Genomic DNA, 60,948 nt, shown 5'->3' on the forward strand with positions numbered 1-60,948 from the left:
GCTTCTGCTTCACCCAACCCAACACCTGCTCCTTCACATGGTACCTGTGGAAGCAAATAATCACTGTTCTTGGCGGCTCATTCGTCTTTGGTTTAGGCCTCAATGACCAATGAGCCCAATCCAGGAGGGATTTCCCCCTTCCCTACCAGCTCTGCCAACATCTTGGCAAAGTACTCAATCGGCCTCGGGTCTCCACCCCTTTGGGCAGGCCCACGATCCTCAAGTTTTGCTGCCTCGATTTTTTCACAGATCCTCCAATTTAGCTAGCAGATATTTGTTGGCCTTGACCACCCTCTGCAGCTCCTCACCCATCGAGGTGAGCTGATCTCTGGTTTCCTCCACTCCCTTCAGTCTTTCACCCTGCTCTGGCACCTCAGCTGAAGTCCTCGACCCAGCCACCTTCACCGAGGCAATCACCTCCTCCACCAGCACCTTCAGCGCCGCTATCATCTCCTTCCTCATAACCTCCAAGTGCTTTGCAAACTGTTTCTCAAGTTCCAAAGCCATCATCTCAGTCACGTTTTGTGCCGTAAGCAGTGCGAGCCTGCCCAGCGACCCAGCCTCCGCCATCTTTCCAGCTACCAAGCTGACCCTTTCGCTCGACGGTGAACCTTCACTCGCTCCCTTCTTCATGGCGGTTTTCTTTTGGTTTTCCGACACCCCCTCCTTCCTTATGTCTTCCTCACTTAATTGTCAAAACATTGCCCCTAGAACCGGGCATTAAATTTTAAAAAATCAAGCCTCGAGCAGGAGCCACCCAACTTGTGACTTCTTCCTACATGCCACCACCGTGTACCTGAACCTCCAAGTCCCTTTGGACATCCACTGTATATAACTTATTTCCATTTAGAATGTACTCTGCTGTATTCTGTTTTGGTCCAAAATGGATAACCTCACGCTTGCTTAGATTAAATTCTATCTGCCACAATTTTGCCCAGTCACCTAGTCTGTCAATATCTCCTTGCAATGTTATGCTATCACCTAGGCTGTCTTCAATGCCACCTAACTTTGTATCAAACACAAATTTGGGTATATAACATTCTATGTCATCATCCAAGTGTGAAAATTAAGGCCACAACACAGATCCCTATGGTACACCATTAATCTGCCAATTATAGTAATTACCCATTATCCCATTCTCTGTCACCTGCCACTCAACCAATTTCCTGACCATATCAACCATTTGCGTTCAACTTTGTGGGCATCCACCTTGGTTAACAGTCTCTTGAGTGGGACTTTATCAAATGCCTTCTTGAAGTCCATATAAATGACATCAATAGACATTCCCCTGTCCACTACTTTAGTAACCTCTTCAAAAAATTCAATAAGATTAGTCAGGCATGACCTTCCCTTCATGAATCTATACTGGCTCTCACTGATCGACCAACATTTTTCAAGGTGTTGTTACCCCATCCCTAATTACAGACTCCAGCAATTTCCCCACCACAACTGTTAGGCTAACTGGTCTGTAATTCCCTGGTTTCCCCCTTTCACCCATCTTAAAAAGTGGAGTGGCATGTGCAACTTTCCAATCCAGAGGGACTACTGAATCTAGGGAACTCTGGAAGATTATAGTTAGAACATCTACAATGTGCTCCCCTACTTTCTTTAACACCTTTGGGTGGGAACCATCATGTCCTGGGGATTTGTCACTCTTTAGTTCCATTAAGTACCTGGTTACTGATGCTGTACTTACGTTAATTGTATTAAGTTCCTGTCCTCTATCGACCAATATTTTTTCAGGACTTCTGGCAAGTTATCCTCCTTTTCTACTGTAAATACTGAGGCAAAGTAATTGTTCAACATGTCTGCCATTTCCCCATTAAAACTGATATTGTCTCCATTTTCAGTTTTAGTGAGCCTACATTGTTCATCACCACCCACTTTTCCTTTGTATAACCTTAAAATGTTTTTGCATTGGTTTTGTTGTCCCTTGCAAGTTTCCTTTCATAATCCCTTTTAGTAGCTCTTATGAGTTGCTTTGTGACCCTTTGCTGGGCCTTGTAACCATCCCATTCATCTGGATCTGTGCTATGTCTTGCAATTTTGTAACCCTTTCTTTTAGTTTTATGCTATCCCTAACCTCTTTAGTTGTCCATGGCTGTTTTTTTTGCGAAGTGGAGCCTTTCCCTTTCACACAGATCTTCAGTCGTTTGACCCATTCACAGATCTTCCCAGTTTATCGTGAACAAATCTCTGTCTCATCCCATTAAAGTCAGCCTTACCCAAGTCTAAAATTCTGGTATCGGAAATGTGCTTTTCACTTTCAAACGCTTCATTGAAATCAATCGTGTTGTGATCACTATTTGATAAATGTTTTCGCACAGTTAGGTTACTAATTAAATTTGGGTGCATTACTCATAACTAAATCCAATATTGCCTGTCCCCTTTTTGCATCTAGGTCATATTGCTGCAGAAAACTATCCCAAACACATTTAAGAAATTCACTATCTTTCTGACAGCTGCTTGTCTGCCTCTCCCAATCTATGTGCTACTCTGCTACACAGGCTGTGCTACACTTGCCTAATTTCTGCCTATATACAATCTGGCACCACCTCAGAACTGTGACTGGGGGTCGATACACAAACACATTAAAGTTCTAGATCCTTTTTTGTTCCTCAGTTCCAGCCATGTGGTCTTCACAGGATCCTTCACCCTCATTATATCCTCCCTCACCATTGAAGTGACCGTATTCCTCATCACTAATCAGTAAGGCTACTCCTCCTCCCCCCCCCCCCCCCCCCCCCCCATATTCTGTCATAGAATTTACAGTGCAGGAGGCCATTCGGCCCACCAAGTCTACACCAGCCCTTGGATGGAGCACCCTACATAAGCCCAAGTTGCCACCCTATCCGCTTAACCCAGTAACCCCACCTAATATTTTTGGACACTAAGGGCAATTTATCATGGCCAATCCACCTAATCTGCACATGTTTGGACAGTGGAAGGAAACCGGAGCACCCGGAGGAAACCCATGCAGACACGGGGTGAACGTGCAGACGCCGCACAGTGACCTAAGTCGGGAATTGAGCCTGGGACCCTGGAGCTGTGAAGCTACCGTGCTGCTATCCCTCCTATAAACTTTATGATCTGGTATATTTAGTTCCCAGCCCCGACCACCCTGCAGCCATGTCTCTGTAATAGCTACTGCATCATAATCTTCATTTACGCCTGCAGCTCATCTAGTTGATTCCTTGCATTTGTATATAGAACTCCCCCCAACCTTCCCTCAGCACTGAAGTTTTATTTGCTCGTTTATTATATTTCACTTTTGGCTTAACCAGTGTACTTGTAGTTTTGCCATTAGCTGCAGTTCCTGACTATTTATTTACTCTCTGCCCTCTCTCTACTTGTTTTTGGAACTGTATCGAGTTCCTGGAACTGCACCAGTTCCCCCCAGCCTCTCCCTCACTCCCTATTTGTTAGTTTAAACGCTCTTGTGACCACCCTATTTATCCTTTGAACACTTTTAAGGTTGTAGTGGTGTAATTGGCTGAAGCTAAACTCACCGTACAATGTGAACTCGCTATTCCACATATCGAGTTGGGGTGCTTAACCATTTGCTAGTTCCGCACGTCTTTGGTAGGACAAGGTAATAAGTGAAACAACCAAGCGGAGGCGCAGTTGCACTGTATTATTAAAGTGACAGAAATTAAAAGCTGTTGCAAATTCTTTCCAGTCCTCAGTGTCAACATTCAAACTAAACTAGCATCTTTTATGAATGTACTTTTAGGTTTCAGTGTAAGCGAACCGAATAAAACTTTTTTTTAAAAAAAGAGTTGTGCAGGGGAACTTGAAGCAACTGTCTCTGAAGAGAGTGTGGAGCAGGCTGTGTCTCAGCTCCACCCTTGTTGGGGAGCAGCAGGAGGAGGAGGTGGGGACAGCAGTAACATCCGGACTGGAGTCCGGAAAGGAGCGGAGCTGGTCTAGCTCACGAACTGGATCGGGTTCGCCAGCAGCAACTCGGACTGGGGCTTTTTTGGTGCTGGTGACGCCGCTCTGGTCGCGGCTCGATCACAATCCCCGGCGGTGTGACGAGGCGACGTCTCTGCCTGAAGCTGCTGAGGGAGCCGAGTCAGTCCTGACAGCTGCCGGATGGGGTCTGAAGAGAGGAGCCTGGCTGATAAATTGCTGGAGGAGGAGGAAGAAGTTGAGCCCGGGGGCTCGGTGCGGGTCCTGCAGGTGAGAAGGAGCCAGAGGGAAGGGAGGTTAACATAACCAGGGCAACTCCTAGATTCCAGAGAGAAAAGCGGAACTAAAGATTGGAAATGTAAACAGAAAATGCATGCAGATACCCAGCAGCATCTTCAAATAGAGAGGGGCACTTGACCACAGTATAGGGATTGTGTAATAACCTCGACAATTCAAGCCCCATCAGTGCCAATCCAGAAAAGTCAAAATCGTTTCTGAGAATTAAGCTGATCAGATGAAGCATTGAAACAAAATACGTCTAATTTATAATTTAGCGGGAGAAGTCCTTGATCACTTATGGTCCAAGTCGTAACTAGAACAGGTGACAGAATTTGCTTGAGTGTTTACTTGGGGATAGTTTGCATGAGTTCACTCCGAATAAGATCAGGAACAGACTTCGCTGTGAAACCTTCCATGGTGAGGCGGTCCAGTGATTACAAGACCCTTTTTTTGTTTGAGGGAACCGCTAGGGTTTCAAATTGGTTAGTATTGACGTGCTCTTCTCTTCACCCCCCCCCCCCCCCCCCCCCCAATCTACGTTACAATCTTCAAATGATGAAGGCGCTGCACATGTTAATGTTCTTATGAGAAAACACATTTCTTGGAGTTTTAGTATATACGTAAATACTTTTTAAAGAAAATAAAACTCCCTTCTTGTGAACAAAGCTGAACTCACCTGGTCCCTTGATATTGATGTGCCCGCCTCCGCCCCATAAGAGTCAGTACCTTTGGGACACCAGGGAGAATAGAAAGGAGAATTGACATTATGCCTGAAATCACTTGATCTTCATTCTAACCCTCTGTTTGACTCTTTTTAGAGAAATCTTTTGCCATCTCTCCCAGACTTTTTTGTCCTATCTCCACAGAAGGGCAATGGACGAGCACTTCCATTCTGCCGTAAGCTCTGCTTTGCTGTAGGAGGTGCACCATATCAAATGACAGGAAATGCTATTGGTTTCTTCCTCCAGATCTTCCTGCTGGATGTGGTTCAGGTAAGGCCCATTCATACAAGTCATTTCAGTCCATTTTCAAATTTGTAGTCATTTCTTCAGTGAAGTGATGGTTACACAGTGGTTATGTAATGAACTAGCAACCTAGAAGTCACGAATCCAGAATTTTTTGTGACAAATTGAGAAAAAAATGCACCAAATTTATTCAAATCTGCCAAATTGTGTTCAAGTCCCAACTAATTCACCAACTAATTCCCCGGGAAAAGGAACTTGCCACCCCAACCCTATTTCTGACTCCAATCCATCAAGATGTGGTTGACCCTTAATACCCTCTGAATTGACTTAGAGTTGTATACCACCACAATATAATCTTAAACCTAACGCATCGTGTTAGTTGGTGGGAAATGGAAAACAGAAAGCGAATGACTACTTGGCTGAAAAATGATGTGCCTACCACCATAATAAATAGGAGGTGTAGGCCATAGAGCTCTTGAACTACTCCATCAATCAATAAGATCAATACTGATTTTCGATCTCAACTCCACTTTCCTGCCTTATTTCCATTGCATCAGCTCACTTAGTGTTCAAAACTATTATGATCTCTGTTAGATCTGTTGTTTAAAATGTTAAAATTATAGATGCCTCAATAAAATATTTTCTAAAAATAAACTATTGCAATCTCAATCTTAACTATACTGAACAACCAAACATTTACAGTCCCTTGGGTTAGAGAATTCTAATGATTCACAACCCTCTTGAGTGAAGATGTTTGTCCTCAGCTCAGTCCACAATAACTGTCTCCTTAATCTGATACTGTGCCCCTTAATTCTAAACTCACCAATGAGTGGCAATAGCCTCTTAGCTTCAACTCTGTCAAACTATTTCAGGGTCTTGAGTTCCACTGAGATCACCTCCCATTTTTCTAAATTCCAGAGAATATAGGCTATTCAATTGTTCCTCATAACTCAACCCTGTCATTCCAGGAATCCAGATTCTGCTTTGAACTTCTAAAGCAAATATATCCTTCTATGGGTACAAGAGATCAAAACTGTACACACTGCTCCAGATTCTTCAAAACCACGTAGAATTGCAGTAAGACTTCCTTACTTTTGAACTCCAACCCCCTTGCAATAAAGGCCAACATATAATTTGCCTTCCTAATTGCTTGTTGTACCTGTTAGTTAACAATGTGTTTCACATACCAGGTCACCCAAATCAAACAGAATACCACATTTCATAATTTCTCACCAGAATGCTGTTTTTATTCTTCCTACCAAAATGAATAACCTCATATTTTCCCACATTATACTCCCATTTGCCACATTCATGTCCACTCACTGAACCTATCATTATCCCTTTGCAGACTGTTGTGCCCTCCTTACAGCTAACTTTCCCATCTAGCTTTGCATCACTAGTAACTTTTGGGTGCATTATGCTCCGTTCTTTCATCTAAGTCATTAATATAGATTGCAAATAACTGAGACTCTAGCATTGTTCCTTGTGCTACTCCCTAGTAACCTCATTAGCCTGCCAACTTGAAAATGATCTAATTATTCTTAGGCTCTGTTTATTTTCTGGCCTTTAACCAATCCTCTATCCTTCCTGATATGTTACACCAACCCATAAGCATTTATCTCATGCAGCAACCCTTCACCTGTCAGCTTATTGAATACCCTTTGGAAATCCAAAAATACTGCACCTACTGGATCTCTGCTACCTCGCTAGTTACATACACAAAAGAACTCTCATTTGCCAAACACAGTTTCCCTTTCATATAACCTTGTTGACTCTGTCTAAATATATTTTTGGCATTATGATTTTTTAACTGTGCTGTTACCACTTCCTGTTACCACTCTGTAACTACAGTATGTACAGGATATATTGCAGCATTTTTACAAACTTTAAAATCAATATTGTGTTTTTAACTGGTGCATGTGTTCGGATATTGCTAATGTTCTAGTTTGTGGTTTAACTTAAGCTTGTACATTTGCTAATACCATGACATGCAATAACAGGAGAGAATGATGTTCTTCAGCTAAATGTTCCAACCTATACATTCTTCTATGCTATCATGAGTTATAAAAAAATAATTTGGAGTACCCAATTCATTTTTTCCCCCATTTTAGCATACCCTGCCCATTTTATTTGGGGGGGGGGGGAGGGGGGTTGGGAGTCGTGGGGGTGACACTCACGCAGACATGGGGAGAATGTGCAAACTCCACATGGACAGTGACCCGGGGCCAGGGTTGAACCCACGTAAGGCAGCAGTGCTAACCACAGTGCCGCTCCTATGCTATCATGCAGTTAACTCTGTTTCCCACTTCCTCTATTCCACTATTGATAACCAGACATTCAGCCACCTATACCTTTTCCTCCTAAAAATGAATCACTGGATCCTCCACCTTTATGTCTTTTGTTTCTCAAAATCTCCATCACAATCCTTCTAATTACATTTCCTTTAGTCACTTGCCCTATTTCTTATACTTTCTCTTTTCCTCCTCAGGATATCTGCTGGTTCTCATTTTCCTTGCAAAGCATTTTTAGCTGCCTTTTTGTGAGGAGGATATTGAAATATCCATGATAGGGATGGAAATAGTGGACCTAGGCGGTATTTATGCTATTAGATTTGACTGTATATGGGATTCCTGACTGGAGCTGCACATTGCACCTTCTTTCTGTGGCCTCATCGCAACCTACTTCTCTTATCTCCTCCAGCCCTACAACCATCTGATGTCTCCGGGCTCCTCTAACTCTAAACTCTTTTGCATCCTGATTTTTTAACCACTGCACCCTTTGCTTCAGCTACATAGGCCCTATTCTGGAATCCCTTCTATAATACCCTCCGTGTCTCAATTCCTCTTTCTCCCGTCAAGATGCTCCTTAAAACCTACTCTTTATTATTGCAACAACACTTTTTAAGTACAGGATTTATAGTTAGTCTTTCACCAAAAGACTTCAACAAAATCATTAAGCTCTCACACTGGAAGAAGCTATGTAAAGCAAAAAGGAGTTTTGTAATAGATATACAGATTTTTGTGACTTGTTTAAGATCGTAGAATATGAAAGTCTAATTGAAAATAGCTTTCTCCTGAGTTGAGAAGGCAGCTTTACATCTGATGGGCTCAACATTGTTCAAGGAATAAGTACTCTTGTTCCTTGAAATCTGCTTGCTATAATTTCAGCAACCATCATCAAAGAAAACAGTTTCCGAACTACCATTCTTATTCTATGGAAAAATCCTTGTTTAGGATTCCAGTTTTGTAGTAGCACGATAACTGCTCCTTCTGCAAGGCTATGTTTGTGTGGTGGTATGTCCATTAGAGTTAGACTGTCCAGAAACTTTGGAGGATATAGACTGTTATCATTTTTGTCTATTGTATTAAAGCTTATGTATTTCAATTCACCTGACAACCTTTCTAAGCTTTTATATTCCAATCTAGTGAATATTCATTTTTAGCACAAATAATAACTTTTGAATAATTTGTATCAAATAATTGTCCTCACCATTTTGCCACACTTAACACATTCTATTATTTCATCAAACCCTACTGTGCCATCTCTGTCAAATGGCATTTCCCTTCCTTCCCTCCCATGCCATCCATCTCAATCCCATTCCTTTCATGCCATCCCAATCCTGCTCTTGCCATCTCCATCCCTCCCATCAATTTCATCCCATGGAAACTCTCCAACCGGCAGAACCTTGTTGCTGGGCTGCTTGTACTTTCCACTGTTCTTCTCTGTCGTCCTGCTGCTGCCTCCACCAGCTACTGACAACTGCATGTACGCTCATTGCTTCAGCATTTCACATGCCTCAGCAAATGCCAGATACTGCCCATCAAATAAACCCTCCAACAACCACAAACCTTAAAATGATCAATCAAAACAATGCTGGCAGGCAAAAACTATTTTTTAATATAGATTCTAATTTTTATTCAAATTGACCAATGAAGGATTTGTGATGTAGTTTGTTTCCTTCAGTACTATTGCGAGTTGACAGTTTAAATCACTGACTGCTCACAACAACTGACTGTTTGGTGGCAATTATTTTATGCATTTATGAATCTTCTCTCTCTTTCAGATGGAGGCTTTCTATGCATCTCTGATTTTATTCATAGGTCGAGTTTGGGATGCTTTCACTGATCCAATTGTTGGATTCCTCGTCAGCAAAAGCAGAAGAACAAGATTTGGAAAGCTGCTTCCTTGGTGAGGCATATTATTACGATCCTGGACCAGATCCCAACATTTACTAGGATACTGGACTGAAACCACAACATTTTATTTAATTTGTAAGACTGTGAGGAAAGGACACTTCATTTCAGGAGTGACTCCATACCCAAATAAGGATATGGTATATTAAAACAAACTTTATTATTAACACATTACTAAAATAGCTTTAACATCATACAATAAATAGCTTACAATTACCAGTTAAACTATGCTTAACAATAAAATGAAACATTTTTAAGGTCCTAACTGCTATCTTTTATCTCCAATCAAGCAAAACCCATCTCGGGTCAAAATCCATTTTTAAATACAGTTGGCAAACACAGAAATACTAGAGAGATGTCTTGGACAAACTGCTTTGAGAGCGGTTCATAGAACATAAAACATAGAACATACAATGCAGAAGGAGGCCATTCAGCCCATCGAGTCTACACAGACCCACTTAAGCCCTCACTTCCGCCCTATCCCCCTAACCCAATGAAACAACCTGCAGATTCTTGCTCATGTCAAACTACTGTTTAACTTCCCAACATTTGGCAAAAACTTTTTTATCTGTTCACAGCAAAACCTCAAACTCAATGCCTGACTGCTTCAGCCATGGCGCCACATATTAACTACATCATGTCTACCCTATTAACTGAGTCATGAGCATCTTGTTATGACTAATCACACCCTGCTCAATTATCTAAACGCCAGGGAGCCTTCCTCATATAAATAAAATTCCATCAGCTCTGTTTAGGTAAACACTATACATGGTTGGAATTAATGATAATCTTAATTTTATGATGCTTTAATTACCTCTTTTGTAGCCCTAGTGCCATCCTGTCTTTTAAACCAGGATTTTTAAAGCAATTCTGCAGTAGATACCTACCCAAACTAACCCGGGTTTTTAACCATTACTGCACCTGATACATATAATGCAATATATATCTGAAATTCCTACATTATCACAGTACCTTGAATCATATTTTCTTGCTACTTATAGGGGAATGCGAGAATCAGTGCAACTGCAGCTGAGGTTTTCAATAATTTCTGAGATCAGAGAGACGCTGCAGGCTGCTTACTAAAGTAATTATATAAAGAAACATCAACTATTAATTGAAACAAGTACTCCAATTTTCTCCTCCGGGTTAAGCTCTGCACTTTTAGATAGAAGGGCTGCCTGAGTTATCAGACTGAGGAAAACCATCTGATGATGTGTTGAATCATGCAACTACTTCAATTTAAAATGACTGGATCTTCAATGAAATGAAATGAAAATCGCTTATTGTCACGAATAGGCTTCAATGAAGTTACTGTGAAAAGCCCCTAGTCGCCACATTCCGGCGCCTGTCCGGGGAGGCTGGTACGGGAATGATGCAGAATGAACTGAAGAACTGACAAAGATCTGTGACTATCTGATACTCGATAATTTATTCTGAACTTTAAATGGATATTGTTAAAACGCTCTTTAGCTCCTCATCAATATTATCTATAATCCACCTTTTTAGTCCGTTTTTTATCTTTATGAATACTAACTCAACTTCATTAACTGACTTTTAAACCACTTCCACTCCTCTTGACCATTTAACTTTGCTAATCTTGAAAAATATGTATTCTTTCAGACCTTGTGGTTAATTATTGCTTTGATTTAATTTTAAAATCTCACCCCAGGATATTGAGAGTAATTATTGTTTACTTGCATTTTTATTTCGTACCCAAGATTTATTCTGCTTGATCTGCATGTACAGATTGTTATCAAGCTGAGTATGCAAGGAAGAAGTATTTTTGGCAGATTAGAACCGAATTGTAATGAGAACAATTTATTTAAACACAAATTGAAGATCAGATAAATGTGACTGAAAGGTTATGATGAAATTCCACCAACAAATATTCTGAACAATATTAGTGCATCAACAAAACAAAACCGCAGTCATTTGGTGATGGAACAGATAATTTGTGAATTAATTGCTCGTAAACGCACAACAATAGAATCCCTACTGTGCAGAAAAAGGCCATTTGACCAGTAAAGTCTGCACTGACCCTCTGAAAGAGCACTCTACCTAGGCCCACTCCCCTGCCCTAGCCCCATAACCCCATCTAACCTGCACATCTTTGGACGCTAAAGGGCAATCTTAGCATGGCCAATCCACCTAACATGCACATCTTATGACTGTAAGAGCTTTCAAACTATGTGATATTGTGATGCATTAAATCTGGAGAATAAGTGAACAGTGATGGACTCTGGATAAAATGACACGACAACTAAAATTTAGGAATTACATTTTTATAGCATATCAATAGTTGTGAATAATTCCCTTCTCATCTGTCTTTCTCTAGGATATTGTTTTCCATGCCATTTGGAGTGGCTTCTTATTTCCTGTTATGGTTCAGTCCTTCTTACACCATGTCCTGGAAATACAGCTTCTTCTGGTATCTTATGACCTACTGTGCATTTCATACCTGCATGAGTGTAAGTTTTTTTTTAGTGTAACCTGAAGCCAATGAGACACTTACACCCAGCAGTTGTGGGAGTGGGACTGGTTGATATTTCCATATCTATGTATCAGACAGCCATCTTTACATCTGAACATTGAGGTCCATATCCCTCTTGAATGCCTCAATTGAACCTGTTTCCATCACACTGTCTGGGAGTACATTCCAAATCTTAACCACTTGTGTGCAAAGTCTTTTCCTTGTGTCGCCATTGCTGCTTTTGCAAATTATCTTAAATCCATGACCTTTTGTTCTTGATCCTTACACTATGGGAACAACCTTTCTCCATCTACTTTGTCCAGACCCCTCATAATTTTGGAAATCTCTTTCAAGTCTCTTCTCTTCAAAGAAAACAGCCCCAACTTCTCCAATCCATTTGCATAACTGAAGATCCTCATCCCTGGAACCATTCTCATGATTTTTTTTCTGCACTCCCTCTAACATCTTCACATCTTTGCTAAAGTATGGTGCCCAGTACTGGATGAAATACAACCGTTGAGACCAAGACACTATTTTGTACAAGTTTAACATAACTTACTTGCATTTATACACTACATCCGCCCCTATTACTAAATCCTAGGATACTGTCTGCTTTATTAACTGCTCTCTCAACCTGTCCCACCACCTTCAATGACTTATGCCCATACACACCCAGGTCCCTCTGTCTTTGAATCCCCCTTTCGAATTGTAGCGTCTGTTTTATGTTGCATTTCTGCATTCTTCCTCCAAAATGAATCACTTCACACTTCTTGGCATTAAATGTCATCTGCCATCTTCCATCCATTCTACCAGCCTGTCACATCCCTTTTGAAGTTCTGCACTATCATCTTCATGGTTCACAATAGTTCCAAGTCTTGTATTATGTACACATTTTGAAATTGTGCCCTGAACACCAAGGCTTAGGTCTTTAATATATATCTGGAAGAGCAGGGGTCCCAACACTGACACCTGGGGAACTCCATTATAAACCTTTTCTCAGTCCAAAAAGCATTATGCTTAATTTTGTGTCACTCAGGCAATTTGATGTCCATATTGTTCCTTTCATTCCATAGACTCCAACTTTTCTCACAAGTCTGTTTTGCGATACTTTATCAAATGCCTTCTTGAAGTCAAGTACACCACATCAATAGCTTTACTCTCATCAACCTTCTCTGTTACCGCATCAAAAACATTCAGAGCAAGTTAATTAAACATGATTTGCCCTTATCAAACCAATGCTGATTTTCTTTAATTAACCCACATTTGCCCAAGTGACAATTAATTTTGTCCAGAATCATTGTTTTGAGAAGCTTTCACCCAAAATTAAACTGACTGGCCTGCAGTTAATGAGTTTATCTTTTGAATAAGGGTATAAGATTTGCATTTTTCCAGTGTTCTGGCACCACCCGAGTCTAAGGAAGACTGGAAAATAATGGCCATTGCTTCTGCAATTTCCACACTCACTTCCTTCAGTAATCTTAATTGGAATGCATCTGGTCTCAGAGCCTTGTCAACTGTAAGTACTGACAGCCTATCTATCCAATACCACCTTTTCAATGTTTAAAAAAAAATAAACTTAGAATACCCAATTCACTTTTTGCAGTTAAAGGGCAATTTAGTGTGGCCAATCCACCTACCCTGCACATCTTTGGGTTGTGGGGGCGAAACCCACGCAAACATGAGGAGAATGTGCAAACTCCACACAGACAGTGACCCAAGGCCGGGATTGAACTTGGGACCTCGGCGTTGTGAGGCAGCAGTGCTAACCACTACACCACCGTGCTGCCCCCACCTTTTCACTGTTAAACCCTTCAAGCGCCCAAATGACTTCCTCTTTTACCATGACCTGTGCAGCATCTTGTTCTTTGGTAAAGACAGATACAAAGTAACTGCCCCTCTGCCTCCATGAGTACATCCCCCTTTTGGTCCCTGGTTCAGCTTATTCCTCCCCCAACCAACTTTTACTATTTATAGGCTTACAGAAGACATCTGGATTTCCTTTCATATTAGCTACTGGTCTCTTTTGATAATCTCTACTTACTTTTAATTGCTTTTTCACTTCCCCTCTGAACCTTCTATATTCACCCTGGTTCACGCTTGTATAGTCCAGCTGACACCTATCATAAACACTTTTTTTCTCCTCCCACTTAATTTCTATCTCTGTCATCCAGGGAGCTCTCGATTTGTTTGCCCTGCCTTTCCCCTTCCTGGAAATATACCTTGTCTGTGCCCAAACTCTCCCCTCAAAAGGCAGTCCATTGTCCACATACTGTTTGGCCTGCCAACCTTGGATTCCAATTGATCAGGCCAGATCTATTATCACCTCACTGACAAAAAGGTACATTAACATTGCTCAATGTGATCTATTGCTCAGTGTAATCTTATAGGACATCAATCACTGAAAAAGATGTAGAGGATGACATTTGCAAGAAAATTAGGAGCAGGAATTATAGAGTAGTTATAATGGGAGACTTTAATTACCTGAATGTAGGCTGTGACAGTAAGAGTGTAAAGGGCAGAAGGGGGCAAGAGCTTCCGAGTTTGTTCAGAAAAACTTTCTCCAGCCATGTTTCCAGTCCACAGAGAAAAGAAACATTGCTTGGGAAGGAGGTGAGCTAACTGGATCAAGTAATAATAATCTTTATTGTCACGAAGTAGTTAAGTAGGCTCACATTAACACTGCAAAGAAGTTACTGTGAAAAGCCCCTAGTCACCACATTCCGGCACCTGTTTGGGTACAAGGAGTATTCAGAATGTCCAATTGACTTTCGGGACTTGTGGGAGGAAACTGGAGCACCCGGAGGAAACCCACACAGAGACAGGGAGAATGTACAGACTTGGCACAGACAGTGGCCCAAGCCAGGAATTGAACCTGGGATCCTGGTGCTGTGAAGCAGCAGTGCTAACCACTGTGCATGTGTCGCCTGCAATATCAATAGGGAAGCATTTTGTGGACAGTGATCATTGTAGCATAAGGTTTCAGTTGGCTATGGAAAAGGGCAAGGAATATCCAGAGGCTGTATCTACTGCATGGGTGATATGCAAAAGACACTCTATATCGTCCCATCAAGATTAAATAATGTTCAGCTACAAAGGAAAGCTTCTTTTGCGCTGCCATCAAGTATTTCCTATCAGTGTGCCTGGTCAGTACTTAAGATGAACACTGCTATTGTACCAATTCTTTTATACTCATTCATGGGATGTGGGCATCACTGACAAGACCAGCAATAATTACCCATCACTAATTGCCCTTGGTAAAGTGGTCTGAGCTGGCTTATTGAACCACTGCAGTCCATCTGGTGTAGGTATTACCATAGTGCTGTGAGGAAGGCAGTTGAGCACTAGTTCAGTCCCCACACCATCCATTCAGATTGCCAATCTTGAGAGGTCTTCTGCTGTAGTCTTGTCCCAATATTGTTAGTTTGTCCATGTTTAAACTCTGGCTGACGTCTCCGTTTGCAACTGAAAATCGATGAATTCAAGTTTCCTATGCAGTTTTCTGCAGAGCCCTTGTTTGTGTCACCATTCACAGCTCAGCCAAAGTTTCTAAAGTGTTAGGCGGTGAGATTTGATGGCCACACTTAGCAGTCAGGAGAGATCACAACAGCCAACACCGGACCTATTCTTTTTATGTCTCAATGAATATGCCAGATGTGGCACTGAGATAATTGACAGAGAAACAAAAAGCAAAATGAACTGAGATGGGCATTATTTAGGAAATTAGTAATGCTACTTACAATTACTGTTTTCTAACAAAAATAGACTAATTCAAATGACAACCCATCACTGGGTGGTTTAGATCACTTGATTTACCTCACAATTGGTTATATTTTTGTTGACTTCGAATGAAACTGAGTGTGAAGGATGACTCCGGCATTTGTCACTCACCACAGCATCAATGTATCTCTTTTTTTCTTCAAGACCAGTTGCAACTTTTCTTTTGAGTCATGAGTTAATATAATAACTGCCTTTATTTTTAGAGTTCCTGTACTTGCTTACTGCCAGGGTGTGCAAATAAAATAAGAGTGGCCAGCATTTGAGGGGAGATGATACTTTTTTTTTTGTAGTATGTAAATAGTCTTTTGGACATAGTGAAAACAATAATGTGGGTATTACATTTTTAAAGGCAAAAGATTGAACAGGAAACTATTTAGAAACATGGAAGTGGAAAAGATTGGTTAACCGTTGAGTGTAATTCTTCATGAACATTGCCTTTGCAGATTTATCTTTAAAATGGTTTAAGATCAAATCTTCTGATTTTTAAGATTAAGGGCAACTGAGTATGGTATAGGAAACATCTCTTCCTTTTTCAGTAAGTAGTTGCTGTGTTTGGTGTAGTTTCAGGCCCTGTGCTGTCCGCTAAGTAAGCAGCAATTGGCACCTTTTAACAGGAATAAATCTCGAAAGGTGTCTCCTGGGAGGAGATCAGTAAAAATGGATGTTGAGCAGGAGGAGATATTAATAATGGTTTTAAGGTGGTTGTTTAAAGTGGAGAGGGAGGTGCAGAAGCAGTGAGTTCCAGAGCTCGGCCCCAAGTTTGATGCAGCCGTTTCTGGTGCAGTAAATGGGGAAAATGCACAAAGGCAATGGGCAATAAATGTGATCTTGTCAGTGCACCGACATCCAAGAGCATGGGCAGGATTCTCCAGTAATTGGGCTATGTCCCCACGCCAACGTCAAAACGCGGGCGTTTCACTTTAGACTAGCTAGCAGAGCCCCGGAGTGCTTCTTGCAGCTCTGGCTGTGGATACGGGGCCCTGCACTTCTGGTTGGGAGTCCACACATGTGCAAGGTGGCGGCCTGCGGAGCGGCACCATGAATGTAGGTCCACCCAAGAACCAGCGCACGGATGGTGATTGCTTGCCTGGCCGTCTGTGAGCACCCCCGAAACTCGGGCGGCCATTCCCGACAGGCAAAACACGGTTAGAACTACGCCTTCGGGAACTCGGCCAGTTGTCCTTGCAGAATCGTCGCGGGGCCTCTGTCAATGGCCCCGTACCGAAGACCGTGCGTGATTCTCTGGCGACCGGAGAATCATGAGAGCGGTGTCACGCCGGATTTCGGCGCCAACGCCCATTCTCCGCCCCCCACGCGATCGCGATTTTGGTGCGAATGCTCGCCGAATCCCGCCCCATATATTTTTTCTTTGTTGGGGGCGTAGGGTGGTGAAGGAGAAAATTAGTACTCTGATTCTTGGAAAATACATCCCGTGTCATCATAAATTTCTAAATCCACTACAGCAAATTCTATTTTGTACACTTCAGGCATGCTTTACTTCCAATGCTTGAAATGTCTTGAAGTTAATTATGAAAAGAGACTTGCATATACATTGTGTCTTTTAAACACTGGACATAATGTTGGAAATGCAGAACCTAATTTGTGCAGAGAAACCCCCCTCAAATGACTAACAGTGATATGATAATCACCTGAGAATGTTTTTTGTGATAATTGAGGGCCAGCAGATCTTCCCGACTCCTCTTCAGAGTAAGTCAATGGGATCCTGTACATCAGGCTTGTGCAACCTTTCGATGGGGAAACGCGTTTCAATCTTTCTCTCCCTCAAGGGGTCAATGAGCAAATTTCAGAAAGATGAGGTTTGACACAATATTAAACATGAATTTGACGGGGGGGGGGGGAGGTGGTATGAAAACAAGCAACCTGTTGAGCAAAAAAACAGTGTCAATGCAATGAATTGAAAAGATCAGCGTGTGATTGGGTGAGAAGAGTGCCTGTTGGTGTGCGAGGGTGAATGAGATGCCACGGACAGGGTGTACACACTTCCATTTCTCTTCCTCTCTCGCACACACCCTCCCTCTCTCACATAAGCTGTCCACTTCACAGACCTGGCTCGCCCTCCTTCCCGTTGCCAACCCCTACCCGAGTTCCTGTCCCCATGCCCTTGGCCCTTGCCCTCCCATCTTGCCCTGTCCCCATCGTCCACCTCACTATAGCTCTACACCTCCTCCCACACACAGGTGGCCCTTGCTCCGCCTCCTGGCCCACCCTGCACTTGCTCTCTGGGTCTTGAAACACACCTTAAAAACTTACCGTCCCTCTCCGGCTTTTCCAATCCCAGGTTGGTTCCTCTCCGTTTTGCTGCTGATAGATCAGCAGTAAATGAAGGGAGGAACCAGCCTGTGATTGGATGAACAGCGTGCAGCAATTTTCGAAAAAAGTCAGTTGAATGTCCAAGAGTTTTGGTGAACTGTCCAGAAGGCTCGTTTGGGAGGGGGTGAGCAGACCATGAGGTAGAGAAGCCGAGTGTACGTTCACCTGCATGGTCACACAGCATCTCAGCTTAATATCTCATCTGAAAGGCGGCACCTCTGACAGTGCAGCACTCCCTCAAGTCTGATCATGTTGGTGCTCCAATCTCAGAGCGTGACTTGAACCCACAGCCTACTGCCTCAGAGGCAGGTACATTACCAAATGAGTTATGGCTAAATATGCTGAAGTGTTATCGATTAGTCTTTTCATATGTTGTAGGCTACATTTGCAAATGTATTCTTTAGCTTGTCAAGTCATTGGTCGGTTATTGCTAAATTTCAACGTTGGTGTGCCTGTCTTGCATGGGTAAAGCAGGCTGAAGACTATCCATGATTATTTTGTTTTAAGATATTTACAGCTTGCTGAACAAGGGTCCTTTTTATGCCTTGACTGGGATAGATTCATAATTCCGATTCCACAGTTGGAAAATGAATGGCTGACCTGGTTAGCCTGTAATATTGAATTATTAGTTGCTTAACTCAGTTGCCCATTAGCTCACAGCATACTTAATGGTGGGACTAACCTTTACCTTTTGATGAAAATAATAAATCAGAAGTGTTTTTTTAAATAATTGCTATTGAATCATGCTTTGTATTTTTATGTTTCTGTAGTGTTTCCATGTGCCCTATTCTGCTCTAACCATGTTTCTCGGCGGTGACCAGCGTGACAGAGATTCAGCGACTGCATATAGTAAGTACTGATTTTTCCTTCAGTTGGAATTTTTTGAAAATTCCAGTCTCTCCATTTTTGATTTCGTAAGACCATAAGTCGTAGGAGCAGAATTTAAAAAAAATTATTTTTATTCAAATTTTTGTCAAAAACAAAATGTTTGCATAACCGAACGCAACGATTAACAGAACAAAATAAATGTTAACCGTATATACAAAGAAAAGAACAATACAACGTAATGATTCCCCCGCTCGGGATGCTATTGTTGCTGACCTTTACTGCTCTCCTAGAAAGTCGAGGAACGGCTGCCACCTCCGAGAGAACCCCGCCATTGACCCTCTCAAGGCAAACTTCATTTTCTCGAGACTGAGAAACCCAGCCATGTCACTAACCCAGGTCTCTCCACATTACAAGGATCCGTCTCCGGGCTACCAGGGAGGCAAAGGCCAATACGTCGGCCTCTTTCGTTTCCTGAACTCCTGGATCATCTGACACACCAAAGGTCGCTATCTCTGGACTCTGCACCACCCGCATGTCTAAGATCTTGGACATTGCCTTAGTAAAGCCCCGCCAGATTCCCTTAAGAGCCGGGCATGCCATGAACATGTGGACATGATCTGCAGGGCTTCCCGCACACCTTGCACATTTATCCTCAACCCCAAAGAGCTTGCTCATCCTGGTTGCTGTCATGTGCGCCCGGTGGACCACCTTCAATTGGATTAAGCTAAGCCTGGCACATGATGACGAGGAATTGAACATATTTAGGGCTTCCGCCCATAGGCCCGCATGCAAACATCCACGTACTTTCAGTACTTCAATCGTAACATACTGCACAAGCCCGCTCCTCTCCCACCAGTACTACCCGCCATTTTATCCCTCCTACTCTACTCTACTCTACCTCCACCCCCCGCTGACGCTCACTCTCCCGCAAAGAAGTCAATAAATGGTTGCCACCTCCGGGCGAACCCCTGTACAGATCCCCTCAAGGCAAACTTAATTTTTTCCATACCCAGGAAACTCGACATGCCCACAAGCCACAACTCAGTCTTCGGGGGCTTTGAGTCCCTCCACGGCAATAGTATTCGTTGCCGGGCTATCAGGGAAGCAAAGGCCAAAACATCGGCCTCTTTCTCACTCTGGACTCCCGGGTCTTCCGAAACCCCAAAAATTGCCACCCCTGGACCCATCGCCACCCTTGTTTTTAGCACCCGGGACATGATGCCTGCAAATCCCTCCCGGTGCCCCTTAAGCTTGGGGCATGCCCAAAACATGTGAACGTAGTTCACTGGTCCTCCCGCGCACCTAGCGCATTTGTCCTCTATCCCAAAGAATTTGCTCATCCGAGCCACCGTCATGTGGGCCTGGTGAACGACCTTAAATTGAATCAGCCCGAGCCTGGCACATGTTGCAGTCGAATTTACCCTACTCGGGGCCTCTGCCCACAGCCCGTCCTCCATTTCCCCGCCTAGCTCCTCCTCCCATTTAAGTTTCAGTTCTTCCGTCTGGGACCCTTCCTCCCTCATGAGCACCTTATAAATATCAGAAACTCTACCCTCCCCTTCTTCCCCCCTAGAGACTATTCTGTCTTGGATCCCCATTGGCGGGAGGCGTGGGAAAGATGGGACCTGTCTACGAACAAAGTCCCGCAACTGTCGGTACCTAAAATCATTTCCCCTTACCAGCCCAAATTTCTCCTCCAAGCTCCTCAAACTCGCAAAGCTCCCTTCCAGGAACATATAGCCCACCCTTCCCACCCCCGCCCGCCGCCATACTCTAAACCCCCCATCCATACTCCCGGGGGCAAACTGATGGTTGTCGCAGATTGGCGCCCAAACCGACGCCCCCGTCTCCCCTACATGCCTCTTCCTCTGGCCCCATATCCGCAGGGTCGCCACCACTACCGGGCTGGTGGAGTACCTGGCTGGCGGCAGCGGTAGAGGAGCCGTGACCAGGGCTGTCAAGCTGGAGCCCCTGCACAATGAGGTGAAGGACTTTTTGAGGATCTGGTGGAAGGGCTGGGAGCCCCAATTAAAATTGAGGAACTAATTGAGGAGCTGGAGGGCACACAGTCAGGCAAGGCCCCGGGGCTACCTGGTAGAATTCTATAAGACGTTTTCAGAGATATTGACCCCACTGCTGGAGAGGACATTAAATGAAGTAAGAGAGAAGGAAGTCCCACCCCGGTCCCCCTCCAACAATGTCGCAGGCCTCAATTTCATTGATCCTGAAACGGGAGAAGGATCCGGAGCAATGCGGGTCGTACAGGCCAATTTCTCTACTAAATGTGGACGTCAAACTGCTGGCTAATATACTGACCACAAGGATACAGGATTGTGTCCCAGGGAATACCAGATGGGATTTGTGAAGGGCAAGCAATTCACGGCCAATGTTTGAAGGCTTTTAAATGTTATTATGATTCCCTCAGAAGGAGGGAAGATGGAGGTGGTGGTAGCGATGGATGTGGAGAAGGCTTTTAATCAGGTGAAGTGGGATTACCTGTGGGAGGTGCTGGGAAGGTTTGGGTTTGGTGAGTGCTTCACTGACTGGGTGCGGTTGCTCTATCAGGCATCAGCAGCGAGTGTGCGTACGATCCGGCTGAGTTCGGGGTATTTTAAACGACACCGAGGGACAAGGCAATGGTGCCCCCTCTACCCGCTACTGTTTGCTCTGGCCATAGAGCCACTGGCCATGGCGTTAAGAGCCTCTAGGAACTGGAAAGGCTGGTTCGAGGGGGGTGGAGCACCGGGTCTCGCTTCACACAGATGACCTGCTCTTGTATATTTCAGACCCGCTGCAGGGGGTGGGGGAAGTTATGCAAATCCTCGGGGAATTTGGTACTTTTTCGGGGTTTAAATTGAACATGGGGGGGAAAAGCGAGATGTTCGTGATCCAGGCAAGAGGGCAGGAGAAGAGGCTGGGAAAGCTGCCATTCAGAATGGTAGGAAGGAGCTTTCGATATCTGGGAATCCAGGTGGCCCGGGAATGGGAGGCACTGCACAAGTTAAACTATCCCGGCTCATAGAACAAATGAAAGAGGACTGTAAAAGATGGGACATGCTTCCGCTATCACTGGCGGGGAGGGTACAGGTGGTGAAAATGACGGTCCTCCCCAGATTTCTGTGTGTCTTTCAGTGCCTCCCCATCTTCATCCCGAGGGCCTTTTTCAAGCGGGTGAATAAGGTTGTTTTGGGCTTTGTGTGGGCGGGTAAAACCCTGTAAGTGAAGAAGCTGTTGCTGGAGCGCAGTCGGGGGGGGGGGTTGGCGCTGCTGAACTTTTGCAATTACTAGTGGGCGGCTAATATAGCCCATGATTTGGAAGTGAGTAGTAGGGGAGGGGTCAGTGTGGGAGCGAACGGAGGCGGCGTCATGCAAAGACACAGGTTTGGGAGCACTGATAACTGCACCTCTCCAGTTCTCGCCGGCCTGATACTCCACAAGTCCGGTGGTGGTGGCGGCTCTGAGAATCTGGGGGCAGGGGAGGAGATATAAGAGAGCGGACGCAGTATCGGTTTTGACCCCGATTTTATAATAATCATCAGTTTATACTGGATAGGCTGGATGGTGGGTTCCAGAGATGGCAAAGGGCAGGAATTAGGAGGATGGGGGTCTATTTATAGACGGGAGCTTCTCCAGCTTGAAAGCCTTGGAGGATAATTTTGAATTGCCAGCAGGGAATGGGTTTAGGTATCTGCAGGTGCGAGACTTCTTGAGAAGGCAGGTTCCAGCCTTCCCGCTGCTGCCACCATGGGGGATACAGGACAGAGTAGTTTCCAGTACCTGGGTGGGAGAGGGGAAGGTATCAGATATCTACCAGGAACTTTTGGAATCAGTGGAAACTCCGGTGGAGGAGCTGAAGGACAGTGGGAAGATGAGCCAGGAGGAAAGATGGAGGTGGGTCTGTGGGCGGATGCCCTAAGCAGGATTAACACATCCTCATCATGTGCCAGGCTCAGCCTGATACAATTCAAGGTAGTCCACTGGGCACACATGACGGTGGCCCGGATGACAAGTTTTTTGGGGTAGAGGTGTGCGAGGTGCACGGGAAGCCCAGCAAATCATGTCCACATGTTTTGGGCATGTCCGGAGCTTAAGAGGGTTTTGGCAGGGTTTCACTAAGGCAATGTCCATGGTACTCAAAACACGGGTGGTGCCGAGTCCAGAGGTAGCGATCTTTGGAGTGTTGAAAGAGCCGGGAGTTCAGGGGCGAAAAAGGCCGACGTCCTGGGCTTTGCCTCCCTGGTAGCCTGGAGACGGATCTTATTGATGTGGAGGGACTCAAAGCTCCCAAGTGTAGAGACATGGCTGGGTTTCTCAGTCTCGAGAAAATAAAGTTCGCCTTAAGAGGGTCAATGGTAGGGTTCACCCAGAGGTGGCAGACGTGGGGGGGGGGGGGGGGGGGGGGGGGCCGGATTGTTGTTTTATGGTTGTGGTGTGTGAAGATTGTGATGGGGGTGGAATTGTTTATTGTACCATGTTTATGTCACTGTTGTTATTATTATAAAAATTGTAAATATCCTAATAACCTTTTTTGTTTAAAAAAAAAGGTCTATGTGGCCAATCAATGAGATCCTGACTATCTGATATGATATTCTTCAACTCCACTTTCCTACCTTATCCTCATACCCTTGATTCCATATTCGCTATCCTCTTAAGAGAAGAAATTCCTCCACATCTCCCCACATCTAAGTGGGCGACCGCATACTCTGAGATTTTGTCCTCTGGTCCTAGCCTCTCCCATGAGGGGAAATAACCTCTCAGAATCTACCATGCAAATGAACAAGCAAATCTTATTTGTATCAATAAGATTGCCTGTCATTCTTCTAAACTACAATGAGTACTGGCTCAATCTTTCCTCATAAGAAAATCCCTCCATGCCCAGGATCAACCTCCCCTTCATAGTGCAGGAAAATTTAGACCCATTCTTCTTCAACCTTGCAAGAGTTCAAGAAAGACATAATTAAATGAAATGAATGAAAATTGAAAATGAAAATTGCTTATTGTCACGGGTAGGCTTCAATGAAGTTACTGTGAAAAGCCCCTAGTCGCCACATTCCGGCGCCTGTCCGGGGAGGCTGGTACGGGAATCGAACTGTGCTGCTGGCCTGCTTGGTCTGCTTTAAAAGCCAGCGATTTAGCCGAGTGAGCTAATACAAAGAGATGTGTTGAAAGTGTGGAACACAAGGGGCGGAATTCTCCGCTCCCTACGTGGCATGGGAGAATCGTGGGAGGGCCTCCTGACATTTTTCACGCCCCCCTGGCGACCCCAGCGATTTCCCCCCCGGGCTCGGAAAAATCGGCGCTCGCCGTTTTTCACGGTGAACGGCGATTCTCCGAGCCCGATGGACCGAGCGGCTGGCCTTTCACCTGTTTCAACACGCCAGCAACCACACCTGGTCGCTGCATTCGTGAAACAGGCGCCAGATGCCCGTTTGGGGCATCTAGGGGCCCGATTGGCACGGGAGCACCACGACTGTGCTCGGGAGGGGACAGGCCCGTGATTGATGCCAACCGATCGTCGGGCCAGCGTCCAAAACGGATGCACTCTTTCCCCTCCGCCGCCCGGCAAGATCAAGCCGCCACGTCTTGCCTGGCGGCTGAGGAGAAAGACGGCCGGGAAAGACCAGGTCGCAGCCGGGAAAAACAGAGGCCCGCTCCTAGCCTCCGGGTGGGGATGAATTAGGTGCGGGGAGCGGGCCCCAAGGCCATCGTGAACCTCAGACGATTTCACGACGGCCATCCCGATTTTTATCGGGAGCGGAGAATACCGCCCAAGATGTTTTCACCCCATAAGAGAATCCTGATGTAGTCTTGAGAAAAAGATGTAGGCTCCTGAAAAATGTAAAATTCAACAGACGGATTGTGGAACTGTCGGCAGTTATGTAACAGCTGTTTGATTAACCATTTATGTGCATGTCCCTCTCATTTCAGGGATGGGAGTGGAGGTGGTGGCAACACTGGCTGGAGCTGCCATTCAGGGCCAGATTGTGGGAGCATATCATATGCAAACTGCAGAAACGTGTCGCATGATGCAGAATGGAACAGAGCTCAACAACACCTCACCATTGGTAAACAGCCTCAATAACACGGTCAGTACTCCTCATTGAGTGATCTTTGGTGTATTGCAAATTATGTTTACTTGGCTATATTCAGAGATGGGTGGCTGTCACTTCAGTTTGGGTTGAGCACTAAAATATGTTAAAAAATAAACCAACATCTTCCTCTTCTTTAATGAACAACTTGCATTTATGTGCAGTGCCTTTTAATGTAGGAAAATGTCCCAGGCATGTAACAGAAGTAGAATAAGACAAAAATTGACGCTGCAGAAGACTGTGGGCGGAATTCTCTGCTCCCGGGAAAAATCGGGAGGACCGTCCTGAACTCGGCCGAGTTTCACGACGGCCTCAGAGGCCGTTCCTCGCCCCCTATTTTCCCCTCCTGGCGGGGCTAGGAGTGGCGCTCCGTAACTCTCGGCCGCCGGGCAACGCGCCGAGAGTGACACGACGGCAGCACCTATGTGATGTCAGCCGTGCATGCGCAGGTTGGCCGGCTCCAACCCGCGCATGCGCAGCTGACGTCAAGACGGCTGACATCTCGAACCCGCGCATGCGCAGTGGCCGTCTTTCCCCTCAGCCGCCCTGCAAGACGTGGCGGCTTGATCTTGCGGGGCGGCGGAGGGGAAATAGTGCGTCCGATTGAGACGCCGGCCCGGCGATCGGTGGGCACTGATCGCGGGCCTGTCCCCCCCCCGAGCACAGTCTTGGTGCTCATTCTCCACCAGGCCCCCTACCAGCCCCAAAACGGCATCTCACGGTGATTTCACGATGGCAGCGACCAGGTGTGGTTGCCGATGTCGTGAAACGGTCGCGAACGGCAGGCCGCTCGGCCCATCCGGGTCGGAGAATTGCCGGTCGCCTTGAAAAACTGCGAGCGGCGATTCTTCCGAGCAGGGGTTGGGAGAATCGCGGGGGGGGGGGGGGGGCAGGGGGTCGTGAAATTAGTCGGGGGGGGCCCTCCCGTGATTCTCCCACCCGGCATGGGGAGCGGAGAATCGCGCCCCGTATGTTTGAATTCTAGCAGAGTAAACAATGTATCTGCATTCAAAGTTTATACAATGTAATTCTTCCTGTGCTATCACTGGAATATTCCCTGATCTAATGAAATCTAAGAAAAGGACACGATTCTGCTACAAGGTGCTTTATTCACATTTAAATCCAAAGTCCAAAATGTTGTTTGGTATAGGTCCTCTTGAATGTCATCAAACTGTTTTCTACTTGGATCTCAAAGTTAAAGTTTACCATTGTCAGAGATGTTCAGTCTGTTCCACTATTTTGTGAGTTTGTGGCTGATTTGGGAATAGTACTTGTTAAAAAATAAAATTCTAGGTTCCTTATCTGAATGCACGAAGCACCTGCAATAAGATAGCTGGAACCCTAGAATTCCTACGGGGCAGAAGGAGGCCATTCGGTCCGTCGAGTCTGCACTGACCCTCTGAAAGAGCACCCTACCTAGGTCCACTCGTCCACCCTATCCCTGTAAGCCACAACTCTACCTAACCTGCACATATTTTTGGACACTAAGGGGCAATTTAGCATGGGCAATGTACCTAACCTGCGCATCTTTAGACTGTGGGAGGAAACCAGAGCACCCGGAGAAAATCCACACACACACTGGGAGAAAGTGCAAACCCCACACAGACAGTAACCCAAGGCTGGAATTGAACCTGGGTCCCTGGCGCTGTGAGGCAAAATTCCTTAGATTCAGAAACAGTCCCATCAGATCAGAAGTAGGCAGATATAACATCGCTTTTCAAGAGGAGGGACGGAGAGCATCAGTCATTGGGGAAAAATGCTAGAATCTGTGTTGGAATCTGTTTTTAAGGAAGCTTAATAAATAATGAAATGGTGGCAGAGATAGACGTTAATGGTTTAAATTTAATTGCCATTACAGGTTGCAAGGTGACCAAAGTTGTGGGTACATAATATTTTGGAAAGACAGACAGAATGCAAAGGAAGAAAGTTGGCCATGATAGTCAAGATTGACATCAAGACCTTAATGAGAGAGAATCTGACCACAGAAGATCCAAAATTAGAATCCATATGGGTAGAAATGAAGAATAGGAAAAGACAGAAAATTATCATGGGCAATGTGGAAATTGGAGAGGTATTGAGCATTATTTTGTGTCTGTCTTCACAGTAGAAGACCAAAGTTTCTTCTAGAAATAGAGAGTAACCTAAGTCCTGGGGAAATTAAGATAATTGATATCAGCAGAGAAAAAATGTTGCAGAAACTTAAGGGACTAAAAATCAACAAATCCCCTGATGACGGGTTCACTCGGGTTCTAAAAGTGACAGCTGCCAGATAGTGGATGCATTAGCTATGATTTTCCAAAAGTTCTTACAATTCAGAACAAGTCCCATCAGATCAAAAGTAAGCAGATATAAATCGCTTTTCAACAGGGGGGGGGGGGGGGGGGGGGGGGAGACAACTACAGGTCAGTTAGCTGAGCTTCAGTTGTAGGGAAAAGTGCTCAAATCTGTGTTAGATTCTGTCATTAAGGAAGCTTAATAGATGCACTGGGAAAGGCTTCCATAAGTAGAACAAGTCACCGTACTTTTACAAAATGGATGTTAAGTTTGACAATTTATTAGTTTTTTGAGGATGTAACTAGAGATAAAGGGGAACCAGTAGATGTAGTATCCTTGGATTTCCAAAATGCGTTTGACAATGTGCCACAAAAAAGGCTTATATGCAAGATAAGGGCTCAAAAGAGTTGGGGATATTATATTAGCATAGATAGAGGATTGGTTAATGGGCAGGAGGCAAAGAGTGGGCATAAACCGACCATTTTTAAATTGGCCGATTGTGACTATTTGAGTGCTACAAGGATCAGTGCTGGAGCCTCGGCTATTTACAATCGATACTAATTACTTAGATGAAGCAACAGAGTAATCTATCTATGTTTGCTGGCAGTATAAAGCGAGGTGGAAAGGTACACTTGGGAGAACAGAGCAAATTTGCGAAGAGATGATATAAAAAGGGTATGTGAGTGGAGTATAATGTGGGGAAGTTTGATGTCATTCACTTTAATCATTAGAGTAGAAAAACATTTTTTTTTTAAAAAAAAAGGTTGTGAAACTTGGAAGTGATTATGTTTAAAGAGACTTGGGTTTGCTCATACAAGGAAGCAGAAAGCTGGGACGCAGGTACAGCAAGCAATCAGGAAGATAAATAGCATATAAAAACTAAAAATGCTGGAAATATTCAGCAGCTGTGGCAGCATCTGTGCAGAAAAACAGATTTAATGTTTCAGTTGTATCTGTTTGATTCTTCTTCAGCTCTGACCTGCTGGGTATTTCCGGCATTATCTGTTTTTATTTCATGTTTCTAACATCCACAGTATTTTGCTTTTATATAGGGCAAATGGCTTGTTGGACTTCATTGCATGGAGTGCAAGAATAAAGATGCCCTTGCTACAATTTTCAGGGCTGTGATGAGATCATGTTTAGAATACCGTGTACAGTGTTAGGCATATTTAAGAAAGGGTATATAAAGAATATTGGAGACTGTATAGTGAAGTTTTGCCAAATTGGTCCCTAAGGGTAAGAGGGGTTATCCAAAGATGTGAGCCTGAGTAAATTGGGCCAAAGAATTGTGTCTTTAGAATAGGCCACCCTAGAAGATTGTGGATGCTGCACTGTTCAATACATTTTGAGGCTGGAAACCATGTGAGAGCTATTGAGATACCTGCGCTGACTCTTTTTGGGAAGGCCCACAAGCCAGTCAGGCAGTGCTGAGGCCAGTGATAAGCCTTCCAGTGGAATCAAGATCCCAGGGGCAGATGTCTTGTCTACCGAGAGCTGCTGGCCAATCAGAAGCTGGCAGCTCTTGTGCTCAGCAGTGTCACTGGGGAGGCCTTTGCTGCACATGGGCAGGCAGTCCCAGGATCGTGGAGCAACTTAGGCCACAGGTAAGTAATGTTGGGGGGTGGGAGGTGGTTGTGGGTTACAGGGAGAGGGGGAAAGGAGACTCTCAGCTGGCCAAACGCTCCTCATGTCCAGTACCTTGGTTATAGACACTTCCCATTCCCAATGCTCCTGCCATTGTTTGCACCGCTCCTATTTCCCCCCCCACATCCCGTACCAGCCTCCCCGGACAGGCGCCGGAATGTGGCGACTAGGGGCTTTTCACAGTAACTTCATTGAAGCCTACTCGTGACAATAAGCGATTTTCATTTTCATCTTGTTCCACTCTGCCCTCAATCTTCTGAATTTTGCACTGCTGCCGTAAATAATATTTGGGTCCTGAAAATGGTTGAGGGAAGTGTTGAAGAATAAATCTAGAGTTGGGTGATATGAGGAAAGACTGAAGAAAAAACTTGTATTTTTTCAGCTTTGAAAGGAGGTCATGCAAAGTGCTGTGTTCAAAGTAGATATGATGGTCATTTTAAAAAAGGCACTATCGGTAAACAACCACAACCATAGAACATTTGGGACTTACTAAACTCTTGGTTACACAGTGAGTGATCAATAAATGGAATGGACATCTGGTGAAGATAGTGGAGGCAAAAATCCTCTGTTCAGTTGATCGAGAATTGAGTAGTCCATGTTTTGTGTAGGTGTAGGGATATTGTTTCTAGTTAAACCAGTCTGGACTGAGGAGTATTTCTTTCTTGAAAACTGTGAGCCTTGCGGCATCCCTGTCAGGCATGTATTTTTCTTTGTTTCCACAGAAGTGGGCTTACACGCTGGCAGCCATGGTGATCGGGTGCCTTTACTTTCTCTGTTCATTGATTCTGTTACTCGGAGTAAAGGAGCACACGGGTAAGTGGCTGGGGTGAGATTGATAGACGGAGATGTGGAAATCATAGGCACACAAGTCAAATTCATCTACCATCATGCTAAAAGTCTTAACTACCAGTTGGAGTCTGGTGTTGAGGAACTATCTTTCCCTTTATTGTTGTTTCTCATCATTCAATGTTCCCTCTTTTCCTTTCTCTCCATCAGACATTGGCTCCTAAGGGGCTTCACAACTATCTAATACCTTATCCAAGTGACTGTTCTTCATGTGTGCACTCAGCCAGTGAGTGCAGCCAAGGTTTTGACTGTGGGGAGCATCATAGCCATGCCTACAGTTAGCACAATTGGATGTCCACACAAATGAACTTTTTTGTTGGGGTCATTGGATAGTGATCCGGAGCAGAAAGCTGGTCAAATTTTCCACTTTGTAACTCCAGATTGCTGGGCCCAACAAAAATTAGTGTCTCAATCTATGCCCTAGCTGAGATCACCCAGCTCTTCACAAATCTATTCTAATTGATTTGAACATGCTTTAGCCAGACATTTTACTTTATATTGATTTGTTCTACTCCTCTCTCCTCTCCCCGCCCTTCACATGCACGTACATATGCCAGCACTGATCCCAATTCGCAACAAGAAGCCAGGAAAGCACACCTACTCTCTGCCAGATTGTTGTTCCTGCACCATTTTCATTGTACAAATAGACTGCAACTATCCTCAAATGAGACCGCCTGATTCAATGTCAAACAATCACCATGATGGTGCTGACAGTCAAATTCCTATCTTTGCACATTATTCTAGCAAGGCTACGTCAATAATACTAACACAGGATGATATCATTTATATCGTAAACCTGGTTGTCAAATGGATAGTTCCTGTGAATAGGCCATTTATACAAAGTTGTAAGTCCATTTTTCATGACAAAATTTTGGCAGATGTATTGAGTGATCAGCCTCATTGCTGATCAATTGCAATCTTAAAATATGTTTGAAAATATAACTAGAAATTGAGAATGGACAGTGTGACTTGTGGAATTCTAACATTGGATTGGACAGGTCTGACTTTTGCACATTGTATGACTCAATTATCTTAAGATGTTTGACTGTACAAGGGAGCAAATCATGTACATTTTGGCTGTTTTGTGATTATTGCAGGTTGCTTTGCTCCAAAAGATCATTTCCACGTGTCATATGTAACAGGCCTGAAACTGGTTATGAGTCACAAGCCATACCTGAGTCTCACTTTTGGCTTTCTATTTATTTCGTTGGCTTTTCAGGTAACTGAGAAATAAAATATTTATTGGTCATCAGGATTTTCATTTATAAATATAAGAACACAGAAAACCTACTATCCAGTGTTCCCTAGACATGACTCTTGTAAAGAAAATCAAGGAGACTAAAATGCTTCCAAAAAGATTTACAGTCTTTAATTTTTCTGACTCTGGTCATAGACTCACCATAGAGTCTGTGTTACAAAATCATGAGGGATCCTGAGGGGTATTGACTGGGGGGATGTGGAGTAGATGTTTCCTCTTGTGGGAGAATCCAAAATTGGGGGTTACTGTTTAAAAATAAGAGGTTGCTCATTTAAGATGGAGAATTTTTTTCTCTTGAAGATTGAGTCTCTGAAACTCTCTTCCTCAAAAGACAGTGGAAGCAGAATCTTTGAATATTTTGAAGGCATAGTTAGATAGATTCTTGATTAACATGGGGGTGGTACGTTATTAGGGGTAGTTAGGAATATGGAGTTACTGTTACAATCAGATCAAGCATGATCTTCTTGAATGGTGGAGCTGACTCAAGGGGCCAAGTGGCCAACTCCTGCTACAAGATCGTATTGCATACAAAGAAAGCTCCAAGTTCCACCTGTGCTGAGTTAGCTAATCTCCAAGGTGGCAGTCGGAGTAACAACATCCTGAGGTTGAGAAGGTGAAAATGACCTGGTGCTTTCTTTTCCTGATTTCTATCTAGTGACTTCTGCAGACAAGTACATTTGATAACTGGGTAAGAATAGAGTTGAATTCAGCCTCAAACCATATAGCCAGTTGACCTCCGGTCTAGACTCGTATGAAAAATGACCTTTTGGCATGGTGGCACAGTGGTTAGCACTGCTGCCTCACCAAGCCATGAGCCCAGGTTCAATTCTAGCCTTGGGTGACTCTGTGTGGAGTTTGAATGTTCTCCAATGTCTGCATGTGTTTCCTCCCACAATCGAAAGATGTGCAGGTGAGGTGGATTGGTCTTGCTAAATTGCCCCTTAGTGTCCAAAGATGTGCAGGTTATGTGGGGTTGCAGGGACAGAGCAGGAGAGTGGGACTAGGTAGGGTTCTCTTTCAGAGGGTCAGTGTGGATTCGATGGGCTGAATGGCCTCCTGCACTGTAGGGATTCTATGGATTTTATAGGCTGCACCCATGAGCTCTTAACAGTTGATGCTGAGGGGAAAAAAAATCAAATGTCAGTTTTGGATTTAGCTGGAGTGTTGAATATTCTGCTGGAGCTTGAATATTTGCAGTTAGACTTTGTGTTTAATGAAGAAAAGGGCTTCTTGTATGAGTCTAGTAAATGCAGTCTAGTTTACATCAAAATGTCATGAATGTAACATTTTTCTACTTCACCACACAGCTCGTCCAGAATAACTTTGCTTTGTTTTGCACCCACGCTGCTGGTTTGGGCAATCACTTTCAGCATATCATCTTTGTGATTCTGGTGGGTAAAGATTTCCTTGCATTTCTTGTTTATGGACATTTATTAGTTATTTGACTTGGATACTTTGAATATCATGGGCGCGATTCAATGGCCACACTGCACCCGAAAAACAGCTCCCTACGGCACAACCTAGCCGATAGAAGCTGGGAGACCCTGCTCCCGGGATCTACCTGGCTCATAATGCCTTGCAAGATTCAACGCGATTTCGTGAGACATTGCGATATAAATCCTGGCCATTGTGGGCAGGATCACCTTTTGGAAAATCTACAAAGTGTCAGTTAGTCTCACTCTAATGTGCAGATTCCTAAGGTATCTGAGGCTTTGGGATTCATCCTCTTTGACTTGGAGAACTCAAGCGAGCGCTATTCAGCACTGCTCCCCACAAACGGGTATCACATAGTTTGGCGCTCAAGGGGCTCTCCCGGGAGATCGGAGGCCCCCAGCTGCATACCCTTTTGGCAGGGTGGTGACCTGGCACTGCTGGTGTCACCTGGGTGCCAACTTTGCACTACCAAGATGCCCAGGTGGCATTGCCAGCTAGCATGGGCACTGCCAGGTTGGCATTGCCAAAGTGCCAAGCTGACATTTTTTTGCGCGCACATTATTGGGCCAGGGATGCCCTGCATGGGTGTTTGGGGGGGCCGGCGACCCTCCATAGTGCGTTCGGGCTGGGGGGAGCGGTGTGGGGATCACTTCGGGGGCTTCGGATTAAAAATGGCATCCCGATTTCCGAGGTCCCCTAAGTGATCCATCTAAAAATCGCATCCAGACCTTTCGCTACTCGGGGCGAAGTGATCCATCTAAAAATCGCATCCCGATCTCTTGCTATTCGGGGCTATGTGAGGCCTCCGCCGCGCGAATACCACTGAGGCCTCTTATACAATGAGAGCCGTGTTGTGTAGCCATGCGAGTGCCGAGAAATACGCGACAAAATGAGCTCGCTATGGAACTTTGTTCCTATTTAGTTGAATCGAGCTCTATATATTTCTATTGCATCTGCAGATGTGAAAGGTTGCAATGTGTGTATCAAAATCCATACCAATTGGACCGCAATATTCTTTATATGGATGTGTATATTGGATTTATATAAATTTACAGCTATGTCATATGTCAGAATTCAATTTGATGTTTCTTGAATTAGTCAGAAATTTGTTGCTTGTTGCCATCTGCTTAATAACCTCCCACTTTCAGCTGTTTGAATACAAGTTGGTAGAGTCTTGAGGGCAGATCCTCTCAGCAATTTCAGACCTTCCAAAGCTATTTCACCACAGCGGTTGCTAGATCTTCAGATTAGCCTTTTTGGAAGGCACCAACTTTGCACAGGGGAGCCAAGATAGGATGAAAGAACAAGGGGGAAAAAATGGTCAAAACAAAAGCACTCAGATTATACAAAGTATCAAGCCATAACTATCACAGCATAAGGTTATTTGTTGGTTTGGGGGCACAATTGCCACCTCCTGCTCATTCAGTCTCACCTCAGTGGATTCTGTGCCATAGTGGATGTTATAAGAATGCACGTTTAAGCTTTGTACTTAATTTTAAAAAGGGTTTTACATTGCATTTATTCAAATCGACACGTGGACCAGAATAGATCCAAGTAGGAGAAAGGGATTGATTATACAACTGCTGCTGAATTTTGAATGTGGGGGGATACGGTAGCACAGTGGTTAGCACTGTTGCTTCACAGCGCCAGGGACCCAGGTTCGATTCCTGGCTTGGATCACTGCCTGTACAGGATCTGCACGTTCTCCCCGTGGCTGCATGGGTTTTGTCCGGGTGCTCCAGTTTCCTCCCACAAGTCCCAAAAGACGAGCTTGTTAGATGAATTGGACATTCTGAATTCTACCTCGGTGTACCCGAACAGGTGGGCAACTAGGGGGTTTTCACAGTAACTTAATTGCAGTGTTAATGTAAGCCTACTTGTGATGCTAATAAAGATGATTATTATGAAGCGTAATGGTTATCAGTAGTCACCATTATGACGGGATAAATTGGGCAACAATTCTGGAGCATGCACATACAGGCAATCCTTGACTTATGATGAACGCCAATTATGACATTTAGAAATTAACACCCCATTTAACTTGACAACATCGGTTTTGAATTTACAATGCACTAGCATTTTTATACATGTGCCTTGACATTGTGTTCCGCCCATCTGTATGACTAAACAGGTTGTACCATCTATATTAGGTGTAAATGAGTGTTTTTGTTCTGTTAATATTTTTTACAGAATGCAATTTTAATGCATTTATATGCTTGCAGTGCATTTAATATGCACTCATACTCCAAGGTTCAAGGTTATCAGCCAACTGACAGTGATTGATGGCCCATTCTAACCAAGGAACTTGTGTTCAGACATGTAGTTGCATTAGCGACTTGACAGGGCAAGAGTTAAGAGCTTTTAACACCATCAGGCTCCCCATGAGTGTTTTTTGGCCTAGGTTAGGAATCAATCCCTGAAGTTGATACCATTGTTCCTATTGGAAAATCAGCTCTGACATGCACAGTTCTGATTTACAACACCGTTTTCATGAACCAATTGTGTTACAAGTCCGAGGACTTTCCTGTGCACAGTTAAAGTGGAATTCCAGAAGTTGCTGTCAGGGAGACACTATTGCTCTGAAGGATGTCCGAAGATTCATAGATTTCATAGAATTTACAGTGCAGAAGGAGGCCATTCGGCCCATTGAGTCTACACTGGCCCTTGGAAAGTGCACCCTACCCAAGCCCTCCACCCTATCCCAAGCCCTCCACCCTATCCCCATAACCCAGTAACCCCACCCAACACAAAGGGCAATTTTGGACATTAAGGGCAATTTATCATGGCCAATCCACTTAACCTGTACATCTTTGGACTGTGGGAGGAAACCGGAGCACTTGGCGGAAACCCACGCAGACACGGGGAGAACGTGCAGACTCCGCACAGACAGTGACCCAAGCCAGGAATCGAACCTGGGACCCTGGAGCTGCAAAGCAATTGTGCTAACCACTGTGCTACCGTCCTCGCCAATGTTCTCAGTACTGAAATAAATGGATTCATAAGTTTGTTTTCAACGGTGTGATAAGCAATGATTACTGACAAACAACCTCTTCTGCCCTGAGAAAATAATTTTTGAAGTGTGGAACTCTCCTTGCTGTAAAATATAATTAGTGTCAGAAAGTTAAATAAATTATTTAAACTTGTTCTGCCTTGTTCCTTTATCTCCAGTTAATTTAATCTGTATTTCACAATATTTTGTTTGCGGGTTCTATACATCCTGGTTTACACTCTGGTGGGTGTGTATATGTGTCAGTCAGGACTCATCAACTAATTGGTTGGAAATCCTCGCTGTTTATTGTGTAGACATTGACAGCTGCCCTATAGAGGTGTTGTGCTGGATTAGGCCCCTGATTAGAACAAGCCTCCTTTCTAAATATTTTGGGTGCAGCTGTCAGTGAGGTATTTGGTGAGGGTCCTTCCTTTGCTACTGACCACAGGATATGGGTCAACCACACCTCAGATGGGCAGGAAAGTTGAGAAGGCAGAGCCTTCATGAATAACCTCTGCCGGTACGGGAATGTGTATACAATCTGTGTATACAGTTCCTTGCTCCCCATGTTTTAGTTAAACCATGGGCGGGATTCTCCGACCCCCCGCCGGGTCGGAGAATCGCCCGGGGCCGGCGTCAATCCCACCCCCGCCGTGTCCCGAATTTTCCGCCACCAGAGATTCGGCGGGGGCAGGTATCGCGGCGCGCCGGTCGGTGGGCACCCGGCGGCGATTCTCTGGCCCGCAATGTGCCGAAGTCCCGCTGCTGTCAAGCCTCTCCCACCGGCGGGAATCAAAACACCTACCTGACTGGCGGGATTGGCGGCGCAGACGGACGCCGGGGTGTGGACACCTGACCCCGGGGGGTGCCCCCACGGTATCCTGGCCCGTGATCAGGGCCCACTGATTGGCGGGCAGGCCTGTGCCGTGGGGGCACTCTTTTTCTTCTGCCTTCGCCACGGTCTTCACCATGGCAGAGATGGAAGAGACCCCTTCCCCTGCGCATGCGCGGGGATGACATCAGCAGCTGCTGACGCTCCGGCACATGTGCAGACTTACGCCGGCCAGCGAAGTCCTTTCGGCCCCCGTTGCGGTGGCGCCAAAGGCCGTTCACACCAGCCGTCGGAGCGGGAACCACTCCGGCGCGGGCCTAGCCCCTCAATGTGAGGGCTTGGCCCCTCTCCGCACCTTTGGGGAGGCCCGACGCCGGAGTGGTTCACGCCACTCCAACACACCGGGACCCCCCGCCCCGCTGGGTAGGGGCGTATCCCGGCCCATGTTTTTAATGATTCTGTGTTTGTTTTTTCTTGTCCAGTTCTGCAGTCCTGGGGTATTTTTTTTTCACATCAACAGCAAATACTTCCAGTATTAATTCATTTGGTGTTTCACTGCCCGATCATCTTTCAGTAATTTAAAGTTGAACAATTTTTTACAAGCAAACTTTTGGATCCCTTGGTTCTATCCATGCTTCTCCCTCCAACCATGTCTAATTATCTCTAGAATCCAGTTGGACAGGTGTATTATGTTCCTTCGAATTTCATTATGTATTGTGAGCTAATCCCATTCCTTTGTTTCATTTCTGTTGATCCATAGCAGCAGTTATTGCTACCAGCTTCCTTTAATTTGGTTGTTTCCAGGTTAAATCACAGTGGTAATTTGAAACATAGTTTCTTTTGAAATAAGTTCTGCCATCACATGTTATACCTCAATATCACCAATTAAATTCAAACTTGCACGTTCATATGAATAGATGTAATCTGTGTTTTGTGCAACTGTTGCTCTCAGCAACAGTTGTATCAAAAAATGTTTTGTTGCAATATTTTGCAACAATGCACCACTTATAAAAATACCTTTTTATTTGTCCAGTTAACACAGAAGAAACATTGAACGAACCTGTGTGTTTCCTTGAGTTTTATTCAACACTTTACTTTTGTTTCAGTTACCTCGTTGTATTCACTCAGCACTACCTAACCAATTTCTCGCTGTATTCCATCCTTGTGGTCTATATCAGTGGCCTCCCTCGGAATCTATTGTGCAATCAACATCTGAGGGTTACCATTGATCAGAAACTGAACTGGATAGCCAAATTAATACTGTGGCTACCAGAGCAGACCAGAGGCTAGGAATCCTACGACGTAGAACTCACCTCTTGAGCCCCCCCAACTCCATCTACAAGGCACAAGTAAGGAGTGTGATGGAATACTCTCCACGTGCCTGGATGAGTGCAGCACCAACATCACTCGAGAAGCTCAGCACCATCCTGGACAAAGGAGCCTGCTTGATTGCTCCCTCTTCCACAGTCAACCTCTCCACTACCGACGAACAGTGGCAACCGTGTGTACCATCCACACGATGCACTGCAGTAACTCACCAAGGTTCCTTAGGCCACACCTTCCAAACCCAGGACCACTACCAGCTAGAAGGAAATGAGCAGCAGATACCTGGAAACCCCACCAACTGGAGGCTCCCCTCCAAGTCACTCCCTATCCTGACTTGGAGCTATATCGCTGTTTGTTCACTGTCACTCTGTGAAAATCTTGGAACTCGCTACCTAACAGCACTGTGCATGTAGTTTTACCAAATGGACTGCAGTGGTTCAAGAAGGCAGCTCACCACCTTCTAAAGGGCGAATATGGATGGGCAATAAATGCTGGCCTAGCCAGTAACGCCCAAATCCCGTAAAGTTTTTTTTGAAATCAAGTTTATTTTAAAAAAATTACCCTAGTAAGTTTTTTTTTTGTATATAAATTTAATCACTGATTATCAGAATCATCTTCCCTAAAGAAGAATAGAATAGCTAAAGTAAATATTGTCGCTTTAGAGGACAATACTGGTGAGGTGATAATGGGGAACACCGAGATGGTGGAGGCACTGAACCAATATTTTGCCTCAGTCTTCACGGTAGAGGATAATTAAACAAAATTCCAAAAACTGCAGTTAATGTAGAGGAACTTGGTGCAATAACAGTCACTAGGGGTAAGGTATTGACCAAACTAATGGGATTAAAGGCAGATGAGTCCTCGGGATCTGATGGCCTGCACCGTAGGGTATTAAAGGAGGTGGCAGCAGAAATAGCGGATGCATTGGTTATGATATTTCCAAATTCCCTCGATTCTGGAAAGGTCCTGGTGGATTGTAAAATGCTAATGTGGCGCTTCTATTCAAAAAGGGAGAGAGGCAAATAGTAGGAAACTGTAGACTGGTTAGCTTGACCTCTGAGGTGAGGAAGTTGCTGGAATCAATCATTAAGGAGGAGATCACTGAACATTTGGAAAGACAAAGCTCAATCCACCATTGTCAGCATGGTTTTATGAAGAGTAACTTATGCTTGACAAACATTAAAAAAAATAGATACCCAATTCTTTTTTTTTCTAATTAAGGGGCAATTTAGTGTGCGCAATCTATCTAGCCTGCATATCTTTGGGTTTTGGAGGTGAGGCCCACGCAGAGATGGGGAGAATTTGCTAACTTCACATGGACAGTGACCCGAGATCGAACCCGGGTCCTCAGCACCTTGAGGCAGCAGTGCTAACGACTGCGCCATCATGCCGCCCTCATGCTTGACAAACGTGCTCAAGTTCTTTGAAGATGTAACCAGCAAAGTGGCTAATGGGGAACCTATGGATGTGGTATATCTAGACTTCCAGAAGGCTTTTGACAAGGTGCTGCCATAAAAGATTGACCCAGAAGGTGAAATCGCAAGGGATTGGGGATGGAGTACTAGATTGGATTGAGGATTGGCTGACTGACAGAAAGCAGAGGGTGGGGACAAATGAGTCCTTCTCTGGCTGCTGAACTGTAACTAGCGGGGTGCCACAAGGTTCAATCTTGACGTCAACTGTTTACAATTTATATAAATGATCTGCAAGCAGGGACAGAGTGATGTGGCAAAATTTGTGTATGACACTGAAATAGGTGGGAAAGCAGGCAGTGAAGTGGAGATAAAGATTTTACAGATGGATATAGATAGGCTAGGAGAATTGGCCAAAATTTGGCAGATGGAGTTTAATGTGGATAAGTATGAGGTTATCCATTTTGACCGAAAAAAATAGAAAGGCAAATTATTATCTAAATGGAAAGCAGATTCAAAATGGATCTGGACAGAGGGATATGGGTGACTTTGTTCATGAATAGCAGAAAGTCGGTATGCAGGTGCAGCATATAATAAAAAAGGCAAATGGAATGTTAGCGTTTATTGCAAAGGGACTGGAGTATAAAAGTAGAGAAGTGTTGTTGAAATTATATAAAAGTAGGGAAATGTTGTTGAAATTGTATAGGGTGTTGGTGAGACCACAACTGGAGTATTCTTCCAGTTTTGATCTCCTTGTTTGAGGAAGGACGTGATGGCATTGGAGGCAGTTCAGAGGCGGTTTTCCAGATTGATTCTGGGGATGAAAGGGTTAACGTATGAGGAGAGATTTAACAGTTTGGACCTATGCTCGCTGGAGTTTAGAAGGATGAGGGAATCTGATCGATATATATAAAATACTAAGAGGGATTGATAAATTAAACTTAGACTAAATGTTCCTCCTTGTGGGGCAATATAGAACGAGAGGTCGTAGGTTGAGAGTCGGTAGATTTAAAACTGAGATGAGGAGGAACTACTCGCAAGAGTTTGCTGGATTTGTGGAACTCGCTGATCCATAATGCGGTAGAGTCTGTATCAATAAATGGTTTCAAGAAGGAGATAGATATATTTAGGGAGCTGGATTCTCCATTGCACCTGCAGCGCACCCACGCCTGGGGATTTCCCCACTGCGTGGGGCTGCCATAATGGGAAACCCCATTTGCTGGCTGGCAGGATGGAGAATCCTGCTGCCGGCAGAGGCTCACTGCACCGGAAAACTGGGGCGGCGGGATGGAGATTCCCACCCTGGTTTTAAAAAAAAAAACAGGTTAAAGGGATATGGGGGGCAGGCAGGGAGGTGCATTTGAGACCAGGAAGAGATCGGCCATGACCTGATTGAATGGTGGAGCAGGCTCGAAGGGCGGCATTGCCTATTCCTGCTCCTAGTTCCAATGTTTCTTATCATGTCTGTGCCCTCACAAGATGGCAATTTCCTCATCAAGGTTAAATAACTGGAACAGAGCATACTACTCCAGTTAGATTTCTGCTAGCTTCCATTTTTCATTTTAGCGCTTGTACAACAGTACAACTCCTGGCTCATATGCCTTTTCCTGCCTCTATGATTAGGAGAGCGACTATTCAGGGGAAGCGATGGTTTGTTTGGCTTTTTGAATATGTATAAATGGAATTTTTTTCATTTTAAGATTGAAAATATGAGATGTGCATTTGAGAAATTTTTTAATGACCTTGAATGCAACTTTTTGTGGTGTAAAATTTCAAGAGGTTCCAGAGGAACATGATTGTCAGCATTGCTAGAAAAGCAGAAGTTGAATAAAGGAACATAGCTCGGCAAAAACAATTCTAAATTTGTTGACAATGGCCCTTGCTATACCGCCTTCACTGCAGTATCTAAGATAACTTCCACTTCCTGAGGTTGCAGTGTTAAATGTAGGACTTTCAATCGTGAACCACCTCGTTAGATTGAAACTTCTTAGCTTATCTTGTGTTATTTAGTGTTGCTTATCTTGCGTTATTTAATGTTGTTACACTTTAAAGAGACTGGCAACCTTCATTACAGAATAGTTTGTTGGGAATGATACAACAGCGTGCAGCTTACAAAAATCCCTTTTTTATCCAACCGATTACCCCCCAAATCGACCAAACCTATTTGAGTAAGATGGCTTATTTGAATAGGTTCCTGTGAAAACTGTTACACCTTTTAGTTCTCAGTTACTCAGCTTCGTACTCTGCGGATAGTTTAACAGCAAATGTCATTGGACATGTGGATGGGGCTTGAAACAATTTTGTACCTCCGTGTCCTCTGTCACAGAATGTTGCCATAGTGAAGTCTTCTTTAGCAACTTGTTAGCCATAAGAGAAATACAATTTTATTCCTGTTTTTAGAGTACTTATTTTTATATGGAATCCAGGAATATCCATCCAGTTGGTCAGTTATTTGGTAACAAAATACCAAGAAAAATCATCGCCAAGCAATATACAGCTACATGGTGATAGAATGTTTCACAAGGCTATCTAATAATCCAAGCGCCATTCTTTCCACCATGTATTTTTCATTCTAATGTGCAGATTTTTAAAACTCTGACTATGTATTATTGACTCACTCTTCTGTCTTTGGCACTGTGGCATTCCTATGCTTTCTTTATAAAGGCAGCACACATCTTCTGATGTTATCTCCTCCCCATTGGTGATGATCAATTTCAGTTGTGTATGAAATCGGAACTGTTAAAAATGCTGAGCACTCTGGAGGTCACTAATTTAATGTAGACAGCATCCCGTTTTGTCCTATTTTCATTTCTATTGAGGAACAGTCGTCCACTAACCATTTGGTGCTGATGAAATTATTGCTTGTGATATCCCAAAGATCCCTTGCTCTATTTCTAATTTAAGAGAGTGAGCTGTTAATTTTCCTTCTGTTTTCTTGTAGGTCTCAGCAACTATCATGGTTCCATTCTGGCAGTGGGTCTTGGTAAAATGTGGAAAGAAAATAGCACTGTTTATGGGATTGATTGTGAGTTAATTTGTTCAACGACAGAGCTGAATTCTTTCTCTTTATTCTTTCTGCCTGCCTTCGAAAGCAAGAAGAATGAGACACATGTTTCTTGCTCGACTGTAGGTGCAGGAGCCTGCGTTAACCTGTGGGCCAGTATGTAATGATTGAGTCACCTGCTGAGAATTTATGATTATTTTCCTGTTTATTTGTTTTCCTTTTGTGTCTGTGCATTTATATAAAAGTGGGCTTTTTTTTTAAAGAATATACACTGATTCCCTCATCTGGGACCCAACAGAGTAGGACACTTATGTTTGAATTAATCATTAAACCAGTGTGTATCTCTGTGGTGAATTTAGTGCCGGTTCAGTATATAGGTAAGTTATTTTGATAAAGCCATCAGCACTTGCCTGATTCTTGGGAGAGAAAATTATGTAGTTTTTTTTTTATAAAGAGACAATGCCCTAAGAGTTCCCCTTGTAAAAAAATGTATCCCTGCCGAGTGAGCATTTTCAATTCACCAAAGTCATCTAAAAATCTCTGAATTTAATTGTTTGTTTATGCCATTAATTGCATTGATCTGCTCCTGTCCATCGATCAGTTTGCATAGTTTCTAAAATCCTAATGGTGACTTGGGAAAACCTACATGCAAACTCCAGATGATGTCCAACATATTTACAATTGCATTCTCCACCTGCAGTAATGTAATGATCTTGTTTGTGCATTTCTTATTTGTATGTGAAGGGATTATCGCACTGCAATACAAGAGCTGATGATGTTCACTGAAAGAAAATTCAAGTCAATTATATTTGTCAGAGGTTCATTACATTTAAACTAAATGAATACAGTGTTGCTTGGTATCTAGAAAGATTGCTGCAGCTTCTGTGAGATATAACTATGAAATTGCCAGTTTTACTAGAGCTTGATTCTGATGGGTTTTTCAGGGAGTTTCCCACTGACTCTACGGGTAGATTTCCCACCACTAGTCACACTAGTCAATGACACTTGGTCACTTTTTTGGGCCCTGGGGAGTTTCTCACCGGTTTAGACCACTCTGCGAAATTTTTTAGCACTGAGGAGCTGAACTCTGAGATTGGGAGGCCATTTGAAAGGGTGCCCCAATCTCTAAGTGAGCCTGTGGGTCCCCCACACCCCTCACCCATGGGCAATGTCATCCCCCACACACATGGACACAACAGACACCCTCCAAAGGACGACACCCCGCTATGTGGTCCCTGGGAGTCCTCCCTCTTCAGGCCCCCTTGCAGCACCCCCTCCCTTCCAGGACCCATCACCCATCCAACCTCCCAGAGGCCCCTTACCTGCCCTGCAGTACCCCAACCTTCAAACCCCCCTCCACCCTCCCCTGCCCTCTGATCCTTTGCAGTGCCACCCTGGCACTCGGTGCTCCTGCTGGCTTGGCAGTGCCATCAATGAACTCCATATTACACCTAAATGTTTTTTGATGAATGTTTAAACTTTTATAATGTCAGACATGAGCCATTTTTTCAGTAGTACTGTTGAACAATTGCCTACATCACTGTAAACATATGTGTGGTGTGCTTTTGTGTCTGTGTGTGATATTTATCTATAATATGAGATGAGAATGCAAGATGCTATGTCCCGAGTAAGGCCCACCAGAGTGCACAGTTTTCTCTTAAAAATCTGCTGCTTGTTTGTATAGTAACTTGGGCTTGGTTGTATAGTAACTTCTATCCGAACAATACTTCATGGTTCTGATGTAATTTATTCAATGTATTGGCTGTTAATATTTATTTTGATCAGTAATTCTTACATTTATTCATTTGTAAGAACTGTAACTTGTGATATCATTACTCAAAATACGATGCTGATTGTACACTGACCCTTATCTTTTCTCTCCACCTCTCTCTCACTTTCAGTGGTACATTCCACCATTGATCATTATCGTTACAGTTAATGGTAATCTGCCAGTTATTATAGTCATGGCCATGGCTGCTGGTGTTAGCCTTGCTGTTGCTTTCTTGTTACCATGGTAAGTTTTTACAATCTCTTACATTGTGCTTGATTGAATCTTTGATCCAAAGGGGCTCAAATAATGAGTTGAATCACTGGATGACTGTTGCACTAATTTCTGTTTCACTTCTTGAATTTTGAAAGACAAGTAGAACATGAAGGAAATTAGGGATTTTGTGCATTCCTACCATGTTACCATGCTCTAGGTTATATTCTATTCACTAACTTCACAGATATACACCCACCCTGTTAGAAGCTGAGTATCTTTTATCCGAAATTGATTGCATTTTGGGGTTCAGTTTTGGGATACTGCATATAAACTTACATTACAATAGCATAAGCATAGGCTAGTTGTAGTCTAAAGCAGTATTTTTCAAACTTTTCTTTCCCAGGACTCTCATTTGACAACCAGCCAATCTTTCGGACTCACACTGGCCAATCTTCGCGACATGCACCGACTGGCCTTCGTGACACACGCCGTGTTCATTTACCTTTTTAATTTGTAAAGAACCTGCTTTGACCTCATGCTCTCAATTGAATCTGGTTCAAAGGAGCAGAGGGCAATTCACCTATCCGGTGCAGACTTAAGTCAATTCCTTGGTGCCATCTTTTTCTTTGTGAAAACGGAAATCCAACATCACACATGTCGGTCGTCATGAAGGGCAGAATTGGCTGGCTGAAAGAAGACAGCGAATGGTAGTGGATGGAAAGCATTCGCCTGAAGGTTGCTGACCAGTGGTGTCCTGCAGGGATCTGTTCTGTGACCACTGCTCTTTGTGGTTTTTATAAATGACTTGGATGAGGAAGTGGAAGGGTGGGTTAGTAAGTTTGGCGATGGCACAAAGGTTGGTGGAGTTGTGGATAGTGTCGAGGGCTGTTGTAGGTTATAACAGGACATTGACAGGATGCAGAGCTGGACTGAACAGTGGCAGATGGAGTACAACCGAGACAAATGTGAAGTGATTCATTTTGGGAGGTTGAATTTGAATGCTGAATACAGGGTTAAAGGCAGGATCCTTGGAAATGTGGAGGAATTGAGGGATCTTGGGGTCCCTCAAAGCTGCCACCCTGGTTGATAGGGTTGTTAAGAAGACGTATGGTGTGTTGGCTTTCGTTAACAGAGGGATTGAGTTTAAGAGCCGCGAGGTTTTGCTGCAACTTTATAAAACCATGGTTAGACCACACTTGGAATATTGTGTCCAGTTCTGGTTGCCTCATTATAGGAAAGATGTTGATGCTTTGGAGAGGATGCAGAGGAGATTTACCAGGATGCTGCCTGGACTGGAGGGCATGTCTTATGAAGAAATGTTGAGGGAGCCAGGGCTTTCCTCATTGGAGAGAAGAAGGAAGAGAGGTGACTTGATAGAAGTGTACAAGGTGATGAGAGGCCTGGATAGGGTGGATAGCCAGAGACTTTTCTCCAGGGGGGAAATGGCTGTCATGAGGGGACATAATTTTAAGGTGATTGGAGGAAGGTATAGGGAAGATGTCAGAGGTAGGTTCTTTACACAGAGACTGTGGTTGCGTGGAATGCACTGCCAGCAGAGGTGGTGGAGTCAGAGTCATTTGAAATATTTAAGCGACTCTTGGACAGGTACATGGACAGCAGTAAATTGAAGGGGTGTAGGTTAGGTTGATCTTGGATTAGGATAAATGGTCGGCACAACATTGTGTGCAGAAGGGCTGTACTGTTCTAGTTCTATGCTCTAATGCATATTTTGCTCAGCACTGAATACTCCTGGGAGATGCTACACCAGAATGCTGACAGCCTCCTGGGCGTTTGGCGTTTTTTAATGTGGTATCACGGGTAAGCTGCAGCAGTGTAGTCTTTTAATTTGGAGTCAGCTCTAAGTTAATAACTGGCACTGCGGTCTCAACCTGAAAAGGAGGTTTTCACACACCACTTCTCTTTCAAATTCTGAAACTTCTCTCATTTGCCAGTACTTCCCTGCATATAACACGCATGGGCTTTGCCTCCTTATTTGCATTGTCGCAATTGACAAAACCATGCCTGAAGAAATCAACTTTATACTTCTTTGTTCCGAGTTAAGTTTAGTTTTTCAGGGCCATTAACCAGAGGCCCTGGAACTCTAACACTAGCGCTGCTCTGTCCTGCCCTGGGCTGTACTGAGCAGTTCTCTACAGCAGACTCTGTTGTGCGATCCTGTCCAATAGGTAAAGTGCCTATTTGAATCTCTGGCCGCCCCTTCCTTTTAAGAAAACGATTAGTCTTCACAGTTCCCTTGACTTGCTTGCCAGCAGCTGCAAAATTGAGACACTAAAGCAGGGAGCAGAGTTTGCTAAAAGGACGTAACTGGATGGCGCTTCACATCAATTCTATGTGCAGGGTGCGTGAACTGCTCTCTGCTGCTGTTTCTGGCTGTAAGACTCCAGACAGCCTAATGTATCTCCATATTTAAAAGGCAGCGTGGGCCGCAATTTGCGATGTAAAAGCTTGTAATGGCTGTTGGACACTTTTCCCGTGATGGGAACAACGTGGGAACGGCGGGACTGATTGTTCTGCGCCCTACCTGCCAACTGCCCGCGACCCACCCAAGGGTCGCAACCCTGACTTTGACAAATCCTGATCTAAAGTAAATAAAATGTCTAGAAAAGTAAGCTGTAGCACTGAATAGTAAGTACACAGGACTTATAAGTTTCTTTTTGGCATGTTCACCACCAAAATTGCAAGGTAAACACGCAACTGGCCTCTAAGGTTTAAATCAAATGTAATATTCCTGCTGCTACTTTCTCTGCAATAATTTTACTTGAAAATAAATGCAGCTGCTGTATTTAGTCACGTATGTGATCTGGTCTGACAGCACGGTATTTACGAGTGGGAAGAGAATTGGAGGGTAACCTAGAAGTGTCCAGTGTAAAATGCCAAAATAAAAAGAATAGCAGCATGTTGTTCAATTTGTATTGTGTATAAGAGACTTGTCAGACCATTTTTAGGAGACATGGGTCTATTTATGGAAGATGGTTCTTTGCTGCACACCAAAGTTAAATTGTTGAGAAAGAGGTTCAACTGCAATATCATCAATCCCAATTCATGTTTGACAAAGAGGAATGACATTTGTATTTGTGAGTTGCTTTTCCCCTTTGCCTGTCCGTCATGTGGCCCAGGCAGGAAAGACAGCTGAATATTCTGAATTATTTCTTCAGGTCGATGTTGCCGGATGTAGTGGATGATTTCAGAGCAAAGAACCCTCGCTGCTTGGACCTGGAGCCATTGTTCTACTCTTTCTATGTGTTCTTCACTAAATTTGCTGCTGGAGCTTCGCTTGGATTTTCTACATTATGTTTGCAGTATGAGCATTTTATATTTTCACACATTCATTTGATCCTATGTCTTTTGTCCTGTGTTTAGGCTTTGTTTCTTTCATAATTCTAGGTACTATTCATGATTTAGGTCCTTAATTTGTCTGTAGGCATTGGTATATTTTAATATTTACTAAATTGCAGAGCTCACCATAGCCTTTCTGCAACTTTCCTTTCATTTGTTTTGGAATGGTTGCGGTCTCCACACACCGTTGAATTTGAACCTCCCTGGGTTGTATTCTGAGGAAGTCGAGATGTCACAGATAATGATAATATTGTGGTAGACTCCCCCGCCCGCCTCCTCAATGCCACACATAAAAAAGTAGCTGTTACCACAGGTTGCGGTAACAGAGAAGACAAATGTAATCCACCAATCAGTTAGAACTTTCCATTTCAAAGAGGGATCACCTCAGACCGAAAAATGATTTGTCAAGTGAATGAAAACTCTTAAGATCTATAAATAAAGCATCATTATGCTCTAAAGTCATAAACATGACACCATTTGTTTTCAAGCAAATGGCAAGAATGACTGACAAGGTGACAAGGGTCTGAGTTAAGTAAAATTCAAAGACAATCTTGGTTAAGTAGGAAATAGTGTCAGCTCTGAGTATTACTGTAGTACATAGGATAGGTTAAGTCAACGGTTTCCAGGTTCACAGAAGGAGACCGCATGTGTGTGCACGTGTCTGATGATGTGCAGAACACACGGACAGTGCCTTGTTCAAATAAAACATCTTAGAGTCTCATCTGACACTCAGCCTCGCTGCTGAGTGAGTGTGAGAAATTGGCCACATCCAGAGTCTTTGGAAACAGTGCCTGGAGGAGTTATGGGAGAGGGGGTGTTACCACAGTGCACAATTAGATGACTGGAGGTCCTTGGCCTCTTCTGGCCAGTCATCCCTTTATGTTATGGGTCTGCTACCAGTCCGCGCGTGTCTACTGGCCTGATGCTGATATTACATTGTGGCAGCAAATTATGTCATTGGACTATCTTTAGTTGCCTGCCTGCTTCTAGTGGGAACTTTATGAACTGAATCACCACCTATAATATTATAGCAGGCAGGAATCTAGTGGGTTGGAGGAACCATTTTGACTCTCAAGATCTCAACCCCTTTCCAGCTCTTGGTGGTGGGAATGGTTAAAACCGAATTCAACTGTCTGGATTTCATTCACTGATTTGTTGAACTGAGACTGGGTCTAGCCAGTGCATAGTCTCCCCATGACACATATTTAAGTTTGTGTGGTGAGGGATTTGAAACAAATTCTATAGGATGATTTTAGCGACAGGGTGATTTAGCGACAAGTTTGTGCCCCAAAAGAGATCTAAAACTAATCTTAGATTTCCATTTTATTTAATTGCACATTACATAAACCAGGGGTAGGCAAACTTTTCTGTGCAAGGGCCACATTCAGAAATTCACAATTTTAAAGGGCCGCATAGTATATTAAGTAAAATAATTAATATTTAAAATAGCCAAAATAAAAGGTTTTTAAAGAAAAAAAAGCAATTAATTTTTATTAATTAATATTTTAAAGTAGAAACTTTACATGAAACACATTTATTTGAAAAACAAAGTAACTCAGTTTAAAGAAAAAAAAGCAATTAATTTTTATTAATTAATATTTTTAAGTAGAAACTTCACATGAAACACATGTTGTGCCGAGCAATGATCACCCTACTCAAGTCAACGTATCCACCCTATACCAGTAACCCAACAGCCCCCCCCCCCCCCCCCCCCCCATTAACCTGAATTTAAAAGAAAAAAATGTTTAAAAAAAAAATTTTTTTTTTATGACTTGATCTTGGTGGGCCACATAAAGACCTTTGGCGGGCCGCATGCGGCCCGCGGGCCGTAGTTTGCCCACCCCTGACATAAACCCTTGCTCTGAAGAGGGGAGGATGGGTGGAGGTGATGATGGTGAAGTTACTCTCAATATGAAAGGGACCCAGTCACCGTGTGGGTAATGAGGTGAACTAGTAGATAAGGGTGTCCACGGCACAGACCTACTGGACTGGCACATTCAAGAATCAGTGGATTTATGAGAGTTTTGGGCCTAACACTGAAGGAAGCATCGGCATCTTAGGAAAGTAAATCATTCAGCTCTTCCGGTCTCTTTCCCCCATTTAGTTAAACTATAACAAATGTTGTAACCAACTCCTTTTAACAGCTTTTGCTCCATGTCCTTAATACCCTAACTGAACAAAAATCTACCTGTCTCAGGTTTGAAAATGACAATTGATCTAGACCTTGTGTGTGGGGAGGAGGAATGGTTCCAGGTTAGCATTACCCATTTATATGAAGAAGTATTTTGTTAATTGACCTAACTTTAAAGTTAAGATTATGTCACTCAACAACGCTATCTCTCCCCACACCTATTTCTCTCTAACTATTCCATCAAATCCTTTTTGATGTAAAAGTAAGTGGGTGGAGGAATAGAGCCACCCACGGGTTCCCATACTCAAATCTTTGAAGCTGGCTGGAGAAGTTTAGAAAGTTTTTTTTTGAACAAAACTTATCGAATTTGGGTTTATTAACAGCAGAAATTTGAATAAAAGTTTGGAGGTTGTGGGCCTCAAAAGAATAGTATGTCCTCTTCTGGGTGCCACATTTTAGAAGGATTTCAAAGCCTAGGAGAGGGTGCATAGGAGATTTGGTGGAATGATTTCAAGGATGAGGGACAGAATTATGTGTTGAGGCCAGAAAAATTAGGTGTTCTCCTTAGAGCAGTGCAGGTTGAGAGGGTATTTGATATAGGTGTTCAAACTATGGAGGATTTTGATGAAGTAAGGAAGGAGCAACTGTTGGAAAGGTTGGTATTCCGAGGATATGGATGTAAAATAATTAGAAAATCGAGGCAAAGTATTTTGTTAAATTCCTTCTGTGTTGTACTCTGAGGGAATTTTAACACTGGTGAGGTGAGTGCATGGGCTATGTTGTACACGAGGAGCTAAAGTGAGAAACATTCCATGCTCGTCAGGAACCTGACTCCCAACCTGCTGACTTTTGGGTTTTACGCAAGTAAGACTAGTGGCAGGCAGCCAACCGGCTCCCAGCAGATACATGGCATTTTAAATATGTTGAAGAGGCCGGAAGTCTCCGACTTGATGAGCTTTTCAGGCTTGACTGTGTGTGGCTAGGTTGCCTAAGCATTGGGGAAACCCAGCAGCTGAATCTGGAAAGAATTGGGGGTAGAATTGGGGAAAGTTAAGTGCCTTCACTGCTCCCCTTCCCACCTCCCCTTCCCACCTCCCCTTCCATGCAAAGGCTCCCAGAATCAGGGATTACAGCTCTTCCCCTGCTCTGGGGTAGAGGGTCGGACCCATGTGCCTGCTCCAAAGTGCTTCCTTCTCAGCTGAAAGCCAAGTCTGTTGGAGTCGGCCTATCGAGGCTAAAAGATCCACGTTGGAGTTAAAACACAACAGCCATGTGATTAAACATTGACCTGATTTCCCATCCACCCCCACCCACCCAAGTCCGATGTAACCCACCCCTGTTAACATCCACGCTGTTTCAATGATCTCAAGTACCTCAATTTAGATGAATAATAATATTTATTGTCACATTAACACTGCAATGAAGTTATTGTGAAAAGCCCCGAGTCGCCACATTCCGGCTCCTGTTCGGGTACACAAGGGAGAATTCGGAATGTCCGAATTACCTAACACTTCCTAACCTTCTAAACTCAAGGAGATATACACCAAGATTTTACAATTCGTTCTTATGAATTGACCCTTTAAGTCTCAGTATTCTGCAGGTGAGCCTTACTTGTACCCTTTCCAGGCCATTATATATTTCCTGAGGCTCCGTGTGCAAATATAAATACAGGGCGGAATTCTATGTCCCGCCCCACCTGTTTTCTGATGCAACACTCCCCTGCTGGAAGCGAGATCCTTTGTCCTGGCAGTCAGCTAATGGGGTTTCCCATTATGGGCACCCCAACACCGTCGGGAAATCCGCGGGCATAAATGTGCTGCCGGCGAAGCAGAGGATTCCGCAGACAGAGAATCCAGCCTGCAGTTTTCCAGATGGTGCCTGACCAAGTTGATGATCCCACTCTTTATTTCCCCCACCCCCATTGAACTGCATCTGTCATTGTTTCAATTCCATATCCCTTTGTCCCATGCATTTTACCATCCCTTTTAACTTAGTTCAATCTGCACATTTATAGCTTTGAATTCTTCCATCCAAATCTTGATGCATATAGTGAAAAACGAAGGATCAATTTCTGATACAAAACTGAATTCTGCAGCTGCAGGAAAACTTAAATAAAACCTGAAAATGTTGGAAATACTCCGGATTGGCAGCATCTGTAGAGGGGGAAAACTGAACTAACATTTCAGGTCAATGAGTTTTCATCAGAACGTGCCACATTTCTGTGACATGTTTATCGTATTCTGTCCCTTCCCTTTATCTCTGCTTTCCATTTCCTTTCTGCGAACCAATTTATAAAGAACAAAGAAAATTACAGCACAGGAACAGGCCCTTTGGCCATCCAAGCCTGCACCGACCATGTTGCCTGTCTGAACTAAAAAACCCTCCCCTTCCGGGGACCACATCCCTTTATTCCCATCCGATTCATGTATTTGTCAAGACGCCCCTTAAAAGTCACTATCGTATCTGCTTCCACTATCTCACCTGGCAGCAAATTCCAGGTTCCCACAACCCTCTATGTTTAAAAAACAAAACTGCCTTGTACATCTCCTTTAAACCTTGCCCCTCGGAGCTTAAACATATGCCCCCTAGTAAGTGACTCTTTCACCCGGGGGAAAAAAGCTTCTGACTATCCAATCTGTCCATGTCCTTCATAAGGGATCAGGTCGCCCCTCAACCTTTGTTATTTCCAGGGAGAACAAACCAAGTTTCTCCAACCTCTCCTCATAGCTAATGCCCTCCATACCAGGCAACATCCTAGTAAATTTCGTCTGTACCCTCTCCAAAGCCTCCACATCCTTCTGGTAGTGCGGTGACCAGAATTGAACTCTATATTCCAAGTGCAGCCTAACCAAGGTTGTATAAAGCTGCAACATGACTTGCCAATTTTTAAACACAATGCCCCGGACGATTCAGGCAAGCATGCCGTATGCCTTCTTAACTACCTTCTTTACCTGTATTGCCACTTTCAGTGACCTGTGTACCTGTAAACCCAGATCCCTCTGTCTATCAATACTCTTCAGGGTTCTGCCATTTACTGTATATTTCCCACCTGTATTAGACATTCCAAAATGGATGACTTCACATTTGTCTGGATTAAACTCCATCTGCCATCTCTCCGCCCAAGTCTCTAACCGATCTATATCCTGCTGTATCCTCTGACAGTCCTCATCGCTATCCGCAATTCCACCAACCTTTGTGTCGTCCACAAACTTACCAATCAAACCAGTTACATTTTCCTCCAAAACACTTTTTTATATTTTATTTATATATATACACATACAGCAAAGGTCCCAGCACTGATCCCTGAGGAACGCCACTAGTCACAGCCCTCCATTCAGAAAAGCACCCTTCCACTGCTACCCTCCTATCTTCCATAACCAAGCCAGTTCTGTATCCATCTTGCCAGCTCACCTCTGATCCCGTGCAACTTCACCTTCTGTACCAGTCTGCCATGAGGGGCCTTGTCAAAGGCCTTACTGAAGTCCATGTAGACAACATCCATTGCCCTACCATCATCAATCATCTTCATCACTTCCTTGAAAAACTCAATCAAGCTAGCGAGACACGATTGCCCCTTCACAAAACCATGTTGCCTCTTGCTAATACGTCCACTCATTTCCAAATGGGAGTAAATCCTATCTCTAAGAATCCTCTTCAATTATTTCCCTACCACTGACGTACGTTTTCCGGCCTGTAATTATCTGGATTATCCTTGCTACCCTTCTTAAACAAAGGAATAATATTGGCTATTCTCCAATCCTCTGGGACCTTCCCTGTTGCCAATGAGGATACAAAAAATTCTCTCGAGGCCCCAGCAATTTCTTCCCTTGCCTCTCTCAGTATTTTGAGGTATATCCCATCAGGCCTTGGGGACTTGCCTGCCTTAAGGTTTTTCAAGACCCCAATACCACCTCCTTTTTGATCCAAACATGACCCAACTATCCACACACCCTCCCCCAGACTCATCAGCCACCAAGTCCTTCTCTTTGGTGAATGCTATTGCAAATTATTCATTTAATACCTCGCCTACTTCCTCTGGCTCCACGCATAGATTCCCTCCCCTGTCCTTGAGTGGGCAGCTTTGACAAAGAGTCATCGGACTTGAAACGTTAGCTCTTTTCTCTTCTCACAGATGCTACCAGACCTGAGATTTTCCAGCATTTTCTCTTTCGCTCCTGTGAAATCTGTCTGAATTACTCTCTTAGAACAGATAGAAAAGTATAAAATGGGTAGTGATGATTCTACAGTAATAGATTTGACAGGAGATTGCAGCAACAATCTAAAAAATATCAAGTCGCACTGAGTGCTGTAAATGCAGAGACATTGACCAACTGGGACTGCACACAAAAACTTACATGTTTGGGACCATGTAGGTTGACTTCCTTTCAAACACTACCAAACACTACCAATCCTATCTTGCCAAGCTCGCAGTCAGCAGAGTTGGAATTCATCATTACTGGGCTTACAATATAGCTAATAGCTGCTTCAGTCCCTCCCACTCCTGCAAAAAGTCTGACCAGGTTATTTCTGCCTGCGGCCATATTAGTACCAAGATTGCTACATTTGGATCACACTTTGACAAAGGATTATACTGAAATCCCAATACCCACAGCAGACAGAGCTCAGGAACCATGTGGAGGTGAGAAAAATGAACCTTTAAGCAATCTAGTGTAGCTCCCTCCCTTACTTGATAGTGAAAAAACTCCCATTCACAGAATCCATTCTTTGCTTCTAAAGCTCAAGTGGTTAACCATTTATAAAAGCAAGCAAGCTTCTATTCAGTACCAAAATCAAAAATAGCTAATCCTTTTATATCCTCTTTAAACTCAAACTGCAAATTCAACATCCCTGGCTGAAATAATTGTGGTGTTTTGAAACTCAGCCAAGCATTCATGATGGCATATTGATAGCCCTTGTGAAAATTAAAACAAAGAGCTGTATTCAAACTGCATGATCAGATGCATCTTGTTCAATCCTATGCCTGTTAATCAAAGCTGTCCAGCAGAGGGTTTTTTAACTCTCACTACAGTTGCAGCCTGCTTTTTTTTTTAAAGTTTAAAGAACGGGGCATTTAAAAATCTTCAGATCATGACAATTTAATAGATCTTATCAAGAGCATTTGCATCTACTCCACTAATTTGTAACTCCCACACTGCTGAGAACAGGTTCCCCTCCTGTCCTCTTTCCCTGGTCAGCAAGTACTGGATCTGTCGGAAATTGGGGCGGGACGTCTACATTCCGGGTCCTGCCTGCCATCTTTACTTATCAGTGGAGTTTTCCTGACTCTGCAAATATCTAACCTTTGTTGTCTTATTGCTTCATCTAGTCCTTTCATGAGTTTATATGTTCCTTGTTATATATGTAATTGTATACGGTATCATTGTGCATAGAGCCTTTCATACTTTGTACCATATTACAAACACCAGGAGCTCATTGGAGTTCTATTATTTCTGTCTGCTCAGTTTTTCAGGTTACAGACCGGGTTCCTGTGAATACATTCCAGCTGTGGCAATGACACTGAAGGTGCTGATAGCACCAGTCCCAATAACCTTGCTGCTGATCGGTTTAATAATATTTTATTTTTATCCAATAAATGAAGCACGAAGAAAAGAATTAAAGGCGGAGCTTGAAGGAGTTGTGTAAGTGTCTGGGCCTGTAATCTCTCTCAATGTTTTAAAAAAATAAATTTAGAGTGACCAATTCATTTTTTCCAATTAAGGGGCAATTTAGCGTGGCCAATCCACCTAGCTTGCACATTTTTCGGTTGTGGGGGCGAAACCCATGCAAACACGGGGAGAATGTGCAAACTGCACACAGACAGTGACCCAGAGCTGGGATCGAACCTGGGACCTCGGTGCTGTGAGGCAGCAGGGCTAACCCACTGCGCCACCATGCTGCCCTATCTCTATCAATGTTTAGGTTATTTATGCGGTGGAGAGGAGAAATGAATGAAACAGTGATTTGGTTCAAGTTCAGTTAAAACGAGTTCTATTTATAGTGAAGCTTTATTGACATTTTACCATATGGTAGCACTCTTTGCATACATCATCTTCAGCCAGAAGGAGGGGGGAACTCGTAAGCATTCCTTCAACTGAGACTGCTCACGTTAGAAGTAGCAACATCATGCGATTGTCTCACAGGAAAATAACAGAACAATAATTATCCATTCCACCTCAAGCCTTCTGCTTTCAGAAAAGTGCTGTATTAGCGACCCCTCACCTATCTAATCCTGTGATAGAATGTCCTTTATCCCCCTTGTCTGCATAGGTTTCCTCCGGGTGCACTGGTTTCCTGCCCACAGTCCAAAGATGTGCAGGTTAGATAGATTGGCCATGATTAAAATTGCCCCTTAATGTCCAGGGATGTACAAGTTTAGTGGGGTTATGGGGATAGGGCGAGGGAGTGGGCCTAGGTAGCGTGCTCTTTCAGAGGGTCAGTGAAACTCGATGGGCTTTCTTCTGCATTGTAGATATTCTATGATTTCCAACGGTAAATGTGCAAAGCTTCGTCCTTGTATCTCCATTTTTATTTTAAAACACAAACTGATGTTTCAGTTGAGTAGTATTTCAATATTTGCCACTGAAATATATTTTTTTCTGTTGCATTGTCAGAACATATTGCGTGTTTCCATTACCTATGAGATTGTTGGAAGTTGTGACTGTAGAATAAGATGCAATACTTCACTCAATCTCTGAGCAGTAAATGGAAGAATTGAACAATGCACTGTGTAGTCTGATGGTGTTCTGCCAAGTATACGATGCAGGGTGAATGCCAGGCAGTTTTCTAGGGCAAGGTGTTTGCAGGATTTTTTGGGGGATGATAGATTTATCCTCAGTAATTGTAACATGAGTGTCCATTTTGGATGTGTGGAAATTAAGTATGAGTTTTAACATCGCAGAATAGTTTGTTTGGGAGTAATATAAACTTATCTATAGTTTGGTACTAGGGGCTGGTTAGTAAATGGGTTTTTGCAAATGCCCATAAGTAGCAGCAGTGAACAACCTCTTGTGGGTAAAAAGAAGCAAAGTAAGACAATGTATTCAATTTCACAGAATTTGAAAGAGCTCAAATGGAAATGAAAATTAGTTTTGCCAAATCTGAAGTTTAAAGGTGCCTCTAGATTGGTTTTAAAATATTGCTTTGGTGTTACCAGCTGTATATAATAGACGAGCTAATGTAAGAATTTTACAATGACATATCCATCGTGACTATCCTTACTTTTTGAAAATAATTCCTTATCTGCATACTTGCAGTTGCCTCCCTCCGGTGCTCTCAGCTGAAATGCTTGGGTTTCTCTGCACCTTTGCCAAGATTCCTGTCTGTCTATCCTCCAGAGAGCTAGCACGCACATCAAATGTGGCTTTAGGGTGACACAATGGTGCAGTGGTTAGCGCTGCTGTCTCACGGCACCGAGGACCCTGGTTCGATCCCAGCCCCAGGTCACTGTCCGTGTGGGGTCTGCTCATTTTCCCCGTGACTGTGTGAGTCTCACCCCCCACAACCCAATGATGTGCAGGGTAGGTGGATTGACCATGCTAAATTGCCCCTTAATTGGAAAAATTAAAAAAAAAAAATAAATGTGGCTTTATACGTAGTTGGGAAATCACGGGTGGGATTCTCTCAGCCCGGGGCCGGGCCAGAGAATCCCCGCGACCGGTGCGAAACGCGCTATGCCGCCCCGACGCTGGCACATGATTCTCTGCAGAATGGACAATCGGCACCATTGGCACCAGCGTGGTTGGCACGGCACCGGTCGGGGGTCGCTCTACGCGGCCGGCCCGCCGATTCTTGGCCCGGGATGGGTCGAGCAGCCATCGTAAAAACGGCGAGTCCAGCCAGCGCCGTCCACACTGGCTCTCAGCTGGCAGGAACTCGGCGTGGAAGGGTCGGGGGGCGGGCCTGCCGGGGGGGGGAGGGGGAGATCCGACCCCAGGGAGGGCCTCTGGTGTGGCCTGGCCTGCGATCGGAGCCCACCGATCGGTGGGCTGATCTCTCTGGCTGAGGGCCTCCTTTCTTCCGCGCCGGCCCCTGTTGCACCATGTTGCGTTGGGGCCAGCGCATTGAAGGAAGCCACTGCGCATGCGCGCGTTGACGCCGGTGCCACTGCGCATGTGCGTGTTGGCACTGGTGCCACTGCGTATGCGTGGATCCCACAGTGCCCAGTTCACGCCGGGATCAGCAGTTGGAGTGGCGTGAACCGCTCCAATGCCGTGCCGGCCCCCTGTAGTCACCAGAATTGCTGATCCTGAGGCCGTGTTGACGCCGATGAGAAACACGTCGGCGTTTCTGACGGCATCAACACTTATCCGCAGGATCACAGAGTTCCGCCCCACATGATTTCTGTGGATATAAAGGATGAAGTATACTTTACAAATGGGAAAGATAAGTTATTTTCGGTTTCGCTGTCAAAGTGCAGCGCTGTGGAGCTTCTTTCCATGAGTCCCTTTATACTTTATCGTTAGACTGAATTGAAGGAGAAAAGATTAGTGTAGAATATTCTAAACATGTTGTGAGACATAATATTTGGGTTGTGTCTCCCTCTAATATTTCTCTTTCTTCTTGTCCTCCTGGACCATTACTCTCTTTGGGGAGGAGGCAAAGGAGAAGGGAACTGCCTTCCTCTAGCTAATCCTACAGTTTATCCAGCTGCCAGGATGTGTGCAGCTGAAGCCAGTGATGATTCTGCTTCCACCCTCCCAGTTGATGCCTTTCCACGGCAATATAGCTAAAATTCAGCAGAGTTGGGAGTGAAGTGGAGAGAGGAATTAATCATGCCTCCTTCAGTCACAGAACTTTATCACTATTCTAATACACTATGCCAGTAAACCCCGAAGCTAACTTTTACACATTGAACAGCTCATTGCTGCAAATGTTTTTTATTTGTAAGATACAGTATTACTTTGGAAATGACGTTACTAATTACAGTTGTCAAACACAAAGGCTGTTTAGCACACTGGGCTAAATTGCTGGCTTTGAAAGCAGAACAAACAGGCCAGCAGCACGGTTCGATTCCCGTAACAGCCTCCCCGAACAGGCGCCGGAATGTGGTGACTAGGGGCTTTTCACAGTAACTTCATTGAAGTCTACTCGTGACAATAAGCGTTTTTGATTTCATTTCATTTCAATTGAAGGACCTGAAAGGATCAGAGAGAGAAGCTTTGTGCTGGTGGGCTGAATCGTACTGTTAGTTATTGTGTAATTTTATAAATGATGACTTTGTCTCTTTTTGCCTCACAGAAAAAGCTGGGAAGTGGAACTGGAAGAAAATACACTTTAATAACAAGTGTGTCCGTTGTAACAACTGTGACCTTTGTGGATTCTGGCTTCAGTTGGATTAAGATGCAGAATTCTTGGAATGCAGATGTGTGGGCTTGTGGTCACCAAAGTGTGCCTCCTTGTGTAAATGACCAAATGTGGCTCGATACTGAGTTGTCACATAGAGGCAGCACTAAAATGGAGGCTAAAGAGGATTTCCACAATCCATACATCACAACCATACCACAACCTGAAACTAAATAAAGGGAGTTTATGTCTTTAGTTTTTTACTTAAAAAAAAAATGTTTTCCAGTTTGTATCAAACCGCACACTAAAATCAACCCTCTGGTGCAGGACATCCTCCAGTGCTTTGAACGGTGGTTTGGGTGTCCTATTTCTCTACTGCCTTATTATCCCTTTATCTCTGATAGCCTTTACCTCACTGAAAATGAACAGAATGTGGAATGTGATCCCACATTCTGGTTAAACACACATGGGCTCATGCAATCAAAACAGAATTCAACTTATTCAGTTAATCAGTATCCCAAGTAATAAATGGATTAAATTATGGAGTGCTATCTACAAAAAAACACACAATAGAAACAAGAATTGTAGCAAAAGCACAGGAACAGGATTAATTGCATTTTGCAGCAAACTTTAACTCTTCTTCACAAAAGATATGTAAAATATTCTCATAAATGCTGTCATAAACAGCACGAGCATAGGAATAAAATGTTTATTCTTGCCTTTATGTGGGAGAGGTCTGGCTCAATCAGTGCTGTGACCAAAGCCTAATCCCAAACCCCTTCTTGTATTTATGTTTCTGCAGTGCGCCATTGCCTGAAACGTATTGTGGTTTACGTGACAACAAAGCCACATCACCACAGCGCCAAGTCTCTTGAGTTTAACAGCAATTTGTTTTTAAAAATAAAATGAAATCTGTTCTCTTGAGACGTTGATGGATTCTCATTGTTTCCATGGGGACAATGTAAATTTTCAGCCTGTGCATCAAAATGAAAATTATATAAAATATATCTGTTATAGGATCAAGGAGTTTATTTGCCATGAGATATGTAAAGATTGCATTGTTACTTTGGTAATGTTAAAGAATTTTAAAAGGAAATTTGATCTCTTGAATAAAGGATGATTCACTCTGGGTTTTTTTTAAACCTTGCTGGACAGTTGATGGTGATTCTGAAAATATTCTCTTGCTGTTGGAATTGTTTTGAGAGAACTGATGTAATTTGTGTAATGAGCAACATCTTGGGCAGGAAGCTAAACATAACCACTTCCTACCCCCATTTAAGAACAAGATTTAGTGACTTAATGTGGAAAGAATTGAGCTGAGTGCCTATGCTTGGACACAAAAGGACGTTGGACAATGAGTACCCTTTCGGTGCCAACCCAAAAAGCCAATTGGATTGTAGCATTTTTTCATCACAGAATAGGTGTGAAAGACAGAACTAAAATTTGAAAATGCAACTCCTAAAACATGATCAGATATTTACCTGGGCTTAACTGTAATTAATAATTTTGTTGTCATCCTGATGCACTCAATCCACCTGTGCATTAAATTTGGGGTAATATTTGACATAATGAAGAAACTTGCAATGATGGTAATGAACCCAATGACCAAAATGGTTTTCTACAGTGAGGCAACCTAAACCAGTGGTTGTAACCAATAACAGAAGTAACCACTCAAACAGGAGGGTGAGGAGGCAAGGATATGTTGAAGATTAAAAACCTGTAAGCAACAGAACAATAATTCCAAGGAGAAGGGTGAAACAATCAAAGGAAGCCAGTTTGACTGACTAGACTATTACCGTACAGGGAGCATAATCTGAGTGAGAATTTGTTTCATGGATGTTTCTACTAATTCTTTATGTCTGCATTGTATATGTTTAGAAAATAATAATAATTTATTGTAACTATTTCTGGGAAAATTGGTTCTGTAAAATTATTTGCTCAAAGTTTATATTTTGTATTCTGCAGCTGTAGAGTGGAGCATGATGTATATTTTTTTTTTCTGCGCACAATTTTTTATATAAAAAAATGTTGCTCTCTTTTGAGGTAGTAATTTTATGACTTGTCTCTTTCGAGCAAATCTCATTAGCCTAGATTCACTTCTGATTGCTCTAGTGCCTTGTTCATGAAATACAGAACAATGTTTTGAGGGAGGTTACATGAAAGCAAATGCTGGCACAGCAATGCCAAATCCTTAGCAATCTGTAACACAGACACATGTTAGGGGCAGGCTCCACAATATTTTATTTATCCAGTAATAATAGACCTGATTCCTTTGGGTTTCCCTATTTCCACACCAGCTTTCACCCAACCCTTCCATGTTGCAAATGCATG

The 60,948-nt window shown here is 43.7% G+C and overlaps 1 protein-coding gene across 2 annotated transcripts; it reads left to right on the forward strand.

Moving 5' to 3' along the window:
- The first annotated feature begins 3,636 nt into the window (after window positions 1-3,636).
- On the forward strand, window positions 3,637-60,656 carry LOC119969526 (sodium-dependent lysophosphatidylcholine symporter 1-like). 2 transcript variants are annotated; one of them, XM_038803235.1, is made up of 14 exons: window positions 3,637-4,182; window positions 5,010-5,183; window positions 9,220-9,344; window positions 11,685-11,817; window positions 18,698-18,776; window positions 24,684-24,841; window positions 29,485-29,575; window positions 30,706-30,827; window positions 32,174-32,257; window positions 41,801-41,884; window positions 43,765-43,877; window positions 47,024-47,167; window positions 54,798-54,974; window positions 58,573-60,656. In XM_038803235.1, the coding sequence occupies exons 1-14, from the start codon at window positions 4,096-4,098 to the stop codon at window positions 58,610-58,612; spliced, it is 1,611 nt and encodes a 536-aa protein (XP_038659163.1). In that variant the 5' UTR covers window positions 3,637-4,095; the 3' UTR covers window positions 58,613-60,656. The 2 variants fall into 2 exon arrangements, with proteins under 2 accessions (XP_038659163.1, XP_038659164.1); XM_038803236.1 differs by having other exon boundaries at window positions 4,096-4,182; window positions 5,058-5,183.
- Window positions 60,657-60,948: the final 292 nt, after the last annotated feature.

The sequence above is a fragment of the Scyliorhinus canicula genome, chromosome 7 (assembly GCF_902713615.1).
Source record: "Scyliorhinus canicula chromosome 7, sScyCan1.1, whole genome shotgun sequence".
Classification (NCBI taxonomy): Eukaryota; Metazoa; Chordata; class Chondrichthyes; order Carcharhiniformes; family Scyliorhinidae; genus Scyliorhinus; species Scyliorhinus canicula.

Coding starts and splice junctions, on each gene's coding strand:
- LOC119969526 (XM_038803235.1), top strand. CDS start 4,096: ATGGGGTCTGAAGAGAGGAGCCTGGCTGATAAATTGCTGGAGGAGGAG. Junction 24,842..29,484: donor TAAACAGCCTCAATAACACG/GTCAGTACTCCT, acceptor TTGTTTCCACAG/AAGTGGGCTTACACGCTGGC. Junction 54,975..58,572: donor GCGGAGCTTGAAGGAGTTGT/GTAAGTGTCTGG, acceptor TTTGCCTCACAG/AAAAAGCTGGGAAGTGGAAC.